This window comes from Phalacrocorax carbo, chromosome 3, assembly GCF_963921805.1.
Source record: "Phalacrocorax carbo chromosome 3, bPhaCar2.1, whole genome shotgun sequence".
NCBI lineage: Eukaryota > Metazoa > Chordata > Aves > Suliformes > Phalacrocoracidae > Phalacrocorax > Phalacrocorax carbo.
The window spans coordinates 3960398-4028066 of NC_087515.1; the positions used below are offsets into that span (position 1 = coordinate 3960398).

At 46.9% G+C, this 67669-nt stretch overlaps 2 protein-coding genes across 3 annotated transcripts; one reads left to right on the plus strand and one right to left on the minus strand.

The window, feature by feature from the left end:
- Positions 1 to 13080: 13080 nt before the first annotated feature.
- CAPN9 (calpain 9) lies at positions 13081 to 49824 on the minus strand. The gene is made up of 21 exons (XM_064445666.1): positions 49684 to 49824; positions 41263 to 42405; positions 35722 to 35791; positions 35142 to 35260; positions 33940 to 34073; positions 33157 to 33325; positions 31512 to 31595; positions 31172 to 31257; positions 29418 to 29495; positions 25243 to 25403; positions 24375 to 24532; positions 23511 to 23719; positions 22845 to 22881; positions 21248 to 21328; positions 20688 to 20745; positions 20068 to 20132; positions 17648 to 17716; positions 16173 to 16251; positions 15381 to 15497; positions 14279 to 14337; positions 13081 to 13475 (listed from the first exon to the last, which is right to left on the minus strand). The coding sequence occupies exons 2-21, from the start codon at positions 41473 to 41475 to the stop codon at positions 13449 to 13451; spliced, it is 2073 nt and encodes a 690-aa protein (XP_064301736.1). The 5' UTR covers positions 41476 to 42405; positions 49684 to 49824; the 3' UTR covers positions 13081 to 13448.
- Positions 49825 to 55412: 5588 nt separating this feature from the next.
- On the plus strand, positions 55413 to 63176 carry AGT (angiotensinogen). Of its 2 annotated transcripts, none has more exons than XM_064445669.1 (5): positions 55413 to 55625; positions 57993 to 58809; positions 61155 to 61419; positions 61862 to 62006; positions 62841 to 63176. In XM_064445669.1, the coding sequence occupies exons 2-5, from the start codon at positions 58017 to 58019 to the stop codon at positions 63030 to 63032; spliced, it is 1395 nt and encodes a 464-aa protein (XP_064301739.1). In that variant the 5' UTR covers positions 55413 to 55625; positions 57993 to 58016; the 3' UTR covers positions 63033 to 63176. The 2 variants fall into 2 exon arrangements, with proteins under 2 accessions (XP_064301739.1, XP_064301738.1); XM_064445668.1 differs by having other exon boundaries at positions 55414 to 55625; positions 57990 to 58809.
- The last annotated feature ends 4493 nt before the right edge of the window (positions 63177 to 67669 follow it).

Genomic DNA, 67669 nt, shown 5'->3' on the forward strand with positions numbered 1-67669 from the left:
GAATCAGGAGCGGCTTCTGAATCTGGTCTCACAGGTTTTACCCAGCAGTCAGCGACCGCGGTTACAGGGGACTTCAACTGGCATGAAAAAAATCCAAACCCTGACTCCTTTCAACTGTACGGATTCAGTCAAAATCCATAAAAGCAACAGCGCGAGTCTGTCTTAGTCCATTTGCAATGGGTCCCCCAGGGCATTACTTTTGCTAGAAATGCCATTAGCAGTTACTGTTAAGTTCACTGGGAGGCACTTCTGGTTTTGATTATATAGCCCTTATAATGCTTCCTCTGGCCCTCTCTTCATATGGAAAAAATGAGCATAGGATGTAGACAGATAAAAAAAGCTATTAATTCCAGGACTAACAATGCCAGATCAGTATAGCTACAAACAGATTTGCCTCCTTAACCCAGCCCCAACAGCTGGCTTTCAGTGTTTGGATAGGAATGTACCAAATATGACAAAAATGTCTTTATCTGGAGAAGCTAATTTTAGACATCATTTTTTGGCCAAGCAGTAGAAATACTTAGGGAAGAAATTATTAAACCTTCAATCAAAAAAATATGTTTTTGTAGGATGCATTGCAGGAGCATTTCAGAAGCAGTCTCCCCGCTACATCCATCACAGGGGGACTCTGGAGCGGCTGCTCAGCCGTGCTGCCACACACGGTCAGCAGTGCCCATCCGTCCTGGCCCCTCTGCAGCTTCTCCCTGCAACACCACCACCAACGACTGCGGTGGACCGGAGCTCAGGCTCTCCGGGTACTCCTGGGACACAGAGCCAGCCTGACCAGCACCCAAGCAAAACACACGGGCTCTGGGGGAGCTGTATTTGCCAGTGGCTGCCACAAGGCTGGGAGAGGAGATGGCCAGCACCCGCGGTGTCTCAGCCTCCAGGCCAGGACTGTTCCCACCCCACACCCTCACCCACCCTGGAGAGACAAGGGCTGGGCACAGTGACTGGTGGGGGAGCAAACCAGGCTCCTGCCCCACAAAAGGGGAAAACCCAGCATCTCAGAGCTTCCCACTGCCTCAAGGCGGGGCTGGGGTATTTCACAGTTTCAGTTAAAAAACCAAAAGGCAGCAAAAGCAAGGTAGAACCCAACAGCTCCTGCATCCTCCTGGCATACGGGTGATGCAGCACAATTCCCTGCTCTGCTGATGCAGCTGAGCTGCCTGTGCAGGGCTGAGCAGCTGCAAACCGGCCCCGGTGGGGGCAGCGACTTTCCCGAGCCAGGGCAGAACCAGATACAAGCTGCCAGAAGAGTGGGCAAGACATGCGAGTGCCCTCACCACACATATCATTGTAAGCAGAGTAATTATAACTCAATTAAAGAGAGAAAAAGCACATGGCACATATACAAGTTGTTACTGGAGAGGTGCACTGAAAGACTTTTAGTTGATCCAGAGCTCCGCTGTTTAAAAATTCATAGGCTTCAAGTTATTTCTGCCACTTTTAAAATCACTTTTGAGTTCAACAGCCTCAGCGCCTGCAGCCAGCTACCTGCAAAACGTCCTCAGTTCAAAAGGCCTTACCTACAGCTGATCCATTTTTTGTGTAACACGTGTTTTCTTCCCGTGCCCAGTCATTCCAGGAGACAGCAGGACGCAGAATCGGAGGTGGTTGTAGGGAAGGGACGTTCAAGGTCCTGAGGGACACCAAGTGTCAACAGGATACAAATATATATGCATATTGTTAAATTCAAGAAATCAGGGCTTAGAAATGCTCACTCTTGAGAGCAGCAATCAAAACACTGAAAATCTGCCAGCGTTTCCCCTTTGACCAAAACTCTGACAGTCGGGCCAGCTCCATCCATCACGTTGTTTCCGGAGCAGACTGTGGCACAGCCTGGCTCTTTGCGGTCCCTTTTGGCTTCTACCCTGAAGCACTTCCTCCTGCTCTGGTGCCCAAGGGGTGACCTGGGATGGGAGCCACGGACAGCTGAGCTGCAGCGACTGGGGCATTGCTGCAGGGTACCTCCGCTCAAGTCTTTGCCTGCAAACTTGGCGTGACCCCAGATCACTCGCTTCACCTCAAGATGCCAGTACAGGTTGTCCTGCAGGGATGCTGGCCGTCTGTGTAGAGCACATGTGAGCCTAAGGACAGCTAGACAAAGACCATGGAGACCTGTGAATTAGATTTTTACATATGAAACAGAAAATTAAAATAGAAATAGAATATGAAAACTTCCTGGCAAAAGTGGTTGCTAAAAACCATGGTAAAGACCATGTGCTCATGCCCCTCGTGGCCCATGTCAGCCTCAGTGAGAGTAGTGACGGCAGTGTTTCCCTCCCCAGATTACTCACAGCCCACAGTTCCTTGCTGTGAAGAGCCAAAGAAGATGCCCTTTCCTCAGTTGACTCTATGAGCTGTAGCTCAATGAATGAACTCGCAAATTTTGTTATTACAGGACATCATTTCTGTTCCAGCATTGAAGTTATTCCAAAGAGCCTTTCTGCACTGAAATCCTTCAGATATTCTCTTGATAATGGGAAGTACATCGAGACTCCTGTTCCGAGACTTCTAGTGAAGGCAGGAGGCTCTGATCCTGGTGAGAAATGGCAATGCCCACCTCAGGCTGAGTGCCAGCATGCAGCTCAAAACATCATTTTAACCTCCTGAAAAGCTGCAAAAAGCATCAGCTGAAGACACTTGGAAGCAGCCTGATGGTGGGAAGTGCAAGAAATAGACCTTTGAAAGTCACTTGAGATTGTAACAAAGATGTCTTTGCGGATACTAGGCAAAGGCACAGGCTAGCGGTGGAGTAAATGTCACCACGTTTTGATAGGCTTCATGCTGGGGCCTGCACAGGGATGCTGTCGTGGCATAAATCACAGCTGGCCAGTTTACCACCAGCGACCTGAAAGCATTTCCCAAACTGACGTGTCCTGCAGAGGTGGCACCCACGGGTATGCAATAAAAGCAAGTGTTTGCTGGAGCAAGTCATTCTCAGTGCAGATTATGGAGAAAAGATAAATTCAAAATACATTAATGAACAGAAAAGGCCTTCTCAGTTGCTAAACACACCTGAAAAGGAGCTTTGTATAGCCCACGGGTGTTTCAGGACACTCACACATAGAGGGAGCAGGATCGATGAGGGGCAGGACACATCCCGGCCGTGCGTACGTGGTAGCTCTTCCTGGGGAAGGGCTTCCCAGCTCTCAGCAAGGGAGGTAACAGGGATCCTCTCTCCCTGATATATCTGTGTGCCATGTTTCTGGCAGGTGCTGCTGCCCTGAAATCCTGTGCTGGGAAAACACCAGCTTATTGTGCCTCCAAGGGAAGGCAGACCCGGTGTTTCACCCACGCTCGTGCTGACAGCTGGCAGAAAAAAAGGCAGCACCTCCAAAACCCCTGCCACGGTGTGCACCCGGGGCCAGCCTTGGAGCCACTTTTGGATGCACTTTCTACTCATGGATCTATAGCTTTTTTGTTTATTTTATTCACAACCTCTTTTGCAAACACAGCTAAATATCCTGCCCTGTGCCTGGAGACGTCATGAGGCCTCTCCACTGATGATGTCCCACTGGAGGTCAGTTTTGTGATTTTCCAGGTTTTCTGCAGGGCAGATCCCCTTGGGTCAGGGGGGCACTGCTGGGCTCTGGGGGTCACCCAACTGCCGAGCATCTCGCCCCGGTGCGACGGCCAGCAGAGCCAGCTGGAGCAGAGGAGGGCACCGTGCGCTGCCAATGATGGAATGTAACTGGCACACCTAATTTTAGCCTCAGAAGCAACAAAAGCCCTCTTGAGTTGCAGCACACCTTGATAAATCACCTAAATCGATGCTGCTTGGCCTAAAGCTGGCTTTCAGAGGGAAAAGGCTAATTGCTGAATTTTAAACATAATTTTGACTGAAGCTGAAGGTGTCTGCCTTCAGCGTACGGTTACCCAGGGTGTCTGAGGCTTGTGGGGACTGGAAATTACAAGAGACACCAAGAAGAGGCAAAAATGCTTGGGATATTTTTGTTTTGCTGTCTAATGCAAATTTGACTGAGAATAATAATGTATGTAGTGTGTATGCAGGATGAAAACTAGAAGCACGGAAATAAGCAGCAAATAACTGCAGGGTGCAGAGCATCCTTCAGGTCTACGGACGGACACGAGGGACAGCTGGTTTCTTGCTTCAGGAAGGGCAACCATGTTGTAGAGGCTTCACCAACCTACAGAGCAAAGGGACCGACTGGAGAAAAAATGGCATTTTGCTGGGAGTTCTGCATTCGCTATTGCCTCCTTGGCCCAGCTACTGCTTGGCCAATATTTAGAGTTCTGAAGGCTGGCTCCCTTTCAGAGGCAAAACAAGTGATGCAAGTCTGATAGGGCCTTTGGCACGATGGGATTCGTTGAAGGAGAGCTTGCCGTGGGCACTGGCCACAACGGGCTCTTCCGTACAACCACCACATTCAGGTTCCCCACGTGGGCACTGACGCACGTGGCTACATCTTTCCCTTCAGGGGTCCATGAAACCCAAGGGATATTTTTTGTTGGCTTTTCAAGCCGGATGGGTTACTGAGTAACTGGAGAAACTGAATTTTCCCCTCCCTTGTTTGCGCATCTGAGAGATGCCCAAGAGCAGAGGGACTACAGGGAGAAGAGGAATACTGCTGTGTTAAAAAAATGCAGCATTAGAAAACTAATGTTAGGTCTTCAGGGTCTTTAAACCACTAATTCCCACTCTTGTGGTAGTTTGGTGTTAATGTTTTTCAAGAGCTGGTTGTTAGTGATCAGGGAAACTACTAAATTAACAACTCTGGAGACTTAATTGTCCGAACACTTTCAATCATTTATTAGGGAAGGAAATCCCTGCCTGTAAACAAAGCCAGTGCAGGGTTATTTCATGTCAGGAGCATTAACAACACATCAAAGCCAACACATTCATAAGCCATGAGTTAGGGCCACTAAAATTATCAACAGGGTTTAGACTTTAAAAAATAATAAATTGGGGTTGACCTTTATTGGTATTCTGGTTTCTGAACTTTTAAGGCCTGCTCAAATGCCATTTTCCTCTGTAATCATAAAAGCTGAAACTTTCAGTAAAAAAGCTGGCAATTCTCACTTTCTCAAAGGCTTCTGGAGAAAATGAAATTCTGTGGCGCTGACAGTGCAATCATAAAGGCTGCCAGCAAGGAAGGCTCCTTTCTAATGCAGATTGAAATGCTGAGCAGCAGTGGAGTGATTTCCACCCCATGTGAGGCACAGAGCATCTTTCTGCTGAGCTCAAGTCATGGGCTGTGTCTTTCTGCCATAACCAGGGCAGAATTGCCGTGTCTGGTGCCTCCTGGGCTGTCTTAGGTCCCAGGTGTTGTGTGGTAATGGCACCTTGCTGGAGAAATTCGCTGCGGTCTATGGAGGGAAATAAGGACCGGGCCACGTTTGCCTTACGCAAAGGTGTGTCCTGTGCCACGGGTGTTGTGGGTACATCCCTGCATCCGCTCACAGCAGAGGGGTCCAGTTGCTGCCCACCCAGCCCCTCATGCCATCCTCATCAGGGTGTTTGGGGTGCAACGTGGCTGCATCCTGGCAGCAAAGCCGCTCTGTGCACGCAGCTCTTCAAACAGCCTTTGGCACAATGAGGTAGGCAATGCAGAAGTTAGATGGTTGCCCTCTTCCTGCCTGGAAGAGCAGGAGGTCAGCTTGAATGCAAAATTTATACACATTTGGGAAATTTTTTTTCCAACGCCATTCATAGGTGTCTGACTAATCAGGTTAAATAGTTTTACTGGAGGTCTTTAAAGGCTAAAAATATGAAGACAAGCGTCCCATCCCCAGAAATGGCATACAGATGGCCTCCTTTTCCCAGAAGGACTTACCCCACCCATTGTTCCTCATTGTCAGTGGGCTCTGTGGGACCCTCAGCCCCCCTGACAATCTCCACCTCAGGATTTTTGGGGTGGGGATGGAGCCTTTGCTTCTGGTTCCCAAGGCTTAAACCCATGACCACTGCAGCTGTTTATGGCTTGCACGTTTTCATCACACTGGCAGAAGGGAGAGGCGCATTTGCTCCCTAGTGGGCTAGGCAAACTGGAACACCACCCAGTTAAGCCAGACTTGCTATTAAATGTTTGTGGACCGCAGTGCGAGCTGCTGAGGGAGCCATCGCTCCCTGGCTCCATGCAGGCTCACCATGTCACACTCAACCCAGCGCTCGTTTTCTTTTCCTTGCGCTGAGTACATGTCTTTCCCCCAAGGGTTATGCAAACTGCCCTGTGACTCTTTTGCAGCCAGCCAGCCAGCCGTGCACCTGTTTTCGATCAGAATTTTTCTACTGTAGCTCTTGTTGGCTCAGAAAAGTGCTTGGACAAGCTTAAAATTTCCTGCCTCAGGAAGGAATAACATCTCTCTAAAAGGGCGCCATGGGTTCTGTTGGAGAGGTATGACTTATGAGCTGCGGAGAAAGTTGGACTTATTAAAAGGTTCAGAAACTGAAATAGCCCTTGTGGCGGCAGTAATAAAGATGTCCCAGAGCTCCTGGCTCCAGCACAGGATGCAGTTTGGGTCGCTGCCATTGTGGCACCTTCATAAAGACATTTCTCGACTTCTGTTTCTTGTGCTCAAATGTTTGCCTACCCCAGTTCAAGAAAATAGAGCATATATGATGTCCTTGTGAGGAATAAAGTCAGACACTCTTCAGCTCAGCCTGGTGGGGCAGAAAGCTGAGCTGACGCTGCAGCTGATTGCAAGTCATCCATTCCCCTTTTTCCCAGTGACATGGAGAAACCTTCCCTGAAACAGGTAAAGTATTTATGCATGCTTCCATGCTGAAGAAAAAACTTGTGAGGATGGCAGTTTCTGTACAACAGCAGTTCAAGTTTTGCCTCCACTCCCCTTGACCTGTATCCTGCTAAAACTTTCAGTAAGCTATTTATCAAGTAAATATGCAAACCAGCCATCATCGTATCAACATTTGGTGACAGTGACTGAGAGCTACCCTATTAATTACTGATGCCATTTCTATTTCAGTCACTTGGCTTGTCCTTTAGGAAATGAATGGGATCAGTCATGATAAATCCATTCTCTGTGGCACCAGATAATCTGTTTTCTAGCTGGACCAGGTGCTGAGATGCCTGTCCTGGCAGCCTGCTGCTGGGTGACCAAGAGGACTGTGCAATGTGGCTGCATCCCTGAAGACTTGTGCTGGTGTCCCTTTGTACAATAAATGGTTTTGCTACATAGTACTGTGTCCTAAAATGCCCTGTTGGGGTATGGAACACCCCAGACTTGTATGCTGCACGGAAAGGATGCACCTTTCTAAAGGTGTCACATATTAATGCCTGGATGGCTGACAGCCTTTGATTTGGGTATTAAACTGATACAGAAAAGCCGAGTGTCTAACAGCTAGAGGAGACTGGAGAAAGGTAAATGTTATTTGAATTGCTCAAGGCTTTAGAGCCCAGATCTCCTGTTTCTGCTCTAACACTGGGATATGAGACACCGTGGTGCAGTGGCAGGGGTCTTCTCAGCTCCTTGTGCTGGAGCTACTCTGCTTTGCACTGAAACAAAGTAGTCCTCTGAGAGGTCAGGGATAGTGGAGGGAGTATATAAGTATTTAAAAGTATGATTTGCTGGTCTGCTGGTCAGACAAGGAGAACACTTGCCATAAAACAGTTAACCACCAAGAGGAGCAGAAACCGCACCCCAGCAGCGGGTGCCCTGAGTGCTGGGCTGGAGACTTGGACACGGCTCCGCTCTCTGGCCGCAGCAGTGCTTCATGCTGCCCCGCACAGACATGGCCGCAGCCGGCGGGGCTGGGAGAGCCAGGCCTGTGCCCTCGGCCTTCCGCAGGCAGGTGTGGGTTGCCACCCCCTCGAGCAGAGAAGGCAGCTCAGCTCGGACCCTGGCTGCCAGGGCCCCTTCCCGAAGGGGGCTGCACATGCAGCCGCCCTTGCTCAGGTCCTGGGACAGACCCTGGCACAGGCCATGAAACCCTGCGGCCTGAGCGAGGAGGGGAGAGGAGAAGATGGGGTCCGAAGCGGGGAGTGCCCTCCCAGAGCAGCACAGCCGTTCTCCCTCTGGACAGTTTGTTTTCACTGTATTTGTGTCCCTGGGGCCCAGCTGCTTAGCAACTGGATAAAATTGTCACAAAATGCTGGCAGTGCCCTCCTTACCAGGGCAGGGGCCGGGCTGTGTCCCTGGGGGGGGGGCTGTCTGCCTGGCGAGGTGACCACCCAGCACTCATGGAGGGCCCCAATCCCTGTCCCTGTCCCCCCCGTGGGCTGTCCCAAAGGTGCGAGGGAATTTGGCCCTCATGCATGGCAAACGCTGCACTGCAGGCAAGGCACGCAGGCAGCTCCCCATCCCGACCCCCCGCCGCCTGGCGGCACCCCGGGGGCAGGTGAAACATGGACGCTCTTGATCATGGCATCTTGTTGGATCAGAGTGGATAAATCCTTTTTCCTCTCTGAAAGACCAGGAAAAAAAGTACATTTGTAGTATTCTCGTGAAGTACCTGAAAATTAAAATATTCACCATTCCTGGCTGTGCGTTTAGGGAAAGTGGGGATGACTACACCATCTTATTTTGGTTCAGGGCATTTTAAATACAAACAAAGAAAAAATGGCCACAAAGAGTTATGGCTATACATTCTTCAGGCCAGAAGAACAGGCATGTGACTAGTGCCTGCTGCTGTCCTTGCCCTGCCTGACTCCTCTGCCTCTGCGGATAATACTCAAAGACGTATCCAGGCTACCCAGGAGGCCAAACCCTCCTCAGCAGTGCTGACTTCCCTTGAAGGGCAAGGGATGAAAATTAATTAGAGTTTTTAGGCGAGCAGTTTATAACACACTTGCCCTTAGAAGTGGCTGACGTGCAAAAGATGGTTGTTGGCAATTGCTGACAGCTTGTGTGTTTACCTCAATCAGCAAGTATTTGTAATTAATTTTGAAAATGTTGAAGTTCCAGCCTTACTGGAATCATTATAAACTGCCCTCAGCACTCTGTTGTGCTTCCAAAACATATACTGCCACAAGTCAAAAAGCACAAAGACTCAAATATTTCAGAGGAGAGGCGGGGGAGAAGTGAGGAGATGATGCAGTTGAAATGAAAATAATTTAGATAACTCAGTATCTATTCACAAATATTTAATTTTCATGACTGGAAGCAACCACAACTGTTACATATGAGGTGAACCGCCCCATCACTTCTAGCATGTCTCCTGCCTGACACCACAGCACCACAATATGGATGCTTTGCCAGCAGCAGGATGACTAGAATTCACTTTCTTTTCTTCCCCCACCCCTACAGCGCCTCATGCACCCCCTGAGCTGACACATGACTTTGCAGGCCCTTCAAAAAATCTACTGGAGATTAAAAAAGGCCGGTGAAAAATATACGATTTTCTGAGGCAAGTATCGTTGCTGAAGGCTCGGCATTGCTGAGCCACTCCCTGGGAGCTTTTTGAAGAAGCACAGGATGCTTCTGCCCACACTCATGTCCAAAATGTTTACTGACTGTTTCTGTCTCTGCATGCAGAAATGGCAGAATGCAATTTTCTGCAATGGCAGAAAGCAAATTTTTCAGTTGCTTTACATTTTTAAGGCAGTCTTTCATGGTAGTTTTCACTAACTACATCCCTTCTGGCCTCAGCAACAGGTTGGGCAGGAAACCTTCGAGACAGGAAAATGTCATTGCCGTGATCAGGGTGATTAGTGCGGCGGAGGTGGCTGAGCTTGGGACAAACTCCAGTTGAATCCCCTCTCAAAAAGCTTATGCTTGGAGTTGATGTTGTTCCTTTAAGCCGTGTCTCTGAGCACCGCCCAACATCTTGGGAGCTGGGGATGCTGAGAGCACAGGGGAGCATAGGAGGGACAATTAGCACCAGGGCAGCAGCTGACCCCTGCTAACATCTGCCCAAGGCTTCAGCAGCAGGCTTTAGAGAGAGATATTTTGGTTCTCTGAGGGAGTGGGAGAGCATGCTCAGATTGCAACCCTGTCGCTAACTGATTTTTAGGGTTTTTTTCCAGTAGTATAATTATGAAAAATGCCTCTCATGTTCCCCATTAATGTTGCTGTTAGCAGGCAGGGCGGGCTCTCAGCACGAGCCAGTTCTTGCTAACAAGGTCTGTGCGTACCACGTTAGGGAATGTACCAGTCACACAGCTTTCAGAGCATCGTAAGTGATTTGCCACAGCTCCTGTAATGGTGCAGAACCAAAGATATCTACATCTCATCTCAGAGAAGGCAGCAAGGTCTAGCCTTAAATTCAAGATCCTTGACTGAAAGAAAAGAAGACCAGCAAACCCAAACCCCTGCTTCTGGGCACTGAGTTGCCCTCTTGCTCAGACACCACGTGAGTGCAGTGCTGAGAAGGCTTTCATATTCAGATGGGGCTGTGAAGTCAAGTGTCTCTCTCTCGACCACTCTCACACAAGCAGAGCAAAACGAAACCTTACCGGGAATTGTATAACCCTCCGTCTTATCATGCACTTACTTCTGAGATTACTTTTCCCTTTTTAAGGTGAGCCTTACTCCAATGCAGAAAGAAAATGCTCTAGTACATAGGACAAGGGGGAGCAGTTGCTGCTCTTCACCTTGATTTTAGCAAGGCTTTCAGCACAGGCACCCATAATATCTTTATAGCCAAAGTGGTGAGATAGGGACTGTGCTGCAACAGACATGGTGGTCATGGGCCAGCCCCGCCATATGTACAGGTTTTCTTGTCCCAAACTCCCCTTACGTGCACCTCTGCTGTGGCTACGGGTGTTGCATAAACCCCAAGGTAGGACAGGGACTTGGGTCTCTGCAGCGAGCTGGCTGGCCAGAAAAGAGGCTTGACTCAGATGTTAGCTCTCAAATTCCTTGTGACACAGTCAGCAAGTAACTGCTCCAAGAGGGCAGACGACACTTCAGGGTGTGTTTTCCTTAAATGCATGAATTTTCTTTTAAATGCAGAGATGTTTACCTGTGTCCCATTGCTCCCACCTAAATATTTATCACATTCTTATATCAATTCTGATTCCGCCAAGACATTCCCAGCTCTATGTAGAGGAACAGAAAGCTTCAGTGGCAACGCCATGCATTGAGACATCTCTTTTCTTCTACATAGCTTGTGAATGATGCTATATTACAACAAATTTGTATCCACATCTAAGCTTGCACAATGAACCAGTTAAAGATTTGTGATGTTTTTGTTTCAATTATGTGGCCGAATGTTTATAGGACAGTCTAGATTTTAATCCAAACTTTCAAAAATTTACACAGCTGCCTCCGGTGCTGTCTAAAGGGCATACAATCAGCACATCTGAAAATCAATACACCTCATGGGGTGCAGTACCTCGGTTAATCAAATACTGCAACCATTAGCTTTTGCTCAGCTTCCAGATAGCTCCAGAGCACTTTCGGCGAAGTTACAAGATTATAACTGTTAGAAAAAAAGAAAGTGGCTATTTAAATATCATGGTTTTTTCATTGTTTGAACTTCACCTTTACTGCAGCTTGATTTTCCTTCCAGAATTGCTCATTAGGTCTAAATCTAGAGAAAACAAAACCCTGGCTGTCTCAGTGATCCTGGACAGCAGGGAATGCAAGGCTATTCTAGGGCCATCTGTTTCACTGCAAGACCGGTTTTGGAAAACATATCCAGACAGTTGATTCATTATAAAATAGACATAAGTTATAAAGATAATAATGGCAACAAATCCTATGAAGGCCTCTTAAGTCCCTAGTTGCTATTACTGTTGTTTTTTAAGTCAGCATTGGCTACATACATCACATGAATCACAGAATCACACAGAATCCCAGGCTGGAAGGGACCTCAGGGACCGCCTAGTCCAACCTTCCTGGGAAGAGCCCAGCCTAGACAAGCTGGCCCAGCACCCTGTCCAGCCGACTCTTGAAGGTGCCCAACGTGGCCGAGCCAACCCCTTCCCTGGGGAGATTATTCCAGTGGTGACTGACCTCACTGTGAAAAATGTCCCTCTCGTGCCCAATCGGAATCTCCCCAAGAGCAACTTGTGTCCATCCCCCTTGTCCTCTCCATGGGACTCCTTGTGAAAAGGGAGTCTCCATCTGCTCTGTAGCTGCCCCTTAAGTACTGGTACATGGGGATGAGCTCCCCTCTGAGCCTCCTTTTCTCAAGGCTGAACAAACCCAGCTCTCCCAGCCCATCCTCGTATGGCAGCTTCCCAGTCCTTGGATAACCTTGGTGGCCCTTCTCTGGACCCCTTCCAGCCTGTCCACACCCTTTTTGTACAGCAGGGACCAGAACTGCACACAGCACTCCAGGTGTGGCCTGACCAGCGCTGAGTAGAGCGGGATAATGACTTCTTTCTCTCTGCTGGCGATGCCCTTTTTGATGCAGCCCAGCATCCTGTTGGCCTTCTTGGCCGCAGCAGCCACTGTTGGCTCATGTTGAGCTTCCTGCCCACCAGGACCCCCAGGTCCCTTCCCACAGAGCTGCTCTCCAGCCAGGTGGATCCCAGTCTGTGCTGCACTGCTGGATTATGTTTTCCCAGGTGCATGATCTTACACTTGTCCTTGTTGGACTTGTAAGTCACAGATGCAAAATAGCAGTAGCTGCAGAGATCAAGGCTTTATCAATGGGTACATTTAATTAATCTAAAATGGTTAGAGTTGCTCTTCTGCAGCATGGTTGGTGTGGGACACAATTTTGGATTGCCTGGAAGAAAATGCCCCCCGCCCCGCCCCCAGGCTCATTGTCTCAGGGGCCACATGTTTCTCTGAAGATGAAGGCAAGCTGTGTGCAACTCTGCAGAGGTTGGCTTGTGGGACACGCTCTGGTCACAGATCAAAGTGTTTTAGCAGAGGAACTTCATTGGTAGCAGAGGAAGGACTAAGGGAATGTGAGATGCAACAATTTTTCCCTAAATTAAATCTGTGATGAATGGCAAACCTTAGGGTAAGCATCCTTCTAAGGAAGCCCGGACCAGGGACCTCTGTAATAAATATTCAAGGATGAATTTTCACCCGTACATTCCCTAGTCTTCCTTTGTTTGCAGTCCACCAGACTGCAATTCATGTGGCTACAACAGGGGACTTGTTATGTAGCCACACAGCATGCCTGGAAATAAATTCCAAACTGAATGAAGTTTTAAGCAACCTTATATTTTCAAAAACACCTTACAGTAATCTGTAGCCAAGCAGCAATAAAAACTTTTAATCGCTCTATTCTGTGCTGTGCTGAAACTAAATACAATATTATCTCATAAAAACCTGTGGGCACCCAGGGACATCCGTTTCAGTCTGCTTGGGAGGCATGTGTGCCCCATCCAAATGGTTCTCACAGTAACAAGACCAGTATCATTTACCAAAAATAAAGACAAAATGTGATCTGACTGTTGAACTCATCAACAGGCCTGGAGACCAGAAAGGGTGGGCAGCATACATGTTCCTCCACACGAAATCTCCTGGTGAAGTTTGCAGGTGAAGGGGACCTCAGCTGTTGGGGCAGAAGCCTTGGCAGCAGTGTTGCAAGAAACTCATGGCATCCAAGTCAGACATCTTTAGATGTTCATTGCCAGGTTGATAAACTAATATTGGAAGAAAGATCAACTTTATAATAAATTATTTCAGGCCCTTCTCCCTCCCCCTCCCCAAATGAAAGAGAGGTGTTCAAAAGCAGTGTCGTGCTCTGAACTGACCCCACGCAGGGAAGAGGACCTTTGCTCACTAGGCTTTTATGTGCTGTTACTAAGGAGAGTCCTCACCCAACATTTACTTCTGTGTTTGGAGGGAAGGAGGTCGAGCTTTCCAAGCACTAGATGCTGACAATGGCAGTGATTTTGTCTGCGTCCCAGCTCAGGCTCCCATGTTTGTTGTGCCAGGGAATTCATTGTGCCTTGCTCTGGCAAGCTTTGGGTTCGTGTAAAAGGAGAGACAGCCCATGTAAGCGACAGGGAGGCAAAGAGAGCACAAGAAAATAAGAAGCCTGTGCTGAGCAGTGTGAAAAGCAGATGATGGACATGCACAGGAGAGGCTGATCTGAACTCCTGCAGGACTCAGGGAGACAGAAAGACCCACCATTCCCATCTGCTACTTTCCCTTTCCACCATTGAGAGCTGGCACCTGAGGAAGGAAAAGGCAGGGAAAGGGAGATGGGAAGCTGTCAGTATGCCACAGGGCAAAGAAGGAAGGAGATAGCAGGGAGGAGATGTAATCAGTGCATGTGCTATAAAACCCCAGCCCTGCTGAAACCTATGGCAGATGCCCCCTGCACTCTCACGGACATAGATGTCACTGAAACGTCACGCAGAAATATTCCAGTTCTTACAAGAGGACAAAACCTTAGAGAAGCCCCATCATCTTGTCAGTGTTTATGAAGCTGTGCTCATACCTCGCTTATATTCAGGTTAATGAACTCCTTGTTTTTCACACTCAGTGCTTGGAATACTCCTGAAATGAAAAACAGGACACCGGCGCTATAAATACACCTCATTCATATTCATACATAAGCTCCCCATCCCACAACGATGGGTGGCCGTGCCAGGAGAGGGAGGGCCTGGTGCAAAGGCGGATCGCTGACGATTGCTTGGTGGTGGTAGCTGCTCTGACAAAACAAAGTCCTTGCAAGAGGAAATGTCTTGCTGACTTAAGGCCTTTGTGCAAGTCTCACTTCAGGACTTGTTTGGAAGAGGGTGTCCTGGATGTGCTAAACAGTCGGCTTTGGATGTTACTCTGAAATGAAGCCAAGCAATTTACATTTCTTTATATATCATACTTAACTTTTTTATCTCAGTAGTTTAATAATTCCATTGCCACAGATTGAACCAGAAAGTAAAGAGAAGAACAGAACAACAACAACAAAAAAGAATCAGTCAAGAAAGTCGATCTTGCTTCTCATAGGGCGAGCTGTATTTGATTTGAATTTGGAGCCACATTAATGATTACTTCAGCATTTATCCAGCCTTTTTGCCTATCTCTACTACTGCTGCTCTGGAACCTGAGTGACCCTGAGCACAAATGAACTGAGACCTAGGGTGTCTCGATGTACAGGAAACCTTACCTTCAGCCGAAAGTGGACAAGCGACATAAAAAGTACAGGCGATACCTGCCCAAGCACGTGCCAATTATCTCTTTGCATGAGGCACAAGCAACATTTGAACCTTGAACTTCTGCTATCCCAAATTAAGCTCGTGGGTGAGCCACAAGAAGAGCTATAACACGGACTTTGCCAGCATTCTTCACATGCCTTCTACATTGCTGCAGAGTTTATGAAGCAGCCTCTATTCACAGGGGGAAATTTTCCATTAGCAGCAGAACATTTTTCTCTTTATAGAGGAAAAGCCATCCTAAAAGCAAATGCTAAACACAGCTCCTTTCTGTTAGCCATGTACACACTTGATCTTGGATATTGTGCAATACGCTCAACGACAGCCGAAAAGTGGAACAATTTTTTTTTCAGAGGGGAAGAAGTTCCAGAATAAGAAGATACTCACGACTCGCATTCTCTAAGCGAATTAAGCAGTTCAGAAAATCATCAAATTCAATCTGGAACTGTTCGTCCGAGTATCGGAGGACAATCAATTGCAGCAGGTAGTTGCTGAGTTGGTAGCCTTCCCAAAGACACATGCACAAAGGAAAAGTGAGCAACCTCGTAGGCCAGGGAGGAATCTGCAGAGCTCTACTAGCTGATCTTGAACACCAGCTAACGGGAGGATGCTCTGTGGCACACATCCACCCAGAAAGCAATCTGACCACAAAGTTCTTTAAGCTTGTAATGAATAATGAACTCTGAACAGGACATTTTGCAGTCACTGCAGTTTCTAGTCCATGTGCTTTTTGATCTATGAGGGACCATTCTGCCTCCTTGAAATTTGGAGGCATTTCTGTAAAATGAGGTGCTTTAATAAAAACACTGAGATGAAACACAAATGCACTTACTGCTCTTCATAACAAACTACTTACTCGCTGTTCCTCCAACCCTTGAGTGGAGATGGACCCTGAAGTGGTTTGTTTCAGGGTCTAACCTTGAACATGCGCAGCCTCGTTGAGTTTAACAAAGCTCAATAAAAAGGGAAGGATTGCTCTGACGGAGTGCCCTGCAGGGTTGGAGATACCTGGGGCAAAATTAGCCCAAAAAAGGGCATCCTCTCTAGATGCCCAGGGGCTTTCTGGGATTTAGACATCTTCTCTGTTCAGGGCCACCTGGCCTGTGTAATTGGTTGCAGCCCTCTTCAACCACAGCTGATCGGCTCCACAGGTTTCCCAGACAAAATGCAGTATCTTACCTGCAGCTTTAAGAGCACTGCGAAGCTCATAGGAGGACATGGAGCCAGATTTATCAAAGTCAAATTGAAGAAAGATATTCTGTTATGAAAGAGTCACATGGAAAGTTCAGTATTTGCATATGAAAGGGAGCAAAGATATGGCATAGAAAGGCAAGTTAGTTTATCACTAACTGCGTAGCATAAACATTTAAGAAAGCTGACAAGACTTTGGTCTAGATCCAGCCTGATTTTGTAACTGAGGAGCAAATCTGGGTCCCAATACTCTTTGTCATATGAATAGGTTGTTGTGAAACTTAAACAAGTGCTGCCAAACCCAAGCATTCAAAAATAATGAGATGCTCTTCATAAAAAATTCCATGATTTTTAAGAAAGTGATTTTATCTGGGAAGGATGTATTTTCTTTGCCTTTTAACTCTGAACTGACGCATTCTTCTAACCTCTTCTGATATTTTTCTCTGTAATTCTGAAGGCTAGAGACCAATTTTTTAACGTGAAGTTAAGATTGTCTCTTACTCATTTGCTTCTAGGTATAAAAGACCTAAACAGCCACATTAATGGTACAACCAAGAGAACTGGTACAAATAATTTGAATTTTGACCTAAATATTAAATAATTGTTAAGCTGGAGTTAAATTCCATCCTTTTAATGAGATGACAAACATGACTGTCCCTTGGAATATGAGTTATTTAGAGCTGTCGTCAGATTCAGCTTAAAATTTTCCAGTGGATATACATGCAAATCTTCCTACAGAATACAAGGATTTCTCACGTCCCCTTGTTAAGAAACAATACGTCCTTTGTTAAAAGAGATGTGGCATTAGTACCCAGAAAAAGCTTTTGCCATTTCCGACGGGCTAGACAAGAAGCAGAGAACTGCATATTTTGAATACTTGGGTGAAGCATGAGTTCAGAAGAAACTATTAATGACCATGAGGAAACAATTATGATGCCTTTATTTGAATATTCCCTCTGTGGCTTGATTCTGCAATCCTGCTTACTCTTACTGCCACATACAGTGGCAGGGAAATGTGTTTAAAATTAGAACCAACACTTTCCGAGACTTCAATACAGTTGACTCCTGAGAGATCAATATTGGAAACGCAGTGACTTAGGAAATGGTTGTTTCCTACTAGTCATGAATCATCACTTTCTTCTTCTATACAACAGCAGTAATGGAAACTCCGTAAGTTTTGTTATTGGCTTGCTTATTAGTGCCCGTTGCATTCTTTATCCCAAACATAGTCGATTTACTTACAAAAATCTCTGTTATTTCCAGAAAACCATTATGGTTTAGCATCATGGAAAGCTAAGAATGTCTTTAACTATCCAAAACAAGCCCCCATACTTTTAAAACATTTGTTTTGAGTTAAAATTCATGGCTTGTAAACACTCCTGTCTCCATTTTTGTCTGTGCATACATAATAAACTACGCAGGAAATAGTAACTAACAAAACAGAGAAATACAATGTCACCTACTATCCATTTCTTCATTTTTTCCCAGAAAACTCTGAACTCACTAAATTCCAGTTTCCCGTTGCCGCTGGTCTGGTAATCTGCATTAAGGACAAGGATTTGTTACACAAAGGTCCAAATTCTGTCTGAATTTATCAGCGCTGTTCCTTTAAGCAGAAAATGTTAAGTTGCCTGGAAAGCCTATGGTGCCGCTGAAACCCATACTGGGACTTCTCATGAGGTGCAGCTCGAGCAGTTACAGTCATGGCTGTGGCTGTGATACTTGGGGAACATTATGTGATATAAAAACACAGCTGAGCAATGCAGGCTCCACAGGAGAAGGAAAGACAGATTGTTCTAAGGCAAGAACAGCTTTGGATGTAAATGGGATATAAATGATTCAGTGAATTACATTACCTGATTAAAACAAATTGCTACTGTACTCAAGGGAGTTAGTCAACCAGTGTGCTATTCAGTATTTTTATCTAGAGGCCAGGCTCTCTTGCCATGTCTCAACCAAAAATTAATGGGTGTTGTGGGGTGAGGCTGGCAAAATCTGGTCCTTATGGTCTGAAAAAAAAATGTCTGTATAGCAGTTCTAAGAGGCAGTGATTAGATCTGCCTGGCCTTCCCTCTGCCTAAACTGTAAGGGTCCTGACACTTATTTGACTGAGTTACAGATGTAGCCCAAGCACAGCTCACCTGCAGGATGAGGCACTTGCTCTGAAAAGCTAAATAAGGAATGGGCCCATTCCCCTTCTGCTTTCCATCTTACTTGCCAGGACAAAGCCCTTGCTCAGATGGACACTAGCTCAGCGAGCACTCACAAAGGTCAAAACGTGCCGGTGGGGTCTAGCTAATGCCTGTCATTATTTAAGCGCCTACTCCAGTGACGTTATTGAGGGCACCCACAGATCCCGAGGACGCTACCACTCCTGCAAATTTACCCAGCCAGGTTCTTCTTCCTGGGGTCATGCAGAGCTTCGCCCTCACTCCACACCTCTGCACGGTGACAGTAGCCAGGGAATTTGGTGGCACATGACACGGAGGGGACTCTGAGAGCACTGACTGAGGTTTGCATTCGTGTCCTTTTGCTCCTTCATTGTGCTCCAAATACCACGTCCAGAGTGGGATGGTCATGTCTGTGTTCCTTGTGCTTCCAAAGCAGAGGAAGAGATGTCTCCCCATTTTTTTCAAAACCATGCAGAGATTTGCTTGGAAGCATTGCAAATCATGGAAACTATTTAGTTATATCCTAAATAGTAAACCTAGGACTGCTGCCATGCTTCTGGGTCAAGTGCAGACCCTGGCTCTGTCCCAATACCATGTAAGGATGAGATGTGAACATGGACCAGCTCCCTGCTGAAGCTTTGTTTTTAAGGGAGGAAATTTAGGACTGGTCCCCTATTTCTCACTGTACATGCATGATGATAGAGAATTTTAACATTATGGACATAGCTTTAATGGGATAAAGTGTTGTGTGTTTGGTTTTCTGTTAGAAATGTTCAAGCGGATGTTACCTCTGTCATGGACTGGAGCAACAAAGGGAAAAGAACTTCTCAGCTGAACAAGCAAGATGTAAACCAAACGTTAGAATCTTGCCTTGTTAAGACTGTATCTGTTTTGTCTCAAGTGTAACAAGATCTTCTATCAGGAAAGCCTCCTGCAAAAACCAGCTCTACCTGAGGAGAAGCCATGCTAAGCAAACTCAGCAGACACGAGAATGTTGCAAAGGACGAATCTGGTAGGGAAGTACCAGGGCCGTGATTCATCTCATGTAATGTCTGAGCAGTCATTTAGCATCCCTCGCAGTTAGGCTCATCCAGAACAAGCCATCCTTTCACTATCTACAAAGGAAGTCTAGAAAACTAGCTTAGATGTAGACACCTACACCACAAGTGCCTAAATTTGGACAGATAACTCTCGCCCACGTCTGCTTCCTGGAGTTCCAGGATCTAGCTGAAATACCAGTTTTTCCAGCTTTTAGTCTGGTTGTCAGAAAAACCACAGCTTTGATATCAGTAATTTTCAACACTCTGCTGATCCTTAATTTCTGACCCATGACTTGCATGCATAACTCCGGTGAATTTAACCCTTCAGACAACAGACTTTTATTGAGTTATCCCTTCTAGGCCTTTTTTCAACTAAGCCACAGCTTGAAAAATGCACTGTTCTATACAGAAGTAATTTGAGGTTTACTTTTAAAAATGCTCAGGATTAAAACATCTGCCTCTAAGTCTGCAGTAGAAAATGGTCTGTCTTGAAGCTCCTAACTCTAAATTTCTAAAATAAAAATTAGGATACAACTTTCACACAATACTTTTCTTTGGGTAGTGTTCTGCCATGGCGTCACCACATCCATCTCTGATATCCATGGCAGGTAATGCTTTGGCAATTACATTCAGTAGTCATTTAGCCTCACAAGCACTTATTTGAAAGGATACATCCATGAGAGAAATTATATTTCGGCATGAAATGAGACTTAAGTTCTTGAATTTGATGTTGTTTTCTGAAAAAGGACAATAATAAGAAAGAAGTCATTGGGCAAATCTGCCTTTTGTAAACTGAAAGTAGAAAATAGGGTTTCATAAGCAGAGATAGCTGGCTCTTAGTCCTCATTGTGGGAGGATCTGTGCACTGGAAGATGAAGACAGCCCTCACTATAAAGTCACAGTCCAGACAGAAGAGGTATTTACTGAAGACATGACAGGAAATACTGCCCTTGTTTTGTAAATCAGGAGATGAGGTTCAGAGGTTGACAGGTTTCCCGTTGTACCAAGGGCTTGTAGCAGGTCATGAGCTATATCCAGGCCTTACAAGTCCCAACCCCGTGTCTGTCTCCACAGCAGAGCAGTAGTGCAATGGAGAGCTGGCCTCACTGAGCAGACATGGAGCATGCTGGAGGCAGGGAAAGCTCATGGTTAGATCATGGACCAGATGTTTTCCTGGCTCTGCCCCGGCTGGCTGGTGGACACCAGGCTTCATTTTTCTATCTGTAAGTGAATTCTGTGGCAGCTTTTATAAAGTTCTTGCAGCCCTTAACTTATGGGTTATCAGCACTTACTTTTTTTTAAAACAGCATTTAGAACATATCTGAGTTCTTCTGCATCTATCTCCATGTCCTAAAGTAAAAAAAAAAAAAAAGGTGCAGCATCTGTTACTTGAATGTTTCTGTAATCAGACGTACCAAAAACCTCAGAAAACACAAACGTCACCCATCTGTACTTTATTGCAGTTCAGGAAAAGAATACCATACAAAAGCCAGAAAAGGCTAAAAACTAAAGGGCTGGCAAATACAGGAGTGCTGCTGTGCATAAGGCTGTCTGAAGGAGATATTAAGTGGGAACCATTGATTCAAAGGAAAATAAACTGCAGCTGGACACCGAACCAGGTAGGCTCCCTCAGAGCTTGCCTTCTAGCTTTGGTTCTGCTTGCTCACCAGGGACTGCACCCTCCTCCATCTAGACACAAGGCATGGTGACACCTGGTGCCCAAACAACACACTACAACTAAGCATACTCCTCCCAAAATACCTAATTTTCATTTCACCTGGCCCTGGGTGGGAGCAGAAGTGTCTTCCCTCTTCCTACTTCTTAATATGACCCACAAGGGTTTTGCACTCACCTTTCCTGCAATCTGTTGAAACAGTTCCCGGAACTGCTTTTCTTCTTCAGTTTCTTGTAGGCTTGGGGTTGGGTTTAAAGGCTGCAACATCAACCACACAAGTCTTTATAAACCATAAGTAATTGTAAACTATGACATTTCTCCTGCACATAGCCCCTCTGTGCATCAGGGGACCACAGTATGCCTTAAAACAAGGGTACGCATGCTCCTGAACATTGCTAGACCTGAGGCCTCCCAACCATCTAGCTGCCCAAGGGGAGTCTCACCCCCTCATTTCCTTTGCCTGGGCGATTGCGTAGTGTGCTGTTGCCTTGGCTACATCAGAACCAAGAGCACCCATCCTGGAAAACCCCTCTCCTCTCATCCCACCCCTGCACTACTCTGCTTCCCTGGGCCTTGAGCAACCATAGCTCTACCATGAGCTCTTTCCAGTGGCGTCATCCAGCAGCTTCGGCCCTTCTTGAGAGCACCAGCCAGAGGTGGCTGCACTTGGGCACATTACCTAGTGCCATCCCGAGCCTGGAAGCACTTCCCGCTGGCTGCCAGCCGAGTGCCCCAGTGCAGTTGCAGGGGCGTAGAGCCCAGGCTCCAGTCTATGCTGATGAGCTGAGAGGTGCAGTAGCGGAGAGCCACTGCTAGAGTTGGGGTGACCGTGTGAACAGAGAGGAGTTCTTGGGCCAGAAAAGTGAGGGAAAAGAAGCTAACAGCACAGCACAGGAAACAAAGAATCAGGTTTTGTTTTCTCTACCCACAGAAGCTACAACATGGGTGCTGTCGTCAGAGTGACCCTGGTGACATGCTTGGTCACACTTTTTTTGACTGTATGTGGGTTCCTCACTTCCTTCTGCTCGAGTTTGGATGCAGTCACTTAATGACGCTGGGACAGGTGAACAGATTTACTTTGCTACTGAACATGGCCCTGAGTTCCCAGAAATGGAGACAAACTTGTTAGCTGGTCCCTGGAGGAGAGTTTTACTAAAGAGGGACAGATGAGATCCTGGCTTTCCATGGGAAGGCACACCACAATTAATGCCTTATTTGCAGGGATACATTTAAACAGGAGCTGATTCAGACACAGCTGCAATTAGTGCTTAGCAGGCAAACCAGGCCATTCAGAAACAAAAATAGTTTAATCGTTTTAGTAGGCACAAGCATGTATCAAGCATCCCCTTGCAAGCCCTGCAGATACTAATAAGTAAAATAAAGATATTTGTATGTAAAATGAATGTAGGGCTGTGGACATTTTCTTGCCTCTTATTTTTTCATAATAAATAGAATTTTAAAAGGTGTGAATGGACATGTGCCTCCCCAGTGCTAACGGGTGTGCTTTCAGCGCACCCACAGTGGCTCACACCCGCCTCTGACGCTTGCTGACGCGACTGCCTTGAAGCAGATGCAGAGGCATAATTATTATGGTTTTGATTGTTACAGCTCTTTGACCATATTCAGCAGAACTGACTGTTTCAGTCACATATACAAAGCTGGCTATTGTGTAACATTCCTGTGAAATGAATGTGTTTTAGCCAAAGACAGTAAGAGCGGTGTGTGCCGGCTTCTGCTGAGCTATTCTCTTCCTATTTCAACTCTGTAGACTTACCTCAGGGAGATCAATGGCAACGTTTTCATCTAGATCCCTGGAGAAAACAAAACCTTATTTGGTATCTGGAGATATTCAACATCTGCTTGGGGTGGTAGCTTGCTTATTAGATTTTCCAGAGGTCAATGATAAAACTGCATTTTTTACTGAACAGGTTAAGTTTAGATAAAATTCACCAGGCAGTCAGATTTTTGCACTGTTTAAATTTTGGTATAATCCCTTAAAACAGACTCAGGGAGGGCACAGCTGTGCATGCCGTTTCCTAAAGAATTCACCTCATTCTTTATTCGTTGTGCACACACTTTCCTCAATACCCCTTTTAAATATACACCTGTCATTTGGACAATCTGTGGGAGGAAACAAACACTTCTGCATTCACAGATTCCCAAACAGTATCAGGCAGCCAGCAACTCTTCCTTGCCAACCTTCCCGCAGATTCACTCTGACAAGCCCTATTTCCCCACCTCCTAAACTCCTCTCCAAAAAAACAAAGGCCACGTTTAGCAAAAACAGGCAAATGCAAAAAAAAAAACCCAAAACATTGGAAGCTTTCCACGCCAGGGCTCGGCTGTAGGGCTGGGTGCCTGGCAGCCAGACCGTCCCCAGCAGCCTCTGGCCCCACGCGCAGGCAAGCGCTGGAGGGCCTGGGGCTTGCTGCTGACTTACTCAGTGATGGCCTTCTTCTCAGAGAAAATCCTCAGGCAGAAATCTGCCTCCTGGTGTGGCTCAAACGTCGTCGGAACAAGAATGTAATCGCCCGGCGGCAGCTTGAATCGGTTAGATACTTCCCTTAAATTTATGTAGGTTTTGCTCCTGGCCTTGGAGGCATGGTACCTGAAGAAGTCTTTTCCCAAATGTCCATCTTTGCCGGGGCTCTAGGATGGGAAACAAAGGCAGCACTGCACTGGCCGGGGTGTGCCGGGGGCCATATTTTTCCCTTTCCCAATCACAGAGCCAAACTCTGCCTGGCACAAGCCTCTCTCCTGGCTGTGACCCTGGCTCTCATCCCTTCACCCAGGTGCTCACAGCAACCTAGCTCCCACATTATGGCAAGGACCCGTTACCAGTCATCCTTTCCCACCCAGAAGGCAGTCTAAGAGGACTCTGGGACATTGTCTTCCTGCTTAAACATTCTCTGCCATTAAACATCACCATGCCAGGCAGTGTGTCACAGAGCAGTGACAACAGATTTGCCAGTCCCAACCTCACTCAGGGGCAGGCACCCTCGTGTGTGATGTGCCCCAACAGGCTCATAAAAAGCACTGTCCCCTCTCCTGGAGCCAGGCAGGGGATGGCAGAATCATGGGGCTGAGGAGTCTATCCTGGGAGCCCATGGCCCCCCAGGGACTCCTAAATCCTCCTCTGACAAGACTCTGTCCCAACCACAGCAAAATTCTCCATGGGATTGATGTAACTGAGAAGATTATTTTAAGAACAAGGGCCCTAAAAATACATGGTGACTGGCAGGGGTACAAACCCAGAGAAAGATACTGGTAGTGTGGCTACTGCACTGCAAAAGCAATAGAGTACCTCATAAATAGAGTAGCCGATGGTTAGCATTTCAGCGCCGAGTTTCTTGAGTTTACGGCGATCCTTTTGCATCAGCGCTGCTATGAATGTGCAGTCATCTTGTCCGTCGTCTTTCCCTGTCAAACGTAGCTTGATTTGTGGATTTGTCCAGAAAGTCTCTGCCAATGTAAAGAACACCAGAGAGTTTCTTGCCTCGGAACAATAATACCACCATTACTAGTACCAAAAAAAAAAAAAAAAAAAAAAAAAAAAAAGACAAAAAGGACAATTAAGCTGAGGTTTTGCTCAAATTTAGTTTTTCCATTAGCTGTCATGCTTCTTTCCACTAAGCTCTGCAGAAAATAAGCCAAATCCCAAAGTCCTTCATGGAACTAGGTGTAGAAAGATTTTAGGCCTGATATTTTATTAAGTTACCATGGTTTAAATAAAGCTGTCAGATGGGATTTTGTTAAAAGTACATAGCTACAATGATCCCATAGTGCTGGTGCCAGTCTGGCATAACACAGTTCGGATCCGTGATGCTACTTCAGAGCCACATAAACCTGCTGGCTGAGCTGGATTTTTGTCTCATTTTACACTTACTGCTGCAGTTTAAGTGACTTATTTGGAGCTAGTCCTGCTCATGCAAATGTAAATGAGAGGCACATCAGATCCAATGAACCTGAGAGCCAAAGAAAGCAGGCTCTTTACCACAAAGTCTCAAGTGGGACCATATGAAAATTTGTCCCTTTGGCTGGTTCCTGCTAGCCAAGACTCAGCTGGCCTGGCCTGCACCCACAATTCTGGCTATGGGGTAACAGGAGAGGTGGCTGAGGGTGGGTAAAGATTTCAGTGTCTGTTTCTCATTTTCAAAGAAGTATCTGTTTACCTAGAAAATTTCTACATCCTCCTGCGGTGGATCCCCGGACCCAGCTTCCCTGGTGGACGGTCACCTCCCACTTGTGGGCAGTGCTGTCTTCTAGGGCATCTGGAGTCAGGTTGCAGATCTCAACTTTATCAAAGTGCACTTTGAAGTCTTCAAATTTCATCCTGAGCAAAAGGCATGGGAAGGAACAGACAGTCATTCACTTCAGTGAAGGATGCTCAGCAGAACTATCTACGCCCCAGAGGCCCAGGGCCAGATCACCAGCTCCTGTGGATCTGAATAGTTTCAGTGTCCGTGGAGATATGCTGATGTACGCCAGGGGAGAAGCTAGCTCTTGCTCACTGTAGTGTAAAACACAAGTAACTGTATTGTCTGGGTCTGATTCTGACATCTCTTATACCTTTCTTTTTACACTATAACCCCTTTGATTTTATTCAGCCTTAATGGCTGCATCTATATTGCCAAAGCACCAACCAAAGGACGGCAGGCATCTGTGCAGGAGCTGTGTCTGCCTACAAATCAGCTGTGTCTTCAATACCAGCCACATGACAGGACTACAAGGGACACGTGGTGATGGATTAGCCAAGCTGTGCTATGATTAACCTCTCCGCGCTGCAGTTAAAACCACATTTGAGCCTCTGCTAAGGTGCCTAGGCTCAAGTTGGTTACCCTCCCCTCCTTTATGGGTGCCTGAGACCTTGTCCTAGCAAAAACATACATCAAACACAAGAGATAAAAAGTGTGTTTGGACTTGATAGTGGCTCCAACCTGCCCTTGAGGGTGGTATGGACACTGCTGCCTGCTACCATGTCACGTAGATTACATATATTTTATACCCAAGGTGGACACATATACATGGCCATGGGAAGGAAGAAGCAAATACCACAGTATGGCTGTTTTTGAGCTGCTAGACTGGGCTGGTTGAAACTACCCTGCTCATATATATATATATCTTCCTATAAGCCTCTCTCTCTCCACAGACCACAGAAATAACATACAGAAATTGATCTCCTCTCTAACATGAACGTCTATAGCTACCCTTTTCCTCCAATGGCTGATGCCTAACAACAAAATGGAGCAGCAGGAGAGCAAAGCTCTCCAAGACTGCATGTTTACCTGCAGCAGTGACAGGCAGGACCTAGCGAGCCCTCAGTGTAGCTCACAAAACACAGCTAGGTCCATTTTTTCTGCTGCATAAGAAATAAATGTCTGTGGTGGTATTGATTTACACTTGCTATGGGCCATTTTACGTCCTGTTTTTAGTGTGGTAAGAAACAGCAGGGTTTGCTTTCCTGAGCTCTGTCCTTCTTGTCAGCTGTTCCTATGTGCTGCTAGCCCTAGGCACTGCTAATTCTCACTTTGATGGTCAGTGCACTAGAGCCGGGGCAGCATGGCAAAATCTCAGTGGCTCCATTTCCTGGCCACACTATGCAATTTTGGGCCCTTTGGAAACATGCTGCAAAGCAGATGAAGGTGTTGTGCTTTGTAGATCAGATTTGGCTCCTAAGAGGTAAAACACCTGTTCTGACTTCCCTAGGGCTGTCCTGGATTTGTACTGGTGAAGGGAAGAGAAGACTCTGACCCTCTGATTTTAGTAGGGAAGGGACTAGAATGAGTGAGAAGCTCATTTCTTAGCCAACAGCAGGGTGCCGTCTTCGCATCTAGTAGAAGCATCTGGACAAGACTGATCTGAACAGCTAATATGTAGCCAAAATATCTTTGGGGTAGTTAATGAGGTCGGCAGGACCTCAGCGTGTTACCATGAAGATTTTCTTCAGTCCTCACAAATCCAAAGAACAAAAGGGATAAAAGTTCTTATTAGACCACATTTCCCGCCTTGGCTGCCTTATCCCATGTAGTCCTCTACAGCTGTGCTGCCTTTTTGCATCGACTGAAGACACTGGTGATATGACACTTATCTTGCTTTAAATGTTCCATAGTTTTTGATCTAACTTCCCTTGCTGCACCATCCTTCCTCCTAGACTTCCTGTTCTACCTAGGATGAAATCTAACACAATACATGAGAATAAACAGGTATATTTCTTCTTACTCTTCTTCTCTTTCATTTAACATAAATGAGCCTGTGTAGGAGAAATGACCATTGCTTTGTGTGCAGTGAAAAAATGGACTAAGCTGGGTCCAAAACCTGTGGCACAGTTACAGAAGTTGTTCATGAGTGCAAAGCAGGGCTCCCTTTCAGCTTCCAGACAAATTAAGAAATTACATACAAAGATCTTGCTGACTGTAAAACTTGGTATTAAGACTACTTCAGTAGACCTGGTGTGGTCAACAAGGAGAAGAGCCCCATTGCACCTTACAGGATTTGCTAAGTCCAAAGATAATGCATGTCATGGAGAACATGTTATCAACTTTTTATGACATAATTACTTTGCTACTCACTACTTCTAGCAGCAGGTTTCAAAGCACCTCATAAAGATTACCCCAGCTTTCCAGGGAGGCCAGCCAAGTCACCGCCAGGAGTGGTGAATAGACCGGCTGAAGGTCCTCAGCTGCAGAAGCAGGAATATAGCTCATTCACCATCTCCTCAGCTAAACTGCATCAGTAAAAACCACAGTAGGAGCAACCTGAAAGCTGGAGAGAAGCAGCTATGTTCAGCTCTTTCCTCATCTGACCGTTTTAATGTCTTTAGGGGTACATCACGTTATTGCTCATGCAAAGCCTATATGTGAAGCCTGATGGGGAAACCATCAAGGTGTGGCTTAGACGGGGCAAAGAGGCAAACACTCCTTAGAGAAATACACAGAAGTCAAAAGGCATTAGCAAAAATAAGTGTAATGGACTGGGTGGAGGGTTTAGGTGGTATGAAACTTACCTGACCGGTTTTGGAAGCATTTCTTATCTTCTGCATATGACTTTTGTCCGCTTAACCTCATTGGCAGTAATTTCAGTCATAATGGCTTTTGGTTTTGCTCTGAATGGCTAAAATGCTGCATGAGGAAGGCCAACATTTGTCTGCGTATGCTCAACCTCATTAATTTTTCCTGACCTTGCGAGGACTTACTGAACTATCAGCTTAGCTCTGTTGGACAGACAACTTTTCATGAATTCCATTGCTCACTTGATGCCTACTTACACACTTGTACCTCCTTTACACAGTCAGGCTTTAAGTCGTGCCCTGTATTGAGAGACTTGCTGGAGTTACATGGGTTCCAGGTAAAGTCTTTGCCTCCTTTTCTTTCACCCCATAAGCTCCAGCTATAGCTGGGTCAAATACAGACACAAAAAAAAACCCACAAAGGCTTTTTGGAAAAACTGGAAATGCCCTCCTGCATTTGCAATGTGACTAGCAAGGTAACTCGGAGTATCCTGTGTAAAAAAAATTTAAGTAATGGGTCAGCCGCTGGACCCACTTCCCTCCAGCGCTATTGAAGTTTGGGATATATAATTTTATGTGACTTAATGTGCTGTGTTGTCTATCTCAAGTCACTTTTCAGGCCTAAAGTTGAACTTTGGTTTAACTTGTAGGAAAAATCTGGGATAGCCCCACTGCGTACCTCTCGAGATTTACCTCTGTGTAAAAGACATAAGCATCTGGGCCTAGAAAATGTGACCAGACACCTTGTCGGTAGTGCACAGCATGGTTGATACAGGGAGGGATCATGTGCAAGTCAGCCATCTGCTCTGTCTGAGAGCGGGAATTTGGCATCAAGAACACTTCACACTTCTAAAGCAATTTCTACCACTTTTTTTCCATTTCATTTCTTAAAATTTTCCATCATTTCACACATATCTTGGTGTACTTCTGCTTTCATTACAAGTAGTATTGCTTCTCAGGACTCCCTTGCCTTCCAGTGTATGCCTAGCATCAACCCTGAAGGCATTTCGTAAGTGATACGCTGCAATAAAATGCTCCCTTCTGTAGAGCCTGCCTTTGTTCATGGGAAGGATTTAAAGGGTGTTACATTCATGGGCGACACACAGTATTTGAAATATGCTAATGCGATTAACTAAGCTGACTTTTAAAATGCTTTTTGTTATTAAAATAGACATGGGCACACATGAAACACACAGAAATCCAAGTGAGCACTCTACCTGCCCTCTCCTAGGCAGCAAGTGAACATTTCCTCACACAGAGACCTCTTCCTTATTGCTTGTCTTGGCCACTTGCACCTTGATTTCCAACTAGAGCTACACACCTGAAAAACCTATGGCTTACCAGAACTCTCCATCATCCAGCGCTGCCTGAGATAGGCGCCTCTGCTCTGATGGGCTGACTGAACGCCACTCCGGAGAGCTGCAAGAAAAAGTCGAGCTTCATGATGGGTACATGGCAATTAATTTTCCCTGGCTCAGAATGACTTGCTGGTCACAGCAGCAGGCTGTTCTTCCTCTGGATGTGTTATTTTTGAGTGGCTCACACAAACACAAATGCATTTAAGAGGTTTCCCAAATCCCGCTACCACTCGTGGTCTTAGAGACCCAACTAATGTAGCTGGAAGCAGGACCTGGCCAAAGGTCCCAAAGCTGCTCCAGGATGGTCCTGTGTGAGTTACTGCCTGCACTCAGAGTTGGGACATCCTGGTGTCTGGTGTCGGAGTCGGGTATAAGGTGGCTATTGGGAAACCTCAAGATTTTGGTAAGTCACACGCCTCCTTAAATCCGTTTTCCATCTGTAGCACCATCTCCTCTTTTATGTTTGTCAGCAATTTAGGGCCAGATGTTTCTTCAAAATTAGGTCAGTGGGAACTGAATAGGCTCCTTCCCCTGCACAGAGTTGATCCCCTACTACGTTTCCGATCGGACATAATAAACAGGGAGCAGCAGGCACCTTGTGTTGAGGTTTTTAAGTCCAGCAACCACTGCGAAATACTCATGCAGACTCCTGTATTGACCTGCGAGCCTCCCTGCACCTTGAGTTCTGAAAAACCTCCAAAGCGCAGAGTCAGAGCTCCGCTTTGCAGGGACAGCCTTTTCAATAAACAGCACAAATTGCCAGAGGCCTCTCCTGATCTTAACCTCTCCGGGTTTTTTTGAGATTTAATCACTCATTATATACGCCATTATCCACATTTGTTTTCAAGATAACAAAGGATCAGAGCTGATGTGGAAATAATTAATTTATTTCTGAGCCCTGTTAAGGACAGGGACATTCAAAGTAGTCCTACAGACGACTATGTGTCTCAGCAATTTTAAAGGGCCAGGCAGGTTATGGCTCCTCTGTATCTGTGTAAATAAAAAAAACTTTGTAGAAGAAAGTGAAACAAAAATGAAACCATGCATATATGCAAAAATATATTGAAAAGTGTATGTTGGAGGGGAATGCAGTATTGCTTTTTACACTCTAATTTTTTTTCTTCTGTATTATTTGCACTTTGTGTACCTTTGGTAGTAAAAATAGAGTGGTTTTCAGACCAATCCTGTGTTGGTTTTGGGTGCTTCCACAACCTTGGTGAGTACCACATGGAGAGGGTCTCATTTAATGATCAACCTTTAAGGTTCCTTCCTATTCCTGACGTGTTCAGAAACTCAAAACAGTAAATGAAGCTAGAAACTCATAAGCTACTTAAAGGGGGTAATGAAATATCAGTTTCCAGCTTGTCTGCAGTAGGACAAAGTATGGATGTTGTGTTACAAGTACTACAGCAACAGGCTTGCAAAAAAAAAAACAAAAAATCACTCTAAATGTATAATTTTTTCCAGTTGGGACTGTCTTAAAATTCACTTATCCCATTTATATTAATGCATGATTTTTGGTAATGCTAGATTTTGAGGACTAAACAACCCTGTCAGGGTCCCAATAATTGAGTAGCTTTGAAAATACAGAGGGTGGGATGTTAGTACGGCAATAATACTGTTATGCATGTGCAAACCCTTGATTTAATTTTCTGTGGAAGAGCTGGGGCTGCAGAAAGCTAACTGTGGAGCAGCAGCTGGGATTTGGCCTTTGTGAGGCCAGCGAGTACGGGATACCTGTCGCTCCAAGGGCCGTTCCACTCGACCTGTCCCCAGGGGTTCCTTATCCTTATGAGCCGCACTTGCTGGCTGCGATACCTCACCTGGAAAAGAAAAATATAGAGAAAATACCAAGAGTCAGTTGCTAGGGAGCAGGACCTCCCCCGTGTGCAGAGCCTGGGCAAGCTGGTGTAATGGCTGGGCAAAGGGTGCAGACTGCTACAGGAGATGGGGGAGGGAAAGAGGGGTGGGAATTTGGATAACTCCCTGAGGATAACTTCCCCCTGTCACCTGAGGTGGGAGGACACTCCCTTATCTTCTCCCCTGGTCTCTCCTTGCCCCACGCTGCTGAACGTACCTCGTCGATGCCAGTCACGGAGTAAGCGTGGCCCTTTATAAGGCCAAAGGGGGTTTTGGCTTCTGACTCGGCAGCGCTGCTGGTCTGAAATATGGGGAGAAAAAGTGTGAATTTCTCTCTTCAGAGTGAGATCACAAGTGGTGCCACCTGGTCCCTTCCAAGCATCAGGTGGGAGGTCAACGGCTAACCAGTACTATGAACAGGGAACTTGGCTGTCTGCCTGAGGCAGACAGTGATGGTGCAATGGTGCCCTTTGAGGAAAGGAAAGAATTGGTTTTTTAGCATTTTTCACTCAGAGGGAAAATAACATGGTTCCAGGCTGAAATACCTTTGCCAGCCCTGTGATTTTGTATCAACTTCATCTACATTTCCAGGACCAAAATCTTAACTCCCATTCAAATGTAATTTGTATCAGCTAAAGGATGGGAAAAGGTGCTCTTAGACTGTGATCAAGTGTTGATATGGTCTAATTTCTTGTAAAAAGGCATTGGTGGAGTGGTGATGGCAGTGAAGGGTCCCATCAGTCAGGTGAGTATCACGCTCTCTCTCTAGTCCAATGAATGTTTAATTAGTCTTTGCAAGCAGCAAAGCTTCATCAGGAGAGAAAGGGACACTCAAATTGGAAAACACTAAATGCCAAAGTTGAGGTTACAGTCTGGAGTAAAAGAGAGAGCTTGTGGAAAAGCCCTGCTTTCAGTCAGGCAGGCAATGGGTTTGAGACAACAGGTCTCCCTCAGCCCAGCCAAAAGTTCAATGATGAGGATCTTGGGCAGAGGGCAAACAAAAGCATCTCTTTTTCTCCCCCAGCCTGGGCACTTCCTTTGCCTTTGCTGTGAGTGCATGAAAGGGAAATTAAACATTTTTTGCTTGGTGGGCTATTTAATTTGTTCTGAAACCTTTTTCTCCAGCTGCTCATTCCGGTGGAGAAATCTAGCACACTTTTGTTTCTGAACTGCCTTTCCCGCTCAGCGCAGTCAGCAGGGAACAGCAACGGAGCTTTCACTCTTGCTGTTGGGCAGCTCTGGAATTTTTCACCAGAAAGCCAAGGACACGTGGATGGCTCCTTTTACCCTGGGTCAGACACACTGGCGGAGCAGTGTAACCCACCCATGCATGTGCTACCCACCTTTTCTGGGAGAGCTGGAGGTTTTAGCCTCTGGAGGGGTAAGCCCGACATACCCTAAGCCCCAGCTCCTGTTTACAAACAAACACACTGATCCTGAAAATTGTCTTGAGTCCCCCAAGTCCCCACAAGTGTTGCTACAGAATTCAGGGCTGAAAAAACCCCATTTTGTAGTCTCTGAAACCAGTTAGTCCTCAAAAAGCTATGGCCAATTTTAATACTAAGTGACCAAATAAGTCAGGAAATACAGTTCACTCTCACCAAGTGCTCGTACTCATGTCATTATTGCCTTAAATACAGTGGCCACCACCTGCTGAAAAGTGATTAATGTTTTTCTTTTCTTTTAAACAACCGTACTAAGGACTACATTAATATTACTTATCGCGTTCATGGCTTATTTGCAGAGTTAAGTGTATATCCATCTACTTGTCATTCATTTCATCGGTCTTTAAAAAGTAGGGGGGCTTTAATGCAGAAAGCACAAAACTAAACTGAGAAATTCAGACCCCACTTCTTACTTACTTCAATAGAGCAGCCCACCATTGAGCATCTTTTCAGAGCTTTCTCTAGGATTTCATAGAAATTGTCAGGAGCCTTTTTAACCTCATACATTTCTCCTACGCCCCCAGTGAAATCCTCCATGGCTTCTATTGTACTGCCTCCTTTCAGAGCCTCGTAGCTGCCGTTCAGCCTGGAAAACACATGCTGACCATGAGACATGCTTTCAGAGCTTTGAAGATACCCACGTTTGAGAGCTTTCTCACAAGGGTATAAAACTGCAGCAATGGCACTGAAGCCAAAAGAAGTACCCCAGAATGTACCCAGGATATATGGGAGGAGTATTGGGATTATTCTGCTTTTCTTCTTAATTGCATTTTTAATTCATTAATTTCTCCACATCCTTAAAGCCTGGGGCTTTTCTTTCTTTAGTGCCAGTTGTAAGGTTGGCAAGGACTGAATATCACTGCGTGTCAGTGACTTGCTACCTGCCAAATCGTTTAAAAATACAGAGTTAGCCAAAACCATCAACTGAGGTCTCAGAAGAGACACAAATGGCAGGATTCAGGCTTTGGTCCAACTCTACTGCTGTCGCTAGGGTTGTACCTAATGATGTGTTGGAAGCTGGACCAGCTCACAAGAGATAGGCATAATGGCTCTAGATCAGGGCAGCAGCGAATGCAAAAACCACCACCACCACCAAAAGAATACTGGATAGAAGCTCTTCGCTTGAGTTGTAAATAATGTATTTACACATTGAATAACGTATGTACAAATAGCAAACTATGTATGTGCAGTGCGACTTACTTGGCGTAGGCTTTCTCCAGTAAGGCACTCCAAAATTCATTGTGTTCGGCTGAGTGCAGGAAAACCAACCGGCCGTTGAAGGTGGGTAATCGGTCATCAATCACTACATCCAGCCACTCATTGTGCTGCCAAAACTATTTAGAAAGGGTGGGGCATGAGTTTGCTGACAGCATGTCATTTCCTGAGCGTAGGACTCTGGTGTCCCAGCACTTCTAATTTTAAGTTAGTGACAGTCATAGGCTAATTAGAAGGCATATGTAAGTCATCCGTTCCCACTACACCATGCTAGGCTGATCTGAAGGAAGGGTAATCTGTCTTAAGAAAAGACCAGAAGTGTAGAGCTGTACTGTAGCTTCTTGTCTGGATAATGTCACTCGTGTAGCTACACAAGTGGTCACGACATAGAATCATAGAATCGTTAAGGTTGGAAAAGACCCATAAGATCATTGAGTCCAACTGTTAGCCTATCACTGCCAAGCCCACCGCTAAACCATATCCTCAAGCACCACGTCTACCCTTCTTTTGAATACCTCCAGGGATGGAGACTCCACCACCTCCCTGGGCAGCCTGTGCCAGGGCCTGACAGCCCTTTTGGTGAAGAAGTTTTTCCTAATATCCAACCTAAACTTCCCCTGGTGCAGCTTGAGGCCATTTCCTCTCGTCCTGTCCCTTGTTACTAGGGAGCAGAGACTGACCCCCGCCTCGCTTCAACCTCCTTTCAGGTAGTTGTAGAGAGCGAGAAGGGCTCCCCTCAGCCCCCTCTTCTCCAGGCTAAACCCCCCCAGCTCCCCCAGCCGCCCCCCAGCACACTTGTGCTCCAGACCCTGCCCCAGCCCCGCTGCCCTTCTCTGGACACGGTCCAGCACCTCAGTGATTCAAGACACCTTTAAGATACACACCTATTATAGATCCCAGTCCAACTCTTTTAAGGCCTTATCCTAAGTGGGGTTTGTGTACTCTGGAAAATATGAAATGATTTCTAAAGGCATTCTTCTCTGCACAGAACAGAAGCGGCTATGTGTGTGCCTGTGGGAGGCTGGGTAGCCCTCTAGGTTGTCACTCAAAACACGGACAACAGCGTAAGCTCCGCTATCCCTGTTTTTTCAATATCCACTCTGCAATAACCGGCAACCCCACTGCAAAATAGACCATGACGTGTAATGACAGAAATGTTTTCATGCTGTGTCAGATGTTCGTCTTACCTGGAAGTGAAATATTCCAGCATAATCTGGCCCAAAATTTTGATCCAGTGGCACCACTCTGGCTAGTGTTCTTTCATTTAGTGTGAGAGAAGCTATGGCTGCTAATAACCAGCAGTCACCTGTGAATTGAGAAGGGGGAAAAAGACCCTCATTTTCTTCCCTTCAAGAGGAGGATAAGGTGGTGTAGGGGCCAGAGGAGATGTTATTGAGTTAGCTGCCATCCCTCTTGAAATCCAAAAGACAGCCCCTATGTCTCCAGGATGCCTGTCCCTGCCTGGCCAGGGCAGACTGGGCTGCAGTTTGGAGGGGCTGGTAGGCAAAAGGCTCCCTTGGGCTCACAGTACCCTCATGCGGAGATCCTCTCCTGCTCTTGCATCCTACTGCACCAGGATGGCCCCTGGCACGGATGGGAGGGTGCTACCAAAGAGGTGGCTGTGGGCAAGGTGAGCATGGGCGGTACCTCCAGCTCCACCTCTCCCACCAGTTCAGGAGGCACAACATCCCCTCCTGTGTGAGGCTATTTCTGCTGCTCCTCATGGGGTGTAGGCGTGAACGCTTCCACCCAGGGGGAATCACTCACCAAGATCCCCTTGGCAAATGTCAGTTCTTGTGGCTCCTCCAAGGATAAACTGGGGGTCTTTGACAATGTCCTGCGAGAGTGGGAGACACAGAAAAGGCTTAGAATATGCCAGGAAAATATCACCCTCACTCTGAGCCCAGATGTGCTGCGTGGTGTGTGCCACATGAGCTATATTATCCTGCAGCAGTGCGGCCACCACGAAAAACTCGGTGTAGAGAATCAGCTGTCCTCATTTTTTCATAATTGGCTGGCTGCTAATGAAAGGCTGGCGTTCTTTATTAATTTGTACGCAATTGTTAAAATATCATAGCACAACCTGGTCCAGAACCTTGACGCTAGTCTACAACCCTGATTAATGGGTTTTTTTTAATTTGTTTGTTTTCCCTCAATGGCTGGAAAAAACCCTAAAACTGGCAATTTACCTTTAAATGCCCTATTAAGCCTTTTATTTACCTGGAACATACAGTGTCTGACAACCATGAGACCATTTCCTCCTCAAATAAGCAAACAACAAAGGTAGACTCCAGCCTTGTTTGTTTTACAGAGTTAATTTTTAGGAGGAGCTAACACAACCCACCCGTGTGTGCTTAGAGGTCAGAGGGACTGGTGCTCACGGTGGCATTAAAGCAATTCTCAAGCATTCGTTTGACTGTTTTAGTTCAATTACTAGCACCACAACTGGATAGAGAAATTACAGAGGTAAACCAATAAATGTGGCAGAAATTCCCCTCTCTTTTCCCCTTTCCCATGAACTGTAAATTGAATTTAATTGATTGAACAGAACAGAAGAGGGAGGAGGAGGGTGTCTAATATATTACTAGAGGAACATGCTGGTAGTTAATCAGTCTGCCCTGATATGTTATTGTAGACCCTATGGCAGGAAGCAGACCCTTCTGCCTAAGCGGCAGAAGCTTGCAAAAACAAATTAAAAATTAAAGGAGGGGGAAAAAAAGAGAACACTTTCAGTCATTTCACCCCTGCATTTGCCTAGAAGGAAACGGAGGTGCTTTTGGTTCGTATCGCTGCATTTTGTGAGGCCGTCAGGGCAGAATATTGATAGTTTTTTTCAGCTTTCTGCACTTGCTGCTGGGGCATCTGCTGCTGGCCACTGCTGGAGCCAGGACGCTCTCCCCAGTGAATCAGCACTGCTCCTGCTGAGCTCACCCTGCGGAGGCAACACTCAGGAGGAAGCTGGCTTGTGTATTTTTTGTTTGCCTTTGCTGGGGTGGGCTGCCTTTGAGGTGGCAGCCAGGATGTGCCTCAGCCACAGATGCCCTGCAGCACGTCGTGTCCCCAGTGGTAAAGGGAAATCAAAGAGCAGCTCCTCCTTACCTGGCCCGCCTGCTTGTTAAATACACACCGTCTGGTTGGGACTGGCCGTGAACAATAAAAAACACAGCTCACTGCCTTTAGACATAAATATAACAGAGGCTGATAAAGTAGCTGATCTTTAATAACACACCTTGTTTTAGCACCGTTGCTCCTGGGGAACATAATTCTCATGGCAAGAACTGTATTTAGCTGTTACCAAGAAACTCCATGTGTTAGCAAGGGATGAGGTAAAAAAAAACTTTCCACTGATACGGGGCTGAACATTCGATTCATGGCTCATTGCTTATTACACAGCTCTACAACTGACGTATGGAAAAATATTTTCAATCTCCTATGAGACTGAGCAAACAAAAATAACGATAAAAAAAAGCAATAAAAAGGAATTGAAGGGGTTTTGACTCCACCTGTGTCACGTTCTCTGCTACACAAACCAAAAGCACATTCTACAGTTTTTATGTGGACGTTGCAAGAATAACATAATTTTTAAAGGGATTTTCAGACTGGATGGTATGATAATGTGTGTCAGGGCTTTCAGCATGTTAAAGGGCAAAACCCAGAGCTGGGTCTTGCGTTCACGCACAGCATATGGGAGTTCAAGGGTTCACCTGCACAAGGATATTGCCTGGAAGTAGGGGTGTGCAGTCCTCAGGGAGATGAAACAAGGCAACCTGTGGCTCTCCTGATGCTGCATCAAAGCTGTGTTTCTTTTGACTCAAAAGAAAACAAATTGCATCCCCTGCGCCTCTGTCTTACATTTCTAGAAGGGGCACATGGAGACCTAAGAAAGGCTGAGGGTGAGGCTGTTCAGGTGGCCTTATTTCTGTGATTACATTTCTCTGCCTGGTTCCAGCACACAATATCTGTCACACCAGTTGCCAGTGGCTGTTCATACGAGGAGAATTTCCTTCTTTCTCCTTAGACCATAGACTCATTGGCAAAACACATTTGTCTTTCCTTTTTTGCTTTTTGGTTTTTTTTCATTCTTCAACTTGTATGTCTAACTTTCCCAGACGCTGAGCTAATGAATTTATCCCAGCAGTTGGATTTAGATATAAATTAAGAAGGAAAAAAGGAGGAGAGAAGGGGAGAGGAGAGGAGAGGAGAGGAGAGGAGAGGAGAGGAGAGGAGAGGAGAGGAGAGGAGAGGAGAGGAGAGGAGAGGAGAGGAGAGGAGAGGAGAGGAGAGGAGAGGAGAGGAGAGGAGAGGAGAGGCGAGGAGAGGCGAGGAGAGGCGAGGAGAGGAGAGGAGAGGAGAGGAGAGGAGAGGAGAGGAGAGGAGAGGAGAGGAGAGGAGAGGAGAGGAGAGGAGAGGAGAGGAGAGGAGAGGAGAGGAGAGGAGAGGAGAGGAGAGGAGAGGAGAGGAGAGGCGAGGAGAGGAGAGGCGAGGAGAGGAGAGGCGAGGAGAGGAGAGGAGAGGAGAGGAGAGGAGAGGAGAGGAGAGGAGAGGAGAGGAGAGGAGAGGAGAGGAGAGGAGAGGAGAGGAGAGGAGAGGAGAGGAGAGGAGAGGAGAGGCGAGGAGAGGAGAGGAGAGGAGAGGAGAGGAGAGGAGAGGAGAGGAGAGGAGAGGAGAGGAGAGGAGAGGAGAGGAGAGGAGAGGAGAGGCGAGGAGAGGCGAGGAGAGGCGAGGAGAGGCGAGGAGAGGCGAGGAGAGGAGAGGAGAGGAGAGGAGAGGAGAGGAGAGGAGAGGAGAGGAGAGGAGAGGAGAGGAGAGGAGAGGAGAGGAGAGGAGAGGAGAGGAGAGGAGAGGAGAGGCGAGGAGAGGCGAGGAGAGGAGAGGAGAGGAGAGGAGAGGAGAGGAGAGGAGAGGAGAGGAGAGGAGAGGAGAGGAGAGGAGAGGAGAGGAGAGGAGAGGAGAGGAGAGGCGAGGAGAGGAGAGGCGAGGAGAGGAGAGGCGAGGAGAGGAGAGGAGAGGAGAGGAGAGGAGAGGAGAGGAGAGGAGAGGAGAGGAGAGGAGAGGAGAGGAGAGGAGAGGAGAGGAGAGGAGAGGAAATACAATGAGAAGAAGGTCTTCAGATTATTCTAAAATTTTGATAAGGTACATTTTCAAAGGTTTAATTTGTACTGAAAAGGGACTGCTAAACAAAATTGCTTAATAGCTTTCTGAAGCTTAGAGCAGTTTCGATTTATGTAGAAAGGAAGATATTCATCTGGTGCAGATCCATGTAGCTCACTGATTGCAGTGGGAGACTTACAGATTGGGGCTAGCTGAGGATCTTGATCATGCTGCGTACAAAAGTGTATACATGCAGGTGTATAGATGTCAAAATAATGAGAAAGCCTTCTCTACTCTCATTACTAAAGATTAAACTCAACAGGGTGTAAATCTGAAGACTAATATTATTTGGCCCTGCAATTACCCACAGTTGTGCTACACTTCATCCAAGCTACTGTAAAATACTGGTAGGAGAGGAAGTAAAAACCAGTCACTGTGAAAAGCAGTTTGAACATAGATACCGTACACAGGGGCCGTGCTCTTGTGCTCACCCTCTCTGGCACCACAGCTTCGCCAGCTGAGCTGTGGCAACTAACCTGGCACGTGCTCCAGGCCTATTTCCCACTTGCAAAGTAAAAAGAGTTAGCTTGAAACGGTGTTTAGTGTGCCTCTATTCTGCTGCTGTTCCTGCTGGATAATAGAGATGAAACTGATTTAGCTTAAATGCTGAGGAGGCAGAGAAGAGCATAACTAAACCCCTGCCCTTACACATCCTCTCAGCCTCCCCTGAGCTTTATTTCTTGCTGCGCAGTTCACAAAAGTTCACCTTTTTGCATGGCGGGAATTGGAGCGTAAAGGCACATCCCATTTCAGGTAATTTACTCATCCTGGAAATGTTTCCAGTTCAGCACAGAAAGATCCTGAAGAAGACTGCAACAACTACAAGACAGACCACTCTCTGCTGTCCCTGGGTACCATGAACAAGGACACACAAGCTCTCAGCTGCTCCTGGTCACATTTTACAGCGAAATTTAACTATTGTGAAGCCCCAAATGGGAAAAAAAGGCAAACTAGCACCTAATGGCTGGCCAAAGGAAAACCATTCTTTCTGATTTGGTGTCACAGGCACTTGCATTTTTGGTGCCCCACAGCACTGCAGAGCCACTGCACCAAAAGCATCTCAGTCCCATTCTGTGCCTGGGGACAGCTCTATAGCCCACCTGGGTTTTGGGGCACAGGCTGCACTTCTCATACGTAGGGATCCCCTATTGTTTCACAGCTGAAACATGTCCAGGAGTGACAGCTTTAATTCTGCTTTGCACTACATTAGCTGATGCTGAGGCATTTGAACGCCTATCAGTGTGGATTAAGTTAAGCCAAAATTTAAACCCATCTTTAAGCCTATTTTGTTCTTTTTCTCTCTTGGTATCACTGTCGCCAAAGGAAAGTTTTCTACTAAAAGAGAAGCTTTCAGACTCTGAAGAAAAAGAGAATAAATGTCAGTCATTAGCAAAGAAATGAAATGTAGCCACAGATTTTCTGTGGCTATTAGTTACAGAGTTAAGTGGGGAGAAGGAACCCGGAGTGATGTTGGGTTTGTGATCTGAGAGTGCATGACTAGTGAAGCTTCAGGCTTTTGCAGTGTTATTAATGATTGTTATGCAAGATGCATTAAGAGATAACTCATCAAGCCCTTGGCTACTGCTGAATGGCTCAGTAACCATGGCATGTGTTCGTAATTTCTCAGTGTTTCATGATGGAGGCGAGCAAGGAAGTATAAGAGTCTCTAAAAGTTTAAAAGTTTGAATTTTTAACGTTTAACATTAATTGTGAATTTCCTACATTAATGACACTTGATTTTTACATAGTTAAAACATGATCATAATGTATTTTACCCTTAATTTCTCGCATGTCCTCTTATTTTCATTTTAACATTGCTGTTGTCTGGCAATAATGTAAGAGAGAAGGCTGATTACAAGTTGTTGATGCATGTGCCTAAATATACATCCATAAAGTGTGGCTGTACAACGAGCTACATCTAAGAAGCAGGATGAAGCCTTCCAACCCTCTAATCCCACAGCTTGAGCTCGTTGTGGACGACATCCCGACCCCACGCCACTGCCCCTGAAGTGGGGAGGGTTTCCCCCCGCACTTCGCCTCCACGTCTCCCTGAACATGCCACGCGTTTGCTGCAACCCCAAAGCACAGCAACATCTGACTTTTGGCAGGCAGAAAGGAGAGGAAGGCTCACCCTCCTCTGCACAGCGGCGTACTCACCGTGGGCCTCTTCCAGATGAAGGGAATGGGTGGCTTTTTACTGAAGAAGAGCGAGGAGTTGCAGGCGGGGAAGTCGATGTCCTCGAAGAGGATCCCCTTGTGCAGGCACTCCTGCTTCAGCTCCTTGTAGGTCTTCCCCGAGCTATGGGTGGCACGTGCAGCCCCGGGCAGCGTGGGCGGCCTCGGCTTCGCGTCCTGGTACAGGTAGGGCATGGCTCCCTCCCGCCGGCCAGAGAGAGATCCCGGGCAGCCAAGGCTTAGGAGGCGGTGGGGGCAGGAGGAGGCGGGGAACGGGAGGAAAAAGACGAGGGAGCAAAAATACCTCTAGTGCCTTGCGAAGGAGAAGGGGAAGGAAAGGAGCGTGCTCTGGGGAAGCCGGTGGCGTCCTCTGGCCCTCCTCCGTCACGTCTCCTTGAACCACAGTGCAAGGCTGACCTCCCAGCATCTCCGTACAAGCAGAGATGAACACCCTGAAAGCAAACAGGGAACAAAAGCGGCCGGCGCCGGCCACGCCAGCTGCTCAGCGGGGTGTAACCGCTGCTCCTCGCAGGTGGAAGAGCAGCACGGCGTGGCTGCCGGTGGGGCCACCCCAGCAGGCAGGTGTTGTCCTCAACGGATGATGCACAGGAAGGAGAGCAGGGCTGAGAGGTGGCCAGGGGCTGGGCCACTCTGCCGGGGGGGTCTGGCTATGGGGCAAGGGCTGGGAGTGCGCAGGAGGGGTGGTGGTAGCTAGTGGGGAGGGCTCAGGGCAGGACGGGTACCGAGCAGCAGGGCAAACCCAGGGAAGGTGTCAGAAAATGTTACCTTGAGGAGGGATTTTAATGGGCCACGCAATGAAGGAGTTCTGCATGCATTGTAACACAGGATTTTAAAAACAAATACATGCGTACTTGCCACTGATTTCCAGGTTTCATGATGGTGCTTGTCTGCCACTGTGCTTCTTTTGCTATCCAACTTTTACCTGCAGCATCGTATCTCACGTTGGACAGTAAAACACTGTGCTGGAGAGGACGCCAGTCATGGATGAGAGCGCCGTGGATGCTCTGAAGGAATAATGGCAAGGCTTGGAGCCAGATGGGCATGGATGTTCCTCTCTGCTTGGAAAGGGAAGAGATGCCACCCTCTTGGAAAAAATTACAGTACCTGTAATACAAAACACAGCCCTGAGTAGAAATAGCACCCAGCTTCCCTTTGCTTTAATTGGCCCTTTGGTGGACCAGTCGAGTTTACTGCCAAGAGGTGATTTATGGAGAGCAATTAGGTGAAACAGAATTAGTTTCTTTCTGTTCTGCTATTTTTCACAGCAGTGCTGTGAGGAAAGCTTTCTTTTTCAGAGCGCATATTCCCATGTTCAATCCCCATAAATGCATCCATTGTTGATGCCTGCAGGCTCCCTGCTGAGACTGAGTTTCCGTTGCCCAAATGTATGGATGCTGTCCAAGCGTGTGAGAGGAGGCAGGCCTGGTGCTCCGAAGGTGCCTGTGATTTGACCGAATTTTAGGTCTGCAGAAGAGAGTCCAAGCTACTCACCTCAGCTTTTTCTGTAGTCAGTGCAGAAGATTGGCACCTCCAGAAAGTAATTCACCATGTACTCGCCCATGAGATCCCACTGGAGATGACTGTGTCTTTTGTTTGCCTGCAGAGGGACCCTCATGGACTAGTTTAGGGTAGTCACTCAGCTATTAAATGCGTATAGTCAAGTGAGAGGGATCCCAGCCAAGGGGCTAAGGCAGGAGAAAGGCATTGAAATGCCAGCACAAACCCAGGGACACGATGTATCCAACATCTCACATTCAGCCAGTGGCAAACCCAGGAACTTACTTTATCCACAACACCTCTGTGTGGGCCGAGGCACGTTGTCATACACCAGGCTAACGTGCTGACTGGGGAAGGAGACGTTCAGTGTTGTAGACGTGCAGCCTCCACACCCGCTGCAGCCCAAGGAGAGTAACCATAGCACTTCAGGGAATTCCTGCTTTTCAGAGTTCAGATGCACATAAAAATGTGTGGGCTGAGCTCTGTGGGTGCTTGTCCTGTGGCAGGGGAATTCATGCAGTTCCTCTCCTATGTGACCACTCTGGTGTGTAATAAGGGATGTTTTCACACTGCAGCCTTTCTCCCAGGGGGCAGGGGCAGCCTTTCCCTCTCCTCACCCTGCTGCTTTGTGTTATGACACTGCAGGGAAACTCTACATCTTTGAGATCTCAGCCTTGGTGTCAAGGCACTGAAAGCGCTCAGGAGAGATGGTGCCCGGGGGCAAGTGGAAAAAAAGAGGAATGAGCAGAAGATGCTAACAAGATGTCTCAGTTCTCATTAAATTGCAGCACTTTGCCAGTCACATGTTAAGAATCATGGCTCTCTGGCCTGGAAGGGCAGAAACATACAGACATATGTATCACATACCTACCCCACTCAAGTGTTTTACAAGGAAAAAGGGAATTTGGGCAGTTTTGCTTTTTTACCCTGACAGCCCTTTTGAAAGCTGTGAGAAGTGCATTTCTCCCCTAAGACGACTCTTGTTATTGTTGCCACTTGGCGCCGTCTGTGGGACTTGGGGACTGTCAGAGGTGGGAGGAAAGCGAAACACAGGTATTGTGATACTCCGTTATGGACAGACACCAACAACACATTGCTACTAGCTCAGGAGAGCAGCGGGCAGGATTTGAACCACTGACTTTGGCTTTGCTTTGCTCCTTAGATGCGCTGGTCCACTGAGTAAAAGCAGGCTAGATTTTAACACGCCCTGAACGGCAGGTGAACACAGATGATAAAAGGCTGTGAAACCAGGCTGTGTGCGTTTTCTCTTGGCACACCATTGCAACAGGCATGTTGTGACATTAAAGCAACACAAGACAGCCCTGAGTAACAACGTCCTTCCTCCACAATTACGCTGTCTCAGGAAGAGTAGGTTTCCAGCCCACCAGCTCTCTCCTAGCAGGGGCAGTAGGATAGGTCTGTCCTTGGTCTGCAAAGAGATTGCCTGCCAGGGTGTGAAGGTGCTGCCAGCTGAGAGATAGATGTCAGGTCAAAAGCAATTAATTCCCCACAGGCCACCTCTGGAAACCATTAGGGTCCCACAGTCTGCAGATTCCGCTCGACCAGGCAAGACTTCGAAGTGATGGCGTAGCAGCACGGGTAACGCACAAGCTGGCGATGTATGTTAGAGCTGAACACTGTTTTCTTCCAAGCACCTTCATTAAACACCTGCTTCTGAACCACCAGGAGTTTTATCTGTCACCTTCAGCCACGGCTCCAAAGCACACAGAGGGCGTGAAGACCAGCGCAACTGCGGCTGCTCGCAGGCATTGCTCTCCTGCCCAGCCACACTGCTCATCCCACGACATCCACAGAGGGGGCCTGGTGGGTCTTGCACTGAACAAGCGGTGGCTCTGGCAGAGGGCGAGCATCCTCTGCCAAGAGCAGAGCCTCAGGCACATTCGCGGCTGATGGGAACAGGAGCAGAGTCATTTCTGTCCTTTCTTTGTCTGTCATTGGTGCTATTGGGACAGACTCCCTTGGAGGTTCTTGTTTTCATCAAGAAGGCAGAAAGTCTAATTTGGTTTTCTGTGTTTTTAACTGCTTTTTATCTAAGAGAGGCCCTTCTCTCTCTCTCCAGCTGTAATTCATGGAGTAGAAGGTGACATAAAGGGAACCCAAAAGGCCGGATGTAGGAAACTATGATTTCTACTTCTTGGCCTCCTTGCTTAGCATCATGCTACAGCTCTGACTTTCAGCCCCCGCTGTTCAGCATCTGGCATGTGCTTTTCTGAGTCACACTTCTGTAATTCCCTTTTAACATCAGGTGGACCCTGGTCATTCAGGATTTAAACTTGGTTATTCAAATGAGAGTAACCTGATTAAGTCTTTCATAACCCTGTTGTCATTAAACCTCATGCCCTGTCACCAGTTTAATGTTGGAGGATTTATCCATAGCCTTTGACTTTGATCCCACATTCTGCAGTGCTTGTTGCCTGCTGGCTAAGACCCTTCAGTGTCATCTGACCTTCTCTAAGGGTCTGCTTTAGGCTAGATTATTTAATTTTGTGCTTTTTCTCCAGGAATTTGAGAGACATAACTGGTTTTGTCTTCATCCTTTTATAGCTCCTTTATATTTGCAAAGATTTAAGGGTAGATGTTGATATGTGGACTGAGGTACTATCTGTGAAGCTCAGCAGCTCTCTGTCCTTCCTTCCTCCTCTGAATTTGTATGAAGTTATATAAAACATCTTTGTTCTGAAATTAGTCTCATTTCATACTGCTTGGCGCCCTCTGAACCTTGCATTTGTTTGAATCCAAATGCCACAGTCGTGGTCACATGAAACCATGCTGTTTCTTATATTTTCCATTACTTTGGCTCAGTGCAGAGCATGGACTTTTGCCCAGCGGCTTGCAGCCTGGCAGGGTTCGCACATGCTCCTGCACACGTCTTTGCTAACTGGGGAGATGTTATATTGCTTTAACAACAGCTGCGACCAGATGAAATTGAGCCCAGCTTGGGGCTGTTTTTTTAAGGAATTTTCCTTCAGCTTCCAGCAATAAGGTAATACACGCTTTTTCTGGTATTACCAGGGTTCACTCTAGCGGGGCTGGAGCATCCTTCGCTCCCTCATTTCCAAAAGCAGAAGTGAGGCAGAGGGAGGGGAGGTGAGAAGGGTCATGCAGAGCTTTAGGGGTTGTGCAGGGACTGCAAGCCAGGCCTGAGGACTGGACTGCCCTACAAAATGTTATGGACAGCCTAGTGAAAAATGCTGGAGAGCAATGAGAAAAAGGGTACTGAAAATCAAGGGGAGGGGTTTTAAGAAGTGCCCTTTGAAAATCCTGCCCTAGGCTGATTAAAGAAAAAAAATTATCTAGGAGGAATTGCAGGATTTCAAAATCTCATTCAAAGGAGGATGCTAAAATTACAGTGAATGTTCGTTATCATTTTGCATAGTGGTGAGAGCCAGAGGCCACAGCCTGGCTGCTTTCACTGTGCTGTGTAATAGAAAAAGGTCCTTCTCCTAAAGGGGTGTCAATCCCAAATGTGGTTTTAGGACTAATCTGTGCTCACACCACCTGCAGCTTTGCCATCACCGCCGTGCCTGGCTGCGAAATGCTGACACGGGCCAGACATGCTGCAGGGCCAAGGGGAGGCGGGTGCTGAGCCGTCACCCTGAGTTGGGGTCACCTCCCGGGGCAGCTCCCCCACAGCAGCCCACCTTGCCCAGGTCACCCCGACACTTACAGCGCCCCAGGGCCAGGAGGCTCTGCTCTGCCTGTCCCCGCTCTGCCCAGCATCACCCGGTGGGCTACCCCCGCTTTTGTATGCCCAGAATGAGATATGAAACACATCCTCTTGTCTGCTTTGGTAAGTAATGACAACACTATCTGTGCTGGCAGCTCAAATATTATCATCAGACAGCTGTCCAAGTGCTTTACTCAGACAAACAGGCATGGCTTTCTGAGCTGTTGTTCCAGGCTTTTGTCAGAGCTAAGCATACGCCGCTGCATTAATCCATTACTTCGGGAGAGGGACTGTTTTACAAACAAAAGAGGGCTTTTAAGATTATTTTTATTTTGTTTCTTTAGACTGTGAAACACCAAGTGACAGTGTGGGAGAGGAGCCAAGCTGTAGCGTGACTTCAACCCCCTGAGTCAGAGGCAATCCCTATGAGAGCTCAACTTTTCCTGGTAGGATATCTGTAACAGCACCCACCAATCTTTTTTGGGGGACCTTATAATTTTCAGAGGCTTTCATCAGTGTGTGTTTCAGCATCCTGACTTGGAGGCAATCTTAATTCTTTTCTCACTAGGAAAATCCTGGACTGAATTTACTGTTCCTCAGCTTTATCCCTAAGCAGTAAACCAAAATGTTATTTCGTGTTTTTACAAGTAACATCGAAAAGGTGGAAAAATAAAGCAAAGTAAAAATAAAACTAATCCCAAACTGCAGCAAACATTTAAGTCTTTGCTTAAAAAATCATCCAGGAAAAACAAAAGAGCAGGAAATTCTGATCTGCAAAAAGACTGATTTTTGCCACTTATTGAAACCCCAGAAACTTCAGTTACAAGCTCTCGCATTCCCCCCCGTAAAAATCCACCACTGGGTATAACTTTAACTTTTACCTCCTCCTGTTTTCAGAATTATTGGCTTCACAAAGTGCAGTAAGGTAATAACATTTCCAAATGTTACTGGCACCGCAGCCGTGGGGGTGGGCGCTGAGCACAGCCCCTGCCGAGCTGGGAGCAGCGATGCGGAGGCGCTCCGCACGGAGGCAGCTTCAGCTAAGGAGAGAGGGATCCGCAGCAATCCCTGCGGTTCTGCCATGGCCTGGATTAGTGAGAACTTCAGACCTGTGCGAATAGTTCGATGTGGACACTGGCGTGGGAAGGCAGCTCCTGCTTCTGCGTCGAGTGGCTGGAGCTGGTCCTGAAGGAGGTGACGGGTCTGCACCGCAGCCCCGAGGAGGGAGACCCTGCGAGGCTTTAGCAGCCTGGGCAGCCTTAACCCAACGCTGCCTGGCTCAGTCTGTCTTCTGCTTTTTACCTTTCCATCTTTCTACCAGGATCTGAAAGTGGGAGGGAGTCCCAACAATTTCGCTGTCATCGGTTGTGCACCCCTCAAATTAAAGTGAGGCTGAAAGCCACATCCTTACCTCAGGTTGCAAAAGGCATCTGTCCTTTTTTAGACCATAGATTATTGCTGCTGCTGGCCCAGGAGAATTGTGTTTTTGCCCTTGTAGCTGGCTGTGGTGGGAGCTGCCTTTCAGTGGCTACGGCTCCAGACAATGGAAGAGACCCGTAAGCCGCACAGTGGGGAAGGAGCCAGTCTGTTTCTCACTAATGAACTGCATAAACCATGTAAGATTAAACCCATGCCTTGAGTAAGGCAGGAGACCACCACAGGTAGTCTTCTCAGAGGAACATGGAATACCAACCAAAACAGAGGGGTCCTGCTGCTTGAAACTATTTGCCCACCCAGGGCAAGAGGCTGTGGGCAGAGGAGCAGGAGGAAGAGTAGAGGTGGCTTGAGGGAGGCTGTGGAGAAGATGAAGGGGAACCTGAGTTTGCACAGGGAACAGGGATATCCCAGCTTCCAAAGGTCCTTCTATGGCTCTGCTTTTAGTTTCACTGAGTAGCAGCCATCTCCAGGCTAGAAGAAAACAAGTGCCGTGCACGGTGCCCTGGCTCAGGACCAAAAAGTGCAGTAAGAGTTTCAAAATCCCAGTAGTGCCAGCAAGGATTAGCCTCCCAGCGTCTCATTTAGAAGATCCCCAGGGAGCAAATCTTCCCTGAGCTTCATGCACGGTTGGACTTGATGACCCTAGAGGTGTTTTCCAACCTTAATGATTCTATGATTCTATTCTATGATTCTAAGCAGCAACCTTGCAATACTGAGGGGAGGAGGACGTTTGGTGGTGGAGGCTTTTTGGAGCCTCCCAGACAGTGGTCACCTGGCTGCTTCCATCACTCATGGTGGGGAACAACTTGAAGACTTCAGTGGCTGACCCAGCTGGGAAATGTTGGGACAGTGCAAAATCCCTTCCTGCTACAAAGGCATTCAGCAGGAGAGCATCATAAAAAGCCCATCAACTGCGGTAACAAAGCTGGCTCCGGCTTTGAGGCAGACACCTCAGTGTGCAGGCACTGCTGTCCCTGCTCCTCTGCCTTGCAGCTCTCACCTGAGGGCTGAAGATACAGTGTGATCAAATAGGTAACACACTGGCCTGGGCTTCAAGAAACCTGGATGCTTGTCCTTGAGATGTTACCAAGGTGAATCACGTCACCTCTTTGTGTTTGCTTTCCCTCTTCAGACAGGGTCGCTCTGTCCTGGCTGCTTCGGTCGGGGATTGTCTCTCCTCACAGGCACAGGGAAGGACCCAAAATCAAATATACATTGCCCATATAACTGTTACACTGCAAAGTATTTTGAGATCCCCACGGTAGGGTGTTCTCTTTGCCCACACGCAGAGTGTGCAGATGGTTGTGCCTGTGTGTGCACGTGCAGGCTGTGCATGGACCGTTCTTAAAACCCTATTATAAACTGCATCTTCCACTGGGAGAGGAAAAAACCAGGTTACAAACATTCAAAGCAATCTCTACACTCAGGGCCTGCAAACAGAAGCCGTAACAAATCAAATGTAATTATAAGCTGGAACAACATGTGCTAGTGTTAATATAAGCTCATTTGGGTATTAAACCATTAGAAGAGCTCCACAGACCTCCCTCGTGGGGATTGTTCCTTGAGCAGCAGAAAGAGATGTGGGGAGGGTGATGCTCCGTCCTCCATCACGGAGGCTTTGCGGCGCTGCCAGGGGGGCGGCTGCCGGGGCAGCCGGCGCAGCCAGGGCACCTCTCCCGCTGCGAGGAGGGAGCGCCGTGCCACACGCCCTTTCGGGGACGCCCCAGCTACCTGAGTCAGCTCTCCGGCCACCCACTCACCACACGTATTTTGGCATCCTCCAGGCTGGCACGCTGCGTCCCTCCGCCCCAGCACAAGGGCGGCACACATGGTCCCTGGGGTTTGTAACAGTCATGTTACCAATTTTTTCATTGATCCTCGCTGTGGGAACCCATGGCAGAAGCGAGATAATCTCTCTCTTTCATCATCTGTACTTTGAATGCTATTATTGAAAAGCATTTTTGCAATCCTCTTTACACAAAAAATTGGGCAAGCTGAGTACATCCCCCGTGCTCATCACCTGCTTTCATAGAAAAGTGGTTCCACCCAACAAGGGCAGAGGTCAGGCATACAGAGAAAACATGGGAAAAATCACATGCAAGCCTATTCCTTATCAAAGTTTTATTAAAACAGCTAAAAAAAAAAAAATTACTTTGCACGGCCTTTCCCCACCAGAGATAGCAAAAATAGACAAATAAAATCAGGCCCATGGCAGCTTGCCATAGTCCTCACACAATGCGGGGAAAATTGGTTTACTGATGTATAGAAACCTGCCTGACTGCACCCCTTCTTCCCTACTTATTTACTCTGGAAAAAGTCACTAAGTATTTTGTGTACAGCTGAAGTTAGAACAGAGCCCAGAGGTCTGGCAGGAGACAGATGCACATTTCAGACCCCTGTAGAGTAACTCTGCCACTGAGCAGTACACATACCCTGGTTAAGAGAGAAAAGAACCCTGAAAAGTGGTTAACTAATATTGAGAACCTACCTACAGTTTTGGAAAATTGTTCATATTTTCCAGGGCTTATGTTGATTTTGAAGAGATTGCAGCGCGTTCCTAGACACGCTGTGCCCAGTAGCACAGCCCAGCAACGCCGGGGCTGAGGGTGGGTTTGCTGGGTGGATGTTTCATTGGAATGGCTCCACTGAAAGAGTATCTCCAATCTGTGCCGCGAAATGAGCCAGCATAAGCTGGCCTCAGCTCAGACATCTCTATTTCCATGGCAAGTTGAAGGCAAGCCCTTAGAGAGGAGCGCGAGAGCTGTTGTACGGATGAAGCTAAAATTCACGACAGCTGACTGTCCGGGGATTTCCCGAGTTAGCAGTCACACCTGGGCCATCATGTTCTGCAGCCTCCAATGGTCGTGCCCTGTGTGAGTTCATTTAATCTCTTGTTGTACCAGCTAAGACTTTCAGCCTCCGCAGCATCTTACAGCAGTGCCTCCTGCAGTTTATATATGTGAAAGGGCCCTTCCTTTCATTTACATTTGCTGCCTGATAATTTTACTGGGAACCTGCTGATTCTGGCATCACTACAAAAGAGTGACTCAGGACTTTCTGTTCACCTTCATCATTTCACATTTATACTCCCCATACCAGCGGTTTCTCTTCCAAACTGAAGCGTCTTGGTCTCCGTAGGCCCTTGGTTGCTCTATTAAGTTTTCCCTGGATGTCTCACAGAAGGTGTTCCTTCCACTGTCACAAGGCCTGCCACACCTGGGCAACTGCTGCACCAGCTGATGAAGCGATATTCCCCGTCTTCCTCTTGTTGGATCCTCCCACACGGGCATCCTCTTGTTCCTTTCCTTCCTGTCCTTTTCCCAATGCCTGTTGGCCCGCTCCGTTGGGTGCCTTGTCCAGACCCGACGCTGTCTTCCCTTACTGAAGCAGAAGAGAGAGGAAACATTATGAATATTGATGGGGGGTAGATGTTTACGACTACCAACATCAACCCACAGGTTATATAAACAAACCCTTTGTGGCCTACTTCTCACCCAAAGTACTTTCAATCTTAAAAAAAGTAAACCCTCAAATTTAGTAATGAATGATATATGACCATGTACATGCTACTATGCCCAAATCAGACACACATTAATTCATAATCTATGTAGGTCAGGCATGCCAACTCAACCTAGGAAGAGCCCATGTGAAGGTCTGTTGACCAGGGCTGTGAGCAGAATAATTTATTATCTCTTCTCCATGACTCCCAGCATAACTTTGCAAGAGACAAGAACATCATCACAGGAGTACATCTGGCCCCTTTCAGTTCAGATCTCAGATCAAAATTCGGGAAAGCTGGAAAACAAACTGAACAAAACAGGCTAAAATATTTACTATTGTTGCCACACAAAGTGCTGAATTTTATACAGCTTTTCCCAGAATGATCTGGATCAATGAAAACACTTTTTGACATAGTGGAGACACGATGTTCTTCAGCCAAAGAATAGCCGCCTGGCTGATCAATCCAAATTCTAGCTTAAACAAAATCATTTTCCCATTCAAGATGAAATTACTTGCTGCCAGCTGTAGGGTGAGTGTTCCTGTGCCAGGGTTGGAATTTCCGAAGCCCGTTTGGTGGCATTTACATGAGGTAGCACTAGCAGCACCACCACTGAGAAATTTTCACGGGGCAGGGGAGGGCTCCCCCGTTAGCACTTCTCAACAGAGATCTCAACAGAGCAAAGGAGGCGAGGCTGCGAGGGAACCCGTAACTGCAGCACCAGTGTTTTTCCACCCCTCTTTGCTCCCTCTCAGCAGCGACCATGAATAACAAGCAGCAAAAACAGAGACAGGTTTTGAAGAGAAATGAGGGCAGTGAGGGGGAGGAGGGGGGGAGGAGGGAGGGAGGGCCCTGCTTATTCAAGAGGATGTACAAAAGGGGGAGCTGACTCCCCCACCAAAATCAGGAAGAGTGGGGCAAAAGGAGAGCACGAACCTCTTCGCTGAAAAGCAGGTTTGAGAGGTCTTTCTTTGTACCTTTACTGCGCTGTTGCAGGGCGAGATTTGTTAGGAAAGGTGTGTGGGCCCCGGGCTTATTTTGCGTAGGGGATGCCTTTAGGAACAACCTTTCTTTGACCTTCTGCGGTCCCTAGTTGCTGGAAAGCTTTTCTCCCAAGTTCGGCCCAGTGCAGGTTTTCTGGCGCAGCTCTGTTCGGGGAGCCAAATCCTTGGACCCCAGAGCCGAAGGGTGGGATAGAGACTCTGAAGCCAAAGCTCTATCTTTAAGCATATACTCGTTCCTAAAACCATGGCAACCCCCCCAAAAAAAAAAAAGCCTGACAAAAGGGTCCACATATAGTAATTGGAATAATGCTTCTGTCCTCCTACTTAAAAATGGCTCAGAAGTTAAATGAAAGACTAACTGTAATTAAGTCCTACTAGGATAAAATACATTCCAGGTGTAGCAGTGGATGTTGTTCATAATCTGAAAGCTTCTCTTTTAGTAGAAACTGTGAGAAGATAAAAGATAAAGATCTAATAAGTGCACTAGTGTGTGATGCACCTTAATAGGGGAATATTGAGTGAGAGTAAGTGACCAGCAAATTGGGGTGGGGGGTGGGGGTGGTGTGTGTCTCAGCTTTGTAGTAGGGCCTGAAGGTAAGCTGAAATCAAAGGTTCTCCATCATTACTGAGGCCAGCCAAACTCTCGGTGGTCTGAAGCGGGAGGAGCACTGTGGTGAAAGTGGGTTGTTGAACATTCTCTGGCGAAACATTTTTTTATGGAGAAAGCTGGGTATTTTATTTCAGTTACTTTATTGATTGAGTTGGGGGGGGGGGGAGAGGGAGGGAAGACTCCTGCGCTCCCCAAAGATATTGACAATTTTTTATCAACAGAAAACAATAGAACTGAGTGCACGGGCACCAAAAGAGCCCCAAAGGTCAACTTGGCCAAAACCCCTGAGAACTTTTAACTTAAACCTGAACTTGCTTTATGTGACAGAGCCACCAGAGCACCGCACAGGGGTAACTGTTCAGTTGCCTCCTGCTCCCCCTCTTCTGCGGGGCAGCGTCCCCTGCGGCCAGGGATGCTTGCCTTGGGGCTGGTGCCCACAGCAAAAGGAGACCACCAGGAGCTGCAGCATGACTTGGCCATGGACTGCAGGGGGGCTGGAAGCAGGAGGTACTCAAACAATGCCCTCCAGGTGCTAAAGCAGCATTTCTGGATCCTGCATAGAGGCATAATGATTTCAGGGGAAAAAAAATGCACTGGCTGCAGGTTATGTGATTTCCCCTTGAGGTGTTTATTTTCCACAGTAAACATGTAAGACTGGCAGCTGTTGTATATGTTATTAGCATTGCTTGTAGCTTATTGGCCAAAGTCAGTAATTCTTGTTAATAAGGATACTTTTCAGTGTTTAACAGAGCACAAGGTGCCTTTCATTGAAACAGCATTGGTTTCTGTGTACTCGATACTGAGAGTACTAGGCCGGGTTTGCCTTTTCCTGTGTTCAAGCCTCGCCTAGAAGGACATAGAAGGATGCAGTAGACCAGCTATAGCTCACAGGCACGCTGTGGTCTGGCCACTCGTGCACACCACTGCTGCCTAGTGCCCCACTTGGACCCACGTGGGTGGAGGTGCAGGAGACAGTTTTGGGCCGTGCTGTCACACGTCCCACCCACACCTTCACCGGCCTCTGAGGGACCAGCTTTCTCCCCCAGCCTGCCTGTGGGAAGGACTCTTTGGGGGAGAGGGGAAAGAAGGGGGTTTGCAACCCGAAACCTCAGTTGTTCACTTAGCGTTCAGCTGAACAAAAGGCATTTTTAATGGGGGAACTACTTCTCCCGTTGCCTGGACCGTGGCTGGGCTGCATGCATTTTATAGCCATCTGGAGATGGTACAAATGCTCAGGGACTGTTCTGTTGCCAGATGCTTCCTCGACTGAGATGCTCAGGCAGCAAGAGGGCTAAACACCTTAAATATATCAAGCTGTTTGTTTAAGCCTTGTGTGAGTGATAGCACGACATATGGGCCTGTGCTCAGAACCGCTTTCAAACCTCATTAGAGCTAAGGTAATCAGATCGTTTAAATGAAAAGCAGGGCTGCAGAGATAGAAATTTCCCACCCCTTTGGCATCAGTCACCTGGCACACAGCGCTTGGGCCGGCAGGACTTGGCTGTCCCTGTCTGCAGCTCCACCAGCTCTGACTGCCCAGGTGCACTGCAAACTTCCCCCTCTCTCTGCTCTCTCCTTGAAGCCAACACGGAACTGGGCACCACAGTGCAAACCACCCCTGACTGGCCATCTAAAATCAGGGCACAGATGTTAAATCAGCCCTACTCCCATTAGAGCCATGGGATTTTAATTACTAACTATAACAGCGGCACTGAATGAGACCCAGTCTAACCCAACCGCTCCACCCCTGGTTTGATTCACTGTTTATTTGCTTAAAGAGGAAGAAGGGCCATGCCAGACTTGAGGATCATTTCAAAAGCAGCAGAAAGATCTCCAAATCCCCGTTCCCTTTCGCCAAATAGGACTTAGGAACCTGAGGCTGGAAGGGATGGTGTTTTGGTGATCTGGTTCTGGCAACTTAATTCATCTTACTTTCATCCTCTCCTTTTCAATGCATCTTGTTTTGAAGAGGAAAAAGAACAAGCTTTTGATGTTCTAGATAGGTCAAGAGGGAAAAAAGGGTAAAAATTGAGAGTTTAATCGTTTTACTCGCAGTAGCGTACATGTCCCACTCACTGATGGGTACCCAAGCTGCAAGGTAGAGATTAAAGGCAGTTTATCCAAGAAAAATCTGGTCCAACTGTACAACAAATACAGGTACAAAGAAACCTGCATTTCTTTGAGTCTAGAACAAAATGAGCTGAGTTATTTTCAGCTCCTATAATCAGTTCTTCTGCATAGTAAAATGCCTGCATCTGCCAGTAAATGTGTAACTGCAGGCTGCACAGATGCGCTGGGTCCGGTTAAAGGTTGTGTATCCATCCGTGGAACTTTCTATGCAGTCAGTGTTAAGCCGTGCTCAGGTTTCATCGGGTCCTGTCCGGCCTGGGCTAACTTTTTTGGCCCCTCAGTCTGTGATGTAAAGTAGCTTTGCGCAATGCCACTGCGGACATGTAGAAAGGCCCCTCCCGTGGAAAGGGCATAAGTCCACCAGCCATCACACCGCACCACTCCAGGGGGAAGAGGTGTCGTGAGGAGCCTGCCCAAGGTGGGACGGCGACAGAGTGGCACACACCAGGACAGAGCCGGGTAAGCACGCTTACTGGATTTACTTTGATTGCCAATTTTTCAACTCACGTTTTCATGCTTTTCTGAAAGTCTCTGAGCTGACTTCTTTAGGGAAATAACCAACGCTGGCTTCCCACAGGCGGTGCCTAGTGTAAGTGCCGGCAGTGAGAACAGCCCCTCTTGTTTCTGCTCATGAGAAGAGTTGACATGGTGGCTCTGGCAGCCCTAGAGAAGTAACCACCAGCGCTGCCTAATGGCACAGCCTGGCCGGGTGGCACAGAGTCATCCTCACTGCTGCTACAGGAAGCATTAAGAAATGCTTCAAAAGAATTGTGTGGTGCACAGAACAGGGTGGAAAGGGCAGTGCCTTTCATGGGTTTTTAGGTTGTTTTCCTGAGCTGTCCCAATCTGGAAAACGCAGGGAGTAAACGAGAAATGCACAGTGGCTGGGCTAATTGTGAAGCTGAAGTTGGGAAGATGCTTCCCAAGATAATTTTTTAACAGGTCACGAGGAATGAGGAAGCTCTGCAGTGCTGCATGTCACCTGTTGCCAGTGGGGCTCCGGAGGCAAAGACATGTCAGGGAGCAGAGGGGATGGCAGCGCTGGCTGCCGCTACCTACACCCTAGAGGATGGGGTGGGAGATAATGGGGAAGAGCAATATTTGGATGAAGGCACAGGGCTGGAGGTCTTCACCTGCATGCCTCTGGGGAGCAGTTTCAGGCCTGATCCCCAGGCACCCACTAGGAAGATGCTCGGACATCCCAAGGAACCATCACAAAAGCCGAAACTCCATTTGGGAACCAAGCTGTTAGATAGGAGCCTACAGCCTGGGGATGCAGAGGTGCACATTGGCAGGCATATGCACTCAGCAAGGTATGCCTAATCGCCCAACACCCGCGCATCTCAGTTTTTGTATTTGCAGGAGAGTGGTGATACTGAAAACCAAAATATTATTAGGCATGAAACACTTGGGGATCCCTCAGTGAAGTGAATACGGTTACACATCATAAATCAGGCTGGGAAGGTGACAGATCTTGAATGGCTGGATTTAAAGCCAGACATCTCCACCCTGTGTAAATTAAAGTGTTGGTGAGCCAGACACTGCATTGTGTCCTCTCAAAAGGCTCAGGCTACCAGAATTACAGTACCTGACAGGCTGGTGTGACTTAAAAAATCTTGGAGAAAGAAGGTGGAGAGCAGAGCCTGGTTACCAGCAAGTCTGTTAGCATTTTGCTGATCCAATGAGCTCTGCAGAGCTTGGAAAAGGCACAAGAGGGTGAAAAGAGCTACAAAAACAAGAAATGACTAGTAGAATAAAAATACAGCTCTGAATAATGTCATTCTGGCCGATGATAAGTGTTATAGATGCATAATTTCCAGTGCACTTGGATTTCAAACGCACAAGTTCAAAGTCATACACCAGAAATCCAAGGAAGGTATAGCAGAACCATTAGGTATTAAAATAATCAAATCTGGGAGAAGGTAGAGTTATAAAAATGCAAAAAATGTCAGTGTGTTTGCACATATATGTATGTATGTGTGCCCATGACTTTCTCATTCCCAATGTGCACCAGCTCCTTTGTGTCAAAACACCGGTGACATCCACCTCCAGTAAAATTCTCTACTTCCCATCAGGAAAAACGAGAGCACCAGGTAGTCTTTTACTGCAGGAGAAGACTGCCTGTAAAGTAGAATAAAACTCAGCTTACCCTTTCTAACCCTGTATTCCGATAAAGAAGGTGCTGTGAAAATGTTTTCAGTGTTACCACATTCGTATAAGGAAGCCTTGAGTGTGTTTGCCTAGAAGCTAGAATGAATGTTTGCACTGGGCTATGAACACACAAATGCTGTGCTAGTGCCAAGTATTATGCTGACTAGACAGACAAAGTGGGATCGTTCTGTGGTCGGACCTTAAGAGACCTGGTTTCCAAACCTGCTTCCCACGTAACAGCAGGCAAATTGCTTAGCCCGTCCGTGTCTCAGCAAGATTTAGTGCAGCAGTTTGCAGAGGTAGCTCTGACCAGCTCCCAGGAGCAACACTCTTGCGTTATTATAATGGTTTGCCAGTCCTAGCACATTCTAGTTTGCAAGCCTAACTAGTCAGCATGCACAACCATATTGCTTCCCATGCTAAACCCTTGGGGTACTGCAGCAGGTAATGGAGTCAAACCTGTGCTCAGAATTTCCCCACCTGCCACCACGGAAGCTGGTGACCATCCCACCCTGGGCTTTTCAGGGGGCACAGTCAGAACAACCAGCACTAAATACAGAAATTCCTGCCTTTGTAACTCCAACGCAGCACTAGCACCTCACCCTGCGAGTAAGAGAAGCTGTATTTACAAGAGGCTGATCAGGCTTCTTTCCTCCCCACTTTTTCTTTCAGCAGACACCGTGGAAGCAATTTTTCAACATGAACCTGGCAGCGGACCTTCTCCGCATGTTGGTGTGTCTCACTGCAGTGACTTGTGACCGGGTTTACGTCCACCCTTTCAATCTGTTTTCTTTCGACAAGAGTACCTGTGAGGAGCTGGAAAGCCTGGTCCAGGAAGGAAAGAAAACTTTTGTCCCTGTCTCAATCGAGTCTCAAACCACACCTGCCTATGAAGATGACCTGAATGACAAGGACAAGCTGGAAGCCCCGAGCCTGAGTGGCTCGGGGGGGCAGAAACTGAGCTACCTGAAGGACTTTGTCTACGTCCTGGGCGCGCGGTTTTATGGCAAGCTGCGGGAGGTGCGGCGGGGCGCAAACGTGCTCCTGTCCCCAACCAGTCTTTATGGCTCCTTGGCGTCTTTCTACCTGGGTGCCTCAAACCAGACGGCAGCTGATTTACAGGGTTTGCTGGGATTTGTTCCCCCCTCTGGAGACCCTGACTGCACCTCCAGGGTGGATGGACACAAAGTCCTTTCCAGCCTGAGGACAATCGAAAGCCTTATTAAGAGCAGGGACGAGGAGCTGCTCTTTTCCAAGACACTCTGCCTGTTCTCTGCTCCCGGCGTGCCTCTATCCCAGCTGTTTGTGCAGGACTTGCTCCCCTCTGCTGATGCTCTCTATGCCCGAGCTGTTGATTTTACAAACCCAAACGAAGCAGCGAAACAAATAAACGCCTTTGTGGAGGCCAAAAGCAAGGGCCAAAGCAAGTGTTTACTGACAGACATCGATCCATCCGCCGACCTGCTGTTTGCAGTGGACGTCCGCTTGGCAGGTATGAGGCGGCGCTGCTCGCTTTGGGGGCAGGCTGAGCCGAGGACCAGCAGCCCTGCTCTTGGGCAGGAAGCAAGGTCACACCTGGCCAGCGACGAGAGGGAAGGGCTCAGATGAAAGGCTGGACCGCTGCTCCTTGTACAGTGCCCTGCTCCCCACCGCTGTGCCAGGGGTCTTGCCTGCGCTCTGCCACAAGTCAGCAAAGGCAATGGGGAGGGGGTGGAGGGAGATGGCCTCTGAGAAATCTTCCTCAGCCAGGAAGCTAAGGATTAGGAAAGGTGTGGGAAGGTGAATAAGGAGAGTCATAGCTTTCCACAGAAAGTCATCCTCTTATTAAGCTTGTCAGGCTGGCATAAAGCCTGTATTACAGAACATGGAGATCTTCACCCGAAGCAGAGAGGTCCGACCTTTCTTTCCTGCACCCCCAAGTCAGTACTGCGCAGTACTCTCTTACTCTCCCAGGCTACTTCTTCGCCCTGCGATTGACAGCCTCTTTCACTTCAGTTACCTTCCCTAGATTGTAAACACAGGTTTATTCCCTCCTGTGATATGGTTACCGAAATGCTGACCCATCCCACAGCCTGTGTTCTGATATGAGAGATCTCACTGTATGAAAACATTTCTTCCAAAGCTGTCACCTTCTTAGAAGGGATGCTCATCTTCTCCAGTTTTCCTCGATTTACAATCCAGGTGTCTGAGGCAAAAACAAGGTTTCTTTAGTAAATACCTCTCTTCCATGTCCTAAAAACATACTGTAAGAAACAAATAGCTGTATTAAGACTACTAACATCTTTTTGAGTGCTTTCAGGGGAATGCACACCTAGTTACACGTCTGAGGGCGCTGATGCCCAGACCTTCACCTAGCAGAAGGCCGCAGGGAACCATTTCAAACACAGGGGAGCTGATTTGTCACAGTTCACAACTGGCACTGTATTAATGGACTCAGTCCCAAAGTCAATAGCAAAGCTTTGAAATTTTGCAGTATCTTTCCCAAGACTAATTAAACCCAGTTATTATCCCACCTTGACACAGTTAGCAATCTGAATGCTCAATTATTTTTTTCCTTTTATTTAACTGTTACAGTCTTGAATTTTGCTATCCTGTGAGGATAAATTCTGTAGGTTATACAGACCCTGTGAAAGCAGCTCCTTTCTGCTTGCATCCCTTGTTCTTATAAAGGAAGAAAAAAAGGTGAACGACTCTGCTTCCTTATTCTTTTTTTTGCTTAGATCTTTCACATCTCCCACATGCTGCTTCTTTTTGGTGAAGTTATAGATGAAAGCGCCTAAATGCTCTATTTATGCAAGGTCATTTAAAAGGCAAGTGTTCATATGCAAAACCACTTCTTACATATTAAATATGTTAGGGTCTGGCTTTTATCTGGATTTATTGGAGAATAGACTAGTTAACAGTACAGCCAGACCAGCTCCTATTTTATACCAGTATTAACTACTTTAATGCAAGGAGGTCCTTTCTTTACCACAACATATACATCTGTTTTCCTAATTCCACCAAACAGCAATTTTTAGACTTCTGATCATTGCCCTTCTCACTGATGGCAGTAGTTTCTTTAATGCCAACAGGACTATCTGCCTGAGGGGGCAACAGCACTGATCTGTGGCAGTGAGCAGATAGCATGTTGAAAGGCAAAGCTGCACAGAAGCAGCAGGAGATGAGAGCAAGGCTTCCCAAGCTTGTGATTTGGGTAAGAAAACTATATTAAGGTTTAGCAAGTGTTCAGGTACGTCCTTTTTAACCTCCTTGGCTCAGTCAACACTTCAGTGCTATGCTTACTACCTTCCCCATTGCTTTGGTTCATAAGATCGCCAAGGGTGAGACCTCAGCCAGAGCTTGCACTGCCTTCCCTCTCCCAAGCCCACCCGGCTGCCCAGGAGCACTCCTGCAGCAAGGACCGTCCCTGATGGGTGAGCTCCCAATGTGCCAGCACAGCTGCTCAGGGGGTGCAGAGGAAATCCAAGCAGACCCTCCACACAGGCCTACAGGCCACCCGGGAGCCCCTGGCAGCCTGTGAGGAAGCGGGCAACCACGCAGAGATACCGTGCCCAGGAAAGGCCACAAAGCCAGTAGAAATAGAGCAGCTTTGGCTGCAGTCCTGATGGTGCTTGTCCCTCTCCTGCGAGCCCACACCAGCCTCCGCCTGATGCTACCAGAAGGCATATTAAAAGGCAGAATACATATGTTTACAGTAGCTAAACATGATTTTATACACACAGCCCTTGCTAAAGCAGTGTGTTGATTTTAAACAAACATATACCTGCTAAGGGGCAGAGGGGAAGAGCGAAGAAACAAAAGAATCCACGTCTTCTTTCTCAATCTGTTTTTCAGTGACCATCGAGCAAGCCTCCCGGCTCAAAGAGCCTCAGGAATTCTGGGTGGATTCACACACGAAGGTCTCGGTCCCGATGTTGTCAGTCACGGGGACATTCAAGTACAGAACTGACGCCAGCGGGAGTTTTTCTGTGGTGGAAGTCCCCATCAGCAAGACAGCGCTGCTGGTGCTGCTGCAGCCCGTCAATGGCAGCGACTTGGAGCACGTGGAGTCGGAGCTGTTGTTGCAGTCCTCGGCCTGGCTTCAGCCGCTGTCCCCGAGGTAGGGCTGGGGCCTACGGGCGGCCATGCCGCGCCGGCCCGCCTGCTTGCTGGCCAGGGTCGGGTCCTGCCGGGGGGGGGTGTTTAACACTGAGCAAAGAAACACCTGCAAGCCCAGGGTGCCTCCCCCCGAGGGAGCTCAACTTCAGTGGGATCGGCTTTTCCCCTGGGGTATTTCAAGGAAACAAGCGCCTCTTCCATAGCTGACAACACAGGACCCATGAAGTGGGATGATCTGGGATGTGGTAGCATACCTGGGGCAGATTTAGGATGACTTCCCACTTGGAAACTGCAACGTGACACCCATCAGCCCTTGGTAGCTGTTTGTCACCACGTACTGAGCGCTTCTTGTGGCTGTTTTCACATGCCCGTGCCCGAGGCCCCCCCAGACACCATCCTTTCATAGTGGAGAGTATGTGCTCACGTGTCTCTCTTTTCTGCAGAGAAATTAAATTAACGCTGCCGGAGTTGACAATAGAAGGCAGCTCCGACCTACAGGAGCTTCTTGCAGAGATGGGGCTGCCTGCGCTGCTGGGGAAGGGAGCAGATCTCAGTAAAATTAGTGATGCCAATCTAACACTTGGAAAGGTACAGTTCACATTACTGGCATTTAAAAAAATACACCTCCTGCTCAGTTTTAGCCTCTCTAACTGTATAAATTTACCTAGAACAAACCAGAGCCCTGCGGGACACGTGCTAGTAGGGGATTTTCCAGACGACTGAATGATAGCGAGTACTTTTTAGATTAATCCATCAGCGGGAACAGGTTCACTTTAAACTATCTAAATTTCATCACTGCAGCAAACATTACAAGCAAGAGAGTTGAAGTTTAAGGTCTGAGCGTGCTAGGTACTCCGAGGACAAATTAGACTGCATTCATTACCACCTCCAGCTCAGACACCTCCAGGCACTACAGCTGGAGCGAGTAGAAGAGGCCGCAGCTACTGGGCTGTGGCACTTTGGGACTACTCCCAGAAATCGCAAACAGAGGCACGTGCAGCACACCCCCTCACCTGAAGAGAGGCTCCAGTGTTCAAGTCCCAAGGGGAAAAAGGGAGAGCTTGAAGGAGAAGGCTGTCTTTCATAAAAAGAAGGCAAATTCTGTTCCAGAAGTATAATTCGAGTGCCTTTGATTTTATTTTCTTTTTAGAAGGTGTCCTACCTTGGAAGTTCTGTCAGGAGCTTCAAGGGTACCAGGATTTCATACAGCCCAAGGGTACAAGCAGTTGTACAGCTTTTTCACATGTCATGGAACAAGTCTCCAAGGTCTTTTTTAAACACCCATGGAGTCCATCCTGTGCTGCTTACAACTGATCTAAGTTACCGATTACTTCATGTGCTAGAAAGCAATTAAACCCTCATTCATCTTTTCACTATTAAGCTCTGACGACACTGGATTTACTCATACGTTTTGCCTTACAGGTAATAAATAAAGCCTTTTTCAAACTGACCAGCGATGGAACAGATCAGCCAGAAGACCCCACAGCACAGAAGGAAGATTTGGTGTTCCTGGAAGTAACGCTGAACAAGCCATTCCTTTTGGCCGTTTTCGAAGAGAAGTCAAGGGCAATGCTTTTCCTTGGCAGAGTAACAAACCCGCTGCACGGGCTTTAAAGGCGAGCACAGGGACAGGAACGATGCATATTTCCCATTACTTTTTTCTTATTCATCAGCTATTTTTATGATCTGTTGAGTGCTCTACTTGGCTTTGAGATGAAGCAGGTAGTGTTTGAAATACAGCTTTTTTGAAAGCTAAAATATTGCAGTGTTTCATCCTTGTTCACCTGTTTCACCTGAGGCGACTCAAACTCTTCCTCCAGCTTCTCTTCTTTCCTTATTCCCACTTTGTCTCCCTTCTGCCTCCAGCTCCCTTTTTTGCAGTGGGGACAAAGTAGTAGCCAGCAAGGCATTGACTTAAATAGCCAGTTTTCTAAGCACAAGCAACATTTACTATAGGAAGGTACAGAAAAGGAGCTCTTCGTTCCTTAAGAGGTCACTTTTTAATTTTTAGTTTGGTCAGTTTTGTAAGACAGAGCCCATTTTAGGTTCCAGTGAAAGGCTTACAGTTATGCAGAGATTCCTAGCTTCATCAGCAACATTTTCCTTTAAAATGCTGCCAGCAGCATGGGCAGGCTTCGCTTGTCCCACTGAGACGAGATTTTTTTTGCCTTGGAAGCAAAAACACATTTAGAGGAAGTTTCTTCTTTCTACAGCCCAGATGGATGAGTTCATTTCTTAACTCTATGGAAAAGCTAAAAATAGGGTTCGGTAGCATTAATGAACTGTGATGGATAAATTCTCAGAGCCTGACAGGATTACCTCCACATTTTTTATTTTACTTTTTTTTTTTTTTAGGAAAAAACCCAAGGCCTACTATTCCAATACAATTCCATTCTTTGGATTACTTTCTAACCTGAGAGGCATTTATTAGTCTTATAGTGAAAAAGAACATTACTGGTTAGAGCCCAGATCTGTAAACTTTAACATATCCAAACCATATGTTCTTAAAAAATAGTATTAATGGCAATAATCAATACCAGTATAACCAGTGGATGTGCTGCTACACCTTAATAAAAAGGTTTCAGTGGTCCAATCCAACCTTTAACAGACTCAAAAATTTTGAAACATTAAACTGGAACAACAGATTTTTAGACGACTCTTGAATTAGGAAGTGAAATCTTGGTACTAAGGAAAGCCTCTCTGTGGAACAAGGATTTCCATCTCACCTCCAGATTTGGCTTTAGCACTGACGACATTTAGAAAATAACCGCAAACCGCTTCGGTGTACGATGCCAGATGAATGCTCCAGAGCATGGTAGCTCATTGTCGTCCACAGTGGCCCAAATGTCTACCTAACCCAAACCCACTAATGCCAGGGGCTAGCTATCGGTGGCGGAGATATGTGACATGCCCTTCTAGCTTAAGGGAAAAGACTAATAAATAACACAACTCACTCTTGAGAATACTAGGATTTCAAGTGCCATGATACAGCATCCATGTATTTATCCGATCATACTGTATGTATTCCAGATGCTCTAACATCTAAGTACTGTATTATATACAGAAGCAACTAACTACAAATATGCAGAGATGGAAAGATGCAAATAAAACCACTTCCAAGTTGCTTTGCCACAGTTCAATTGGGTTTATGTCCATAACTACATCCCTTGTTCTGGCTTCTGAAATTTGCTCCACGTCAGATTTATGTTTTTTGAGACAGTAAGTTGTAAATTATCACGCGATACAGCCAGCGACACAGCTGTAAGCACGGGGGAGGCAGCTTCCACACGCTCATACTGATTTAAGAGTTATCCCATTTACTCTATTAAAGTCAGAAGGTAGCATCAGCCACAAGTAAGATTTCAGACCACAAGGTGTTCCACTTCTTTGGTGGAGATGTAGGGTAAGAGAAGGGAGCCCCTGGCCACGCTGCCAGTAAGTTCTGGGACGAAATGGCATTATTCACAGGTGGCCGCTGTGCGCTGTTGGAGGACTCCGTACCCCGTTCAGCAGTTACGGGCAGAAAATCAACCAAATAAAACCTACCACCCACAAAACCAAACACTTTCCGAAAAGAAGCTTTGTGGCGGGGGGCACCTCTCCACTGACACCCTGGAGAAGCAAAGGAAGGAAGACAGGGCTGAGGCAGGGAACAAAAAGCATACTGGCCAGAGCAAGGGCTGGGAAGCGAGAGGTGCTGGAGCAAGTGCTACAGTACCAAAAAGATAAGCTATCTGTACATGTACCCATTCTCCTACATACTCCAACGGTAAAAAACGAACCCAAAAACCAACCAACCAGAAAACCCCACCCAGAAACCCCCGAACTAAAACTCTCTGCTTCCCCACCAATATATACTCCCCTGAGCCTTGTTCCTGGCATCACTTTTACATCTAAAATTATGGCATTTCATGCTGTTCGATCTCCTCCAGTTCCAACAAATTCCTCTGCCAGGCACAGGATGCACACTCTAAGCACCCTAAGCATCATCCACGCGCTGAGCTCTCAGCTGCAGCCTACAGCTCAACAGCTTAGTGAACGAAGCACCTAAACTCATGCTCTAATGGACAGGAGATTTGGAGAAAGAAAATCAAGACAAGGGCAGGCTTTTAAAGTTTCATTGGAACAACGTAGTTTATCCCAGAGCATAGCTGACAATTATGCTGACAAGCTTAAAAAAAAAAAAAAAAGAGATATCTAGGCAATTTGCTTCCTCACCCCTTCAGTTCAAGCATGAAGATACAACTGCTGGTGGAAGGAAATATTCCTCAATATTGAGAGGTCTGGCCAAATATACATATTGCTAGTTATGTTTTGGTGATGACGTTAACACACTCCGGCCCAATTCTGGTACAACCCACAAACTTGAGAATCCAATCACCATTTCAGAGCAAAGCGTGCCACCGCTCTTTCCCTCCTCAATGATATTATACAGAACCTCTTCCAGCTAAATCCCTTCCAGACTTAGAGAGGCATAACAAGTCTTCTGGAAGTCCTAGAAGGGAAGAAGAAAAAGGCACAAAATCTGCGATACTGTCATGAGGCAAAGGGCACTTAAAAGAACACAAACTTGAGGAATAGAAGGAAGAGGATTAGTAGCAGGAGAGATCTCTATCAGAGCACACTTACATGGCAGATCCTCTCCTCCTGACTGATCCGCAGTATTTGAAAGTGTGAAAAACTCATTTTACCAAAGACAAAGCCAATTCACACCTCTTTCTTTCTTTCCACAGGGGTATCATGGAAGTTTTTACCTAACGTCATATTCCACTGAAAGAAAATTAAATGTTATTCAAGTGAACAAAAATAAAAGGTGGGGAACTGACATAAAACCAGTGATGTAGACATTTACAGCAATCATAGGACCATTCAATAATTTTGATTTCTAGACAATGTTATTTCCTGCCCCGAAATTAAAGCTGGTCTTCAATGGAAAAGAACAGAATTCAGCCTGCATACTCAGCAAGCTGATGACAACAAGTAGGAAGTGTTGTTATTGCAGGAAGATGTGGGAGATCACATGTGTCGGAAGGGCAAGTAACCTTTCCGTGCCTTTCTGGTCTGGTATGCAGATTGCATCCTCTTCCCCAACTGTGGGGGATACAAACAAAGCTGTTCTATCTTCAATCACTAGTATGCACAGAGCTTGGAATCTGCTACTTTTGCGACAGCTGTTACAGAAATCTAAATTTAGAGACACACATCTTCCGCAATATGAAGTTGCACAATGCATTTACAATACCACAATCTCAGTCTCAGACTACAACTCACATTTATTTTGTAATAAGAAAACGTCGCTGAAAACAACAGCAGCTACCAGCAGCAAGGCGCCTCTACTCCCAGCTCTTGACAAAAGCAAGTGAAGAGGTGCAGGGAGACCAAGCTTTCTAGGATCGCCAGTTAGAAGCCTAGAAAAATATAATAGACAACAAAATTCTTATTCTTTTGAAGAAGAGTTAAGTTCATTCAGCCCTTGGCTGGCTGAGAAGCTCCACGTCACTGAATAAGACAAACAGACCTGATATCCGGCAAGTTGGTTTGCTTTGCTCTTTCCTTCTTCAGCAATAAATTTGGATGCTCCCTCAATTCTATGTGTTGCCATGAACAGAGAGATGCTAAGCAAATTAGAAGAGCCAAATCCTGCTCTCCACTACTCAGATTGAATGCAAGAACCACCAACATAATTTTAAGCAGCAGTACTTTTCCCATGGCCCCCCTTCATAAAATTTTAGAAAAAGTCAAAATTACCACCCATCCTAATCGCTTCAGAAGCGCAGTGTTCCCACAGTTGTGTCTTCTCAATTAAAATATGGTCAGTTCTCCCCCAGTGAGGAATAAAAGCCTGAATGCTGTGAAAGGCATGCTCACCACCACTTCAGTGCTACGTAACAGCCATGTGCTACGAACTCCATATCTTGAAGTACTTGGAAGATTTGCATCATCTTCAGCTCCCCCATTCAGACCCCAAGCTCTCTAAATACTTCAGGAAGAAATGGCTATTTTTAATTACTAAACATGAACTAGAAATCCAGTGTTACATTTTCACAGGGTAAAAAAAAAAGCAAACCAAAAAAACCCAACACACAAAACCCTCAACAGAACCTTCCCTCACTCACACAGCGCATTCTCTCATTTCAAGGCCTCATATTCACCTCCAGCTGTCCCCAGACTGTGTTACCTATCCCTCATATATCAAAGAGAAGTGACAACAGGCAAATCACTCTAGGTTCAGGAGAGCTCTTTGTTAATCC

Bases quoted from the DNA above. Each gene is read 5' to 3' on its own strand.
- CAPN9 (XM_064445666.1), bottom strand. From the start codon at position 41,475: ATGCCCTACCTGTACCAGGACGCGAAGCCGAGGCCGCCCACGCTGCCC. The intron at 33,326-33,939 runs GTAAGTCGCACT...TGTGTTTTCCAG, and splicing joins CTGGAGAAAGCCTACGCCAA to GCTGAACGGCAGCTACGAGG. The intron at 16,252-17,647 runs GTAGGTGACATT...CTTTCATAACAG, and splicing joins AAAAAATGAAGAAATGGATA to AATATCTTTCTTCAATTTGA.
- AGT (XM_064445669.1), top strand. From the start codon at position 58,017: ATGAACCTGGCAGCGGACCTTCTCCGCATGTTGGTGTGTCTCACTGCA. The intron at 58,810-61,154 runs GTATGAGGCGGC...TCTGTTTTTCAG, and splicing joins AGTGGACGTCCGCTTGGCAG to TGACCATCGAGCAAGCCTCC. The intron at 62,007-62,840 runs GTACAGTTCACA...TTTGCCTTACAG, and splicing joins CCAATCTAACACTTGGAAAG to GTAATAAATAAAGCCTTTTT.